This window comes from Zingiber officinale, chromosome 8A, assembly GCF_018446385.1.
Source record: "Zingiber officinale cultivar Zhangliang chromosome 8A, Zo_v1.1, whole genome shotgun sequence".
Taxonomy (NCBI): Eukaryota; Viridiplantae; Streptophyta; class Magnoliopsida; order Zingiberales; family Zingiberaceae; genus Zingiber; species Zingiber officinale.
The window spans coordinates 34,404,418-34,476,506 of NC_056000.1; the positions used below are offsets into that span (position 1 = coordinate 34,404,418).

Sequence of the window (72,089 nt, forward strand, 5' to 3'; positions counted from 1 at the left end):
TTGATTCATCGAACTAAATCTCACCCATTGATAAATTAAATAAATAAATATCAAATATATGTGTTTATTATTATATTAGGATTAAGAGCACACACTTCCATAATAACTGAGGTCTTTGTTTCTTTATAAAGTCAGTATAAAAGAAACGACCTCTAATGGTCCTACTCAATACACTCTAAGTGTACTAGTGTAATTATATATAGTTAAGATAAACTAATTCCTAATTACACTACGACCTTCCAATGGTTTGTTCCTTTCCATTTTGGTCGTGAGCTACTGTTTATAATTTATAAGGTACTGATAACATCATCTTCTGCATGTGACACCACATACTATGTTATCTACAATATAAATTAATTGAACAACTACAAACAAATATAGATAATTTGACCAAATGTGATTCATTATTCAAAATAAATGTTTACAAAAGCTTAGGCTTTCAGTATACACTCCAACAATCTCCCACTTATACTAATGACTAAGTTGCCATATCTTCTACCATACATCTGATTCTCATTCCCTCCACATGCCGATCGAAAGCTTTCGCCGGAAGGGCCTTAGTGAAATGATCTGCCAGGTTATCCGCTGATGCAATCTTGGCGATGACAACTTCTCCTCGCTTCACGATATCTCGTATCAGGTGGTACTTGCGCTCTATATGTTTACTTGCCTTGTGAGCTCGTGGTTCCTTCGAGTTTGCAACTGCACCACTATTATCACAATAAATTGTGATGATTTTGGGCAAACCAGGAATCACATCTAAGTCCATTAGAAAGTTCCTGAGCCATACTGCTTCTTTAGCTGCCTCAGAGGCTGCTACATACTCAGCTTCCATGGTTGAGTCCGAAACGCATTTCTGCTTAACACTCCTCCATGAAATGGCTCCACCTCCTAAAGTAAACACATAGCTTGATGTAGACTTACTGTTGTCCCTATCTGATTGGAAATCTAAATCCGTGTAACCCACAGGGAGCAAATCGTCTGCTTGGTAAACTAGCATATAATCTCTAGTCCTTCTCAGGTACTTTAATATATGCTTTACCGCAGTCCAATGTCCTTGTCCAGGGTTACTCTGATATCTACTGACCATGCCCACGGCAAAGCAGATATCAGGTCTCGTACATAGCATTGCATACATAAGGCTTCCTACAGCCGAAGCATAAGGAACTGCTTTCATGTCTTCTATCTCCTTTGATGTCTTTGGAGACATCTCTTTAGATAGAGCTATTCCATGACTAAAAGGTAAGAATCCTTTCTTGGAATCCTGTATGCTAAAATGAGCAAGGACTGTATCTATATATGAAGCTTGGGACAGACACAACATTCTTTTCTTGCGATCCCTTATAACTTTGATTCCAAGAATGTGTGCCCAATCTCCTAAGTCCTTCATATCAAATTGTTTGGACAACCATACCCTTACGTCTGATAATACCTTGACATTGTTGTCAATTAACAAAATATCATCTACATATAGTACAAGAAATACCACCACGTTTCCGTTACACTTCTTGTATACACAAGACTTATCCGGACACTGAATAAATCCATATGACTGGATTACTTCATTAAACTGGATGTTCCAAGACCTAGAAGCTTGCTTCAGTCCATAAATGGACCGGTTGAGCTTGCACACTAAATGCTCTTTGTCTTTTTCAATGAACCCTTCTGGTTGCTTCATATGGATGTTCTCTTCAAGACTTCCATTTAGAAAAGCTGTCTTGACATCCATTTGCCAAATCTCATAATCCATATGAGCAACAATGGATAAGAGTATCCGGATAGACTTAAGCATGGCTACTGGTGAAAAGGTTTCCTTATAATCGATTCTCTCTTTCTGAGTGTACCCTTTTGCAACAAGCCTAGCTTTGAAGGTTTCTACCTTCCCGTCTGTCCCTCTTTTCCTTTTGTAGATCCACTTGCATCCAACGGCTTTTACACCATCAGGTGGTTCTACAAGCTCCCAGACCTTATTAGAGTACATAGACTCTATTTCAGAATTCATCGCCTTTTGCCAAGATGCTGCATCTATATCTTGGAGTGCTTCGTCATATGTTCGGGGATCAGGTTCATGTTTACCAGGGACCAAGTCCGAAGACTCTCCCAAAAACATGAACCTATCAGGCTGCCTTACAACCCTCCCACTACGACGAGGCACTGTCTGTGGTTGTGTATCATGTGTGACACGTGTTGCAGTCTCTTGTGGTACTTCATCTTGTACTGTTGGTACTAAGGTAGACGTGTCCTCTCTAAGTTCTTCTAAAACAACTTTGCTACTGGGCTTGTGATCCATTATATAGTCTTCTTCTAAAATCTGGGCATTGGTGCTAACAATAACCTTCTGGTCTTTAGGACTATAAAATAAACCACCTTTCGTTCCTCTGGGATATCCCACAAACACGCGAACTTCTGTACGAGATTCTAACTTATCAGCATCTGGTTTCAGCACATGTGCTGGACTACCCCAAATCCGAATATGTCTTAAACTGGGTTTTCACTCATTCCACAATTCTGTAGAAGTAGAAGAAACTAATTTAGAAGGTACTAAGTTCAGAACGTATACTGCTATTTCCAGAACATATCCCCAAAATAAATTTGGTAATTCTGAATAACTCATCATCGATCTAACCATCTCCATAAGAGTCTTATTCCTTCGTTCTGCTACACCATTCTGTTGGGGTGTACCAGGTGTAGACAGTTGGGATTGAATCCCGGCCTTTGATAATAATTCCTAAACTCTCCTAAGAGGTATTCGCCACCACGATCAGACCGTAGTATCTTGATACTTTTACTTAGTCGTTTCTCCACATCAGCCTTGTATTCTTTGAACTTATCAAAGCACTCGGACTTGCGGCGCATTAGGTAAATGTATCCATATCTTGAATAATCATCTATAAAAGAGACAAAATATTCAAAACCTCCTCTTGCCTGGACAGACATAGGACCACACAAATCAGAATGAACCAATTCTAACACTTCTTTGGCTCTATACCCCTTGACCTTAAAAGGCCTCTTGGTCATTTTACCTTCCAAGCAAGATTCACAAGTTAGAAAATTTTCCAACTCTAATGAACCCAAAAGTCCATCGGCTATAAGCCTCTGAATCCTACTTAAGTTAATATGACCAAGCCTTAGATGCCAAAGATATGCTTGGTTCATTTCTGAAGGTTCTTTTCTCTTATTAGAGTTAGAAGATGAGTTATAAATTTTCTTGTTTTGCTTTGTGGGAGAAATTGGATTTAAAGTATACAAATTGCCAACTAATGCACCAGAATAGATAATCACTTTATTTCTCTTAATAACTACATCGTTACTAAAGGAAACTGAATATCCATCTAAAAACAGTTTAGAAACTGAAATTAAATTCTTTCTAAAACTGGGTACATAAAGACAATTTCTTAAAACCAAATTTCTATTTCTACTAAAAGATAAGTAGGCGTCTCCCACTGCAACAGCTGCCACCTTAGTAGCATTGCCCATGTAGACGGTAATCTCTCCTTCATATAGTTGTCGGGTTTCCTGGAACCCCTGCAAGGAATTGCAGACATGATCAGTGGCTCCCGTATCTACACACCAGGTGCTGGTAGATAACACCGCTAAACATGTTTCAACAACTAAAGCATGAGATATACCTTTGTTTTGGTTCCTACGAGGACAGTCCTCCTTCCAATGTCCTGACTGCTTGCAGATGAAGCACTTGCCCTTCGGCTTCTTCATTCCAGCTTTAGGTCCTGTACTCTGAAATTTATTCACTTTCTTTACTGAACCAACTTGTTTCTTCTTCTTCTTTCCTTTCGATTTAGAAGTAGAACCATTTTCAGCATAGTGAATATGAGAATTGTGACGAAACAATCCTTCTGTTGTCTGAAGTTCTGTCAGTAGTTCCGCCAATAAATATACCCTTTTGTTCATATTGTAATTCAGGCGAAATTGCTCAAAACTTCTAGGTAGTGTTTGGAGGATCATATCGATCTGAGTTTCCCCATCAATTTCTCCTCCAAGGATCTATATTTCGTTTAGATAAGCCATCATCTTTAGGATATGATCCCTCACAGGAGTACCCTCTTGCATGGTGGCTGTCATTATCTTTCTCATGGCTTCTTGTCTAGAAGCCCGATCCTGATGACCAAAGAGTTCCTTGAGATTGTTCATAATATCATAAGTTGTTGGTAAATCTTGATGCTGATGTTGCAATACATTTGACATTGAAGCCAAAATGTAACACCACGCCATCTCATCTGCTTTTACCCATTTCCTATGATATTCAATCTCCTCTTGGGTAGATTCACCAGTGGGTGCATCAGGACAAGGCTCAGTCAGTACAAACTTATAGCTTTCAGCAGTAAGAACAATGTCCAAGTTCCTTTTCCAATCTATATAAATATGACCAGTAAGTCTATTCTTGTAACGACCACCCTTCTTACTACTACTACACTCTAAGGATGACCGTTACTTGACTACTAACTCTACTTAACCGGTATGATAAAAATCTTTAGGAAAACCCTACCGAAAAATTTCGGCAGAGTCTCCCCTGTACCGGTGACCATATCCGTAAATACATACAGAGTATACTCAGCCACAGGCGGCTGGAACATATAATTTCACAACCACGCAGTATAATAGCACAATAAAAATATGAAACTACTCTAGCAATGGCAAACAACCGTATCACTCCAACAATAGGAGGTATCAAACTACAAATGCGGAAATAAACTCAATTTCAATATAACATTAAAAGAGAACTAAAGGAAAAGTCTTGACAATTTTGCCAGCTAATTCTGGATCTCTCCATAGTCCTGGCATCACACACACTGTCACAACATCTCCTTGTCGCCTTCTTCCTTATACTTTAGCTTTTCCTTTATCTGCAGTAGGAGGCAAATAGTATCTATAAGCTAAAAGCTTAGTGAGCGCTATCCTACTCACAAAAACTCGATATGCATGTATATAAATAAAAACATGCTAAAACTGAATGCTAACATGTAAAGCTACTCATGCTCATAAATAGCAAAGAAATCAACTAACTGAAAAGCTAACATGTATAGCTACTCATGCTCATAAATAGCAAAGGAATCATGCTAACTGAAATACTAAACATGTATAGCTAATCATGCTCATAAACCAATAAAGGAATCATACTAACTGAAATACTAAACATGTACAACTAATCATGCTCATAAATAGCGAAGAAACTAACTGAAAAGCTAACATGTAAAGATAATCATGCTCATAAATAGCAAAGAAACTAACTAAAAAGCTAACATGTAAAGCTAATCATAGAACTATCATGTGTATCAACGAGAAACTGAATTGATACCTAAGCTAAACTAATTAATGCTAAACTGAGTCTAACTTGTATTCACATAACTAATTTGTGAAGTTTTGAAAACTATTTACATAATAGATTAAAATAATAATCATGCTGCTGATGGGCCCGGCAACTGTACTTGCTGTGCGCGCATCCCTAACTAAACCCGGGATTGCAAGTTCCGAGTCTAGTAGGGTTTACTAGGTTATCTAAACCTAGGGACGACTGTGGGAGCCCAACCCAATGGATATCTAATCCAGTACAGTGCCACTGCTGAAAATAAAATACTGATTTCATAGCTAATTTTCTTACCTTGCTTTAACTAGGTTATATGAACCTAAAACTAGGTTATCTGAACCTAGAGGCGACTGTGGGAGCCCACCCATTGGACCGTAGTCCCATATAAGCTGAAGCAAGACTAAATAAGTTATTTTAAATGCTTCTACTGCATTTACTGAGCTATTAAAATGTCTACTGTAGCATTATATTGAGCTAAGCATTTTATCAAGCACTTGGGGTGCACTAGAACACACTCTACGTACTGAAAATCTGTATACAAAGCTTAACATAGATCTGCATGTAAAGCTTAATAAAAATCTGCATACTCAGTTTATCAAAATCTGCATACTAAGCTTATCTAAAATCTGCATGCAATACTTATGAAAATCTGCTTATTAAAAATCTGCATACTTTACTTATAAAAATCTGCATGCTATAAAAATAGAACTGCTCATGTTATTCCAATAGCAAATAGGAAACTAGAACAACTTAAGCATGCTGTGAAAGTAAAACAACTTAAGCACACAAAGAGATCTAACTATACTAAAATTCTGCACTATACTACTAAATTCTGCATACTATAAGCTTAACAACAATCTGTTCTAAAATTAAAATTCTGCATACAAGCTTATTCAAAAATCTGCATTCAAGCTTAATAGAAATCTGCATTCATGACTAGTAAAAATCTGCACACTAGTACTTAATGAAATCTACACATATTCAGCAAAATATCATGCTTACTGAATAACAAAGAGGCTAAATCTGCAATGCCATTAAACAGGACTGATCATGTTTGTTAAATAGCAAAGAAAACTAATACCACGTACTTAGATTAAAGGCTGTTCGTGCCCTCTAACTAGCACAAAAAGGTCTAAATAGAAAATGCTAAAACATAGGGCTGTTCGTGCCCATTAATGGCACAAAACTATTAAAAACTTTGCTGGAATTCTATAAAAGAAACTAACTTTGCTTTACTTACAACAACCCATAAATCTCTAAAGGTCTACTAGACACAAACCATTTTACTGCATAATTCATTAAAGAAACTCATTCTTATACATGGCAACAAAAAGGTTTAAAACTACATGGTAACAGGAAAGAAGAAGAAACTGTACAGGCTGACTAAAAGTACTAAAACTATGAGCTAAATGAGAATTAACAAATTCTGAAATAGAGAGCTCTGTAAATTTAGTATGAGCTAAACTTGACATGGAACAAATTCTAAAAGAATAAAGTACTGCTCAATGTGCAATTTGTTCATGCACGTCTAAACTTGTTCACATCGAGACTTTCATAAAGCAACAGAGAACTTTTAGGGCAAAACATGCTGCGGCAGAACTTCAAAAGCCTCACATTTTACAGGAAATAAAGGTTGAACTAAAGATTCAAGAACTACCCTTATTGCTCTAGGAATCCCGATTTATACAGCCTTCCGGAAACAAAGAAAGGAATCAAAAACTCTTAGCAAACTCAAATCTCTGTACAGCATGTTTCAAAGCAAAGAAGGAGAAAACAAAGCTCGGAACAACTCCTACTGCAGGTGAGAAGCAACTCACCTTCGTTTCCTTGATTCACAGCCGAAGGAGGAACCTTCTAGTGCTTCTAGGGCTCGGGTGAAGTTGAAATCGGGGCCTCTTCCTCGCTCATGGCTTCCTTCTTGACGAGCGACCTCGGATCGACGAAGAACTCCCGGAGTTCGCCCCTCGCCGGCCGCCGGAGGGATGCCCTAGCTGCGGCTTGTTTCCGCCCGGGCTTCCCTTGTCGCGCGAGAGAGGGAAAGGATTCGGGAAAAAAAGAAAACTTAATTCTTTTCTTATAACTAGGGTTTCAATCATAACATATATATATAGATCTCGCACCCTACCTTTTCGCGAAATACTCGCGGAAGAGTTGGTTGGCTGCGGTTTTGACCAAGTCAAGAGCCCCGGGTTCAATTCTCGGCTGCTACCTCTTTTTCTTCCTTTTATTTCTATTATCTAACTACGGCTTAAGAATATTTCGCACCATATATATTTAACAAAACTTGCTTAGACCAGATGGTTGGCTGCATCCGATTAGAACCTGGTTCGGGTTCGAGGTCTTGGGTTCAAAACCCGGCTTCAACACTTTCTTTTTAAAACTTCTTTCTCTTGGTAAAAATACCAAAGGAACTCCAAAAATTCCATAAAAATACTCTAAAAATTTCTAAAAATCTCTAGAATTTTTCTATAGCATTTCTAGATTTTTATAAGGACTTTTAGAACTCGAAATAGGGAAAATTGGGTCGTTACAATTCTGTTGAAGTATGATGGACAGTGGGTTGAAAGTCATCCTAAGAATCACTAATAACTTTTGGTCAGAACTCTAAATTTAGAATAATATTGATTCCTCAAACAATACTATTTTAAATTAACCAACACCTCAAAACACCGTGAATTTTGTATGCCACGATAGTGTGGACGTATACAAATTCATCATCTGTAAAAGGAGGGTTTTATCCCATTAATTTTATTATCTTGTCAACCTAACTTTTTGACAAATAAAATTAATAGTTGGTATCTTTTGGTCACACAAATAATAGCAGTGACTCCGATGGGAAGGATACTATTAGATGTGCCTAAGTGTATACCATTACTTGACACTAAGTCCATTAATAAGATTGTGCCTCTTCCGATGGGGAAGATCACACGCTTTTAATTAACTTCCTATAGTCATCCAAAATGGAAGTTTGTTCTAGTGATCCACAAACAAGCTCATCCGATATGGAGGAAGGCACTCAGAGCCAACACGCAAGCTGTTAGAATGTATACTAAAAGCCTAGCTTTTGGTATAAAAAATTTATCTAGAAATAAGAATTACATTGGTCAAATGTCTACATTTGTGATAAATGTAGTTGTTCAATTAATTTATATTGTAGATAACATGGTGTGTGGCGTCACACACAGAAGATCATTTTATCAGTACCTTATAAATTATAAACAGTAGCTCACGACCATGATGGAAAGGAACAAACCATTGAAAGGTCGTAGTGTAATTAGGTGTTAGTTTATCTTAACTATATAATTACACTAGTACACTAAGAGTATATTGAGTAGGACCATTAGAGGTCGTTTCTTTTATACTGACTGTATAAAGGAACAAAGACCTCAGTTATTATGGAAGTGTGTGCTCTTAATCCTAATATAATAACAAGCACATATATTTGATATTTATTTCTTTAATTTATCAATGGGTGAGATTTAGTTCGATGAATCAATAAGCCCGATAAGTTGGGAAATGATATCACTTATAGTGTGTGTTGTTGATTATAGAAGGAAACAGTGTCCTAGTAATCTAGGTTGAGAATGTTCCCAAGAGGAGCTCATAAGGATTGTCATGTTAAACCCTACAGGTGGACTTAGTCCGACATGACGATGAAGTTGAGTGGTACTACTCTTGGAGCTAGATATTAATTAAGTGAGTTGTCAGTAACTTACTTAATTAGTGGGCATTTGTTATCTTAAACACAGGGAGATTAACACACTCATGATAAGAAGGAGCCCAAAATGTAATTTGGGATTGGTGCGGTAGTTCAATAATAGTTCTCTAGTGGAATGAATTATTATTGATAAAATTAAGTTGTGTGTTCGGGGCGAGCACGGGATGCTTAATTTTATCGGGAGACCAAAACCAATTCCTCCTCTCGGTCCCTATCGTAGCCTCTAGTATATAGAGATTTATACCCACCGCATACCCACCTTCTTACCCATCCAATGGGGCCGGCCAAGCTAGCTTGGAACCCAAGCTAGGGCCGGCCAAGACCAAGTGGATGAGCCATGTAGGTGGCCGGCCAAAGCTTGGGTCGCAAGCTTAGGTGGCCGGCCACTAGAATATTAAAAAGGATTTTTATTAAAATTATTTCTTATGTGGATATCATGATTTTAAAAGAGAGTTTAAAAATAAAAAAATTTCCTTTTATAGCTTTCTACAAAAGATTAAGAGAAGAGATTAATCTCTTTCCTTATTTGTAGTTTAATAGGATGGTTTTAATTTTTGGTAAAAACTTTCCTTATTTGTAAATCATCTACATGTTTAAAAGAGAGTTTAAAATTTGAAATCTTTCCTTATTTGTTGATTAAAGTAGGATTTTAAATTTTAAGAAAACTTTCCTTTTTAACCATGTTCATGATTTAAAAGAGAGTTTAAAATTAAATATTCTCTTTTATAAGTTTCTACAAAAGATTAAGAAAAGATTTGATATCTTTCCTTATTTGTAGATTAAAAGAGATTTTAATTTATAGAGATAACTTTCTTTTTATCCACATGTTTAAAAGAAAGATTTTAATTTATTAAATTTTCTTTTTATAAACCAATCATGAAGGGATAAAAATTATTGGAGAAATTTTTATAAATTTCTGGAAGCAAATAAGGAAGTTTTAATTGATGTTTAAAATTTTATTTGCTTGGAGATATTATTTGTTATGGCGGGCCATTGTAATTTGAAAGGAGAAAATTGTTTTAATTAAATAAATTTTCCTTTTCAATGGCAAAAGAATTAAGGAAGTTTTTATTAAATTTTTCTTATTTACCAAGACCAAGGATTATAAAAGAGGGGGTAGAGGAGACTTCAAGGCTAAGGACTCTATTCTATTTTTCTCCCTCTTTTCCTTGGTGTGGTGGCTGGCCCTTCCCTTTCTCTTCTCTCCTCTTGTTGTGGCTGAAATCTATCATCTCTTGGAGCTTGGAGGATGTGGCCGGATCAAGGAAGGAGAAGAAGGAGAGAAAGCATGCATCCCTTGGAGCTTGGTTGGTCGAAAATTCTTCATCCTTTGAAAGTTCTTGTGCTTGGCCGAAACTTGAAGGAAGAAGGAAGAAGGTGCCTAGGTGGTTCTCATCTCGGAAGATCGTTGCCCACACAACGTCCGAGGTTAGAAGAGGAATACGGTAGAAGATCAAGAGGTCTTTCTAAAAGGTATAACTAGTAATTTTTTTTTCCGCATCATACTAGTTATTTTTGGAAATAATACTAAATACAAGAGGCATACGATTCTAGTGTTTCGAATTTGTTTTCGATATAGTGTTCTTTTGTTTTTCTTTTCCTTGTGATTTGATTGTTCTTTTCGGTTGACCTAAAGTTATTTTAGGAAATTAAATATCAGCTTTCCTTAAAAGGTTTTGTCTAGTCGGTGGTGGTTGCTCCCATATCCAAGAAGGACATGTGCCTCGCCACGTCAGTACTGGGAACCAATTTTGGAAATTAATATTTAATGGAATTAATAACTTAGGTGATTTGGATCAAACGTGTTAAGTTCCGCAGGAGATCCAAGTCAAAACCTAAAAGAACAAATAGATTAAGTTTTGGATCAAATGTGTTAAGTTCCGCAGGCGATCCAAAATTTAATTTAAAAGAACACATGGTAGCTAGGAAAAGGTTCAGACCTTTGTACAAAATTTTTGTACAGTGGAATCTCTAGGTTTTCCGAGTAGCAACCAACACAAGCTTGTTTGCATCACTTACAAACCAGTAATGGAGACCGTGGAATTTATTTAAAATCCCTCTCCCACTTAGTTATTTATAAATGAGGAATTTTAACTATGCTAGCCTACTAGACATGTATACTAACATGCGCACACAGCACAATATAAAAGCAATAAATGAAAAATTAATTTTCAACTATTATGGCTTTTAACTATTGTTGTTCTCCGTGTGTCGCCAACCCTAGCTTCTGCCATCTTTGGCCACTGCCACCGGGTCTAGTTGTCGCATCCATCTTGCTCCTTGTTCCACTGCGCCTCTGGTCCTCAAAAGGTTCCACGCATTGCAAGATTCGATCCGCGACATAAATAGAATTTTACATTTTTTTGATCCTATATTCCTCGAAGGAATGTACATGTAAACTAGATCGAACATAAAATAAAAATTTACATCCATCGATCCTATATTCCATAAAAGGAATGTACATGTAACTAGATCAAAAATAAAATCCTAATAAAAACTAAATACAGCTCCTGCTGTATTTTATAATACAATCATGCACACACATATAAATGCCCTTGACATATCCAAGGGTCCAAACACACACATAAAAAACTATAAGTCATAATAGTTGGATCCTGCATCCACAAAGTTAGCACATCCTACTATTAACCTGCCTAAATTATGTATGTTATGTGCATAATTAAACTAATACCAAATACACAGAGGCAAAACCCTAGCTCTGATACCAATTGTTGGTTGCTACTCGGAAAACCTAGAGGTTACACTGTACAAAAATTTTGTACAAAGGTCTGAACCTTTTCCTAGCTACCATGTGTTCTTTTAAATTAAATTTTGGATCGCCTGCGGAACTTAACACGTTTGATCCAAAACTTAATTTATTTATTCTTTTAGGTTTACACTTGGATCTCCTGCGGAACTTAACACGTTCGATCCAAATCACCTAAGTTATTAATTCCATTAAATATTAATTTCCATAATTGGTTCCCAGTACTGACGTGGCGAAGCACATGACCTTCTTGGATATGGGAACAACCACCACCGACTAGACAAAACCTTTTAAGGAAAGATAATATTTAATTTCCTAAAATAACTTTAGGTTAACCAAAAGGACAATCAAATCACAAGGAAAAGAAGAAAACATAAGAACACTACATCGAAAATAAATTCAAAATACTAGAATCGTAAGCCTCTCGTATTTGGTATTATTTCCAAAATAACTAGTATGATGTGGAAAGGAAAAATACTAGTTATACCTTTTAGAAAGACTTCTTGATCTTCTACCGTATTCCTCTTTTAACCTCGGACGTTGTGTGGGCAACGATCTTCCGAGATGAGAAACCACCAATGCACCTTCTTCTCCTCCTTGCTAGGTTCGGCCAAATCAAAAGCTTCACCAAGGAAGAAGAAAAAACACCAACCAAGCTCCAAGGGATGCAAGCTTTCTCTCCTTCTTCTTCTTCTTCTCCAAGTAGTATCCGGCTGCCACAAGAGCTCCAAGCAAGAAAGAGGTTTCGGCCACCACAAAGAGGAAGAGAGGGAGAGAGGATGGCCGGCCACAACACCAAGGAAAAGAGGGAGAAAATAATAGAAGTTGTAACCCATGAAGGCACCCCAACCCCTTCTTTTATATTCCTTGGCTTTGGCAAATAAGGAAATTTAATTACAATAAAATTTTCTTAACTTTCCTTGACAACAATTAATTAAGAAAAATTAAATAAAATTTCCTAATTAATTGTATGTGGTCGGCCACCTCATGTAGAACAAATAAGATAATTTTTAATCAACAATTAAAACTTCCTTATTTGTCTTTGGAAATTTTAAAAAATAAAATTTCCCTTTAAAATCCCTTCATGGTTGATAAAAAGAAATTTCTATAATTTTAATTTTTCAACATGTGAATAATTTTCAAAGAGAAAAATAAAATATCTTTCCAATCTACAAATAAGGAAAGAGATCTAATCTCTTTTCTTAATATTTTGTAGAAGAGATATTTTAATTTTAATTATCTTTAATAAATTATATCTTCCACAAAAGAAAATTTTAAAATTAAAATTCTTTTAAATTTAATGGGGGCCGGCCACCTAAGCTTGGGTTCAAGCTAGGGCCGGCCACCCATGAATCAAGGGTTGGCCGACCCTAGCTTGAACCACAAGCTAGCTTGGCCAGCCCCCTTATCATGGGTATGAAGGTGGGTATAGTACTCTATAAATAAGATGCTACGATAGGGACCGAAAGGTGGAATTGGTTTTGGTCTCCCGATAAAATTAAGCATCCCGTGTTCGCCCCGAACACACAACTTAATTTTATCAATAATAATTCATTCCACTAGAGAACTATTATTGAACTACCGCACCAATTCCAAATTATATTTTTGGGCTCCTTCTTATTATGAGTGTGTTAGTCTCCCTGTGTTTAAGATGTCAAATGTCCACTAATTAAGTGAGTTACTGACAACTCATTTAATTAATATCTTAATCCAAGAATAGTACCACTCAACCTTATCGTCATGTCGGACTAAGTCCACCTGCAGGGTTTAACATGACAATCTTTATGAGCTCATCTTGGGGACATTATCAACCTAGATTACTAGGACACAGTTTCCTTATATAATCAAGAACACACACTATAAGTGATATCATTTCCCAACTTATCGGGCTTATTGATTCATCGAACTAAATCTCACCCATTGATAAATTAAAGAAATAAATATCAAATATATGTGCTTGTTATTATATTAGGATTAAGAGCACACACTTCCATAATAACTGAGGTCTTTGTTTCTTTATAAAGTCAGTATAAAAGAAACGACCTCTAATGGTCCTACTCAATACACTCTAAGTGTACTAGTGTAATTATATATAGTTAAGATAAACTAATTCCTAATTACACTACGACCTTCCAATGGTTTGTTCCTTTCTATTTTGGTCGTGAGCTACTGTTTATAATTTATAAGGTACTGATAACATCATCTTCTGCATGTGACACCACATACTATGTTATCTACAATATAAATTAATTGAACAACTACAAACAAATGTAGATAATTTGACCAAATGTGATTCTTTATTCAAAATAAATGTTTACAAAAGCTTAGGCTTTCAGTATACCCTCCAACATAATCATCATATGATTGACTCTAGGGCTCTAACTAACAATCTCCCACTAGCACTAGTGTCAATCAGTGGAGGCTCTAAGGCCTAATGACCTAGTGTGACCATCATGCTTTCTTTGTGCCAAAGCCTTGGTCAAGGGATCTGCGAAGTTAGCTTCTGTGGGAACTCTACAAATCTTCACATCTCCTCTATCGATGATCTCTCGAATGAGATGGAAGCGTCGTAGTATGTGTTTAGTCCGCTGGTGTGAGCGAGGTTCCTTATCCTGTGCAATTACTCCATTGTTGTCATAATAGAGCTCAATAGGATCTGCTATGCTAGGAACCACCCCAAGCTCAGTAATGAACTTGCGGATCCAAACTGCCTCCTTTGTGCTTCTGATGCAGCAATATACTCGGCCTCTGTTGTAGAATCAGCGACTGTGTCATGCTTCGAACTCTTCCAGCTCACAGCACCACCATTTATGCAAAACACGAACCCAGACTACGATCGATAATCATCCTGGTCAGTTTGGAAGCTAGCATCACTGTAACCCTTTACAGCTAGCTCGTCATCGTCTCCATATATCAAGAAATATTCTTTAGTCCTTCTCAAGTACTTAAGAATATTCTTGACCGCTATCCAGTGACTTTCACCTGGATCTGACTGGTATCTGCTCGTCATGCTCAAAGCATACGAGACATCAGGACGAGTACATAGCATGACGTACATGATAGATCCTATGGCTGAAGCATAAGGGATCTGATCCATGCGGTCTCTCTCCTCTCTAGAAGAGGGACTTTGAGTCTTCGAAAGACTCATACCATATGACATCGGCAGAAATCCCTTCTTGGAGTTCTGCATCGCAAACCGTAGTAGTACCTTGTCAATATATGTACTCTGATTTAGGCCAAGCACTCTCTTAGATCTATCTCTATAGATCTGTATGTCTAGAATGTTGGTTGCTACTCGGAAAACCTATAGGTTCCACTGTACAAAAATTTTGTACAAAGGTCTGAACCTTTCCCTAGCTACCATGTGTTCTTTTAAATTAAATTTTGGATCGCCTGCGGAACTTAACACGTTTGATCCAAAACTTAATCTATTTGTTCTTTTAGGTTTTGACTTGGATCTCCTGCGGAACTTAACACGTTCGACCCAAGTCTCCTTAAGTTATTAATTCCATTAAATATTAATTTCCATAATTGGTTCCCAGTACTGACATGGCGAGGCACATGGCCTTCTTGGATATGGGAGCAACCACCACCGACTAGACAAAACCTTTTATAGAAAGCTAATATTTAATTTCCTAAAATAACTTTAGGTTAACCAAAGAGAACAATCAAATCACAAGGAAAAGAAAAAATAAAAGAACACAATATCGAAAAACATATTCAAAATTCTAGAACGTAAGCCTCTTGTATTTGGTATTATTTCCATAAATAACTAGCATGATGCGGAAAGAGAAATTACTAGTTATACCTTGTAGAAAAACCTCTTGATCTTCTACCGTATTCCTCTTCTAACCTCGGACGTTGTGTGGGCAACGATCTTCCGAGATGAGAAACCACCAACCACCTTCTTCTCCTCCTAGCTAGGTTCGGTCACAAAAGAAAAGCTTCACCAAGGAAGAAAATCAAAACACTAACCAAGCTCCAAGAGATGCTAGCTTTCTCTCCTTCTTCTTCTTCTTCTCCGAGTAGTATCCGGCCACCACAAGAGCTCCAAGGGGGAGAGAGAGGTTCGGCCACCACAAGAGGAAGAGAGGGAGAGGTTGGTCGGCCACACCAAGGAACAAAAGAGGGAGAGAAATAATAGATGTTCTGTCTCATAAAGGCACCCTCGCCCCTTCTTTTATATTCCTTGGCCTAGGCAAATTAGGAAATTTAATTACAATAAAATTTCCTCAATTTCCTTGACATGATTTTATTGAGAAAAATAAAATAAAATTTCCCAAATTAAAACCAATGGCCGGCCACATCAATGAAGGAAAAAAGTAGACAAGTTTTAATCAATAATTAAAACTTCCTAATTTGTTTCCGGAAATTTTAAAAAATAAAATTTCTCTTTAAAATCTCTTCATGGTTGATAAAAGGAAATTTCTATAATTTTAATTTTATCAACATGTGAATAATTTTTAAAGAGAAAATAAAACTTCCTAATTCATACCTAGGCCGGCCCTAGCTTGTTCCCAAGCAAGCTTGGCCGGCCCCTATTGGGTGGGTATATAAGGTGGGTATAGGTGGGTATAGAACTCTATAAATAAGAGGCTACGATAGGGACCGAGAGGAGGAATTGGTTTTGGTCTCCTGATAAAATTAAGCATCCCGTGTTCGCCCCGAACACACAACTTAATTTTATCAATGATAATTCATTCCACTAGAGAACTATCATTGAACTACCGCACCAATCCCAAATTACATTTTTGGGCTCCTTCTTATTATGAGTGTGTTAGTCTCCCTGTGTTTAAGATATCGAATGTCCACTAATTAAGTGAGTTACTGACAACTCATTTAATTAATATCTAAGTCCAAGAGTAGTACCACTCAACCTTATCGTCATGTCGGACTAAGTCCACCTGCAGGGTTTAACATGACAATCCTTATGAGCTCCTCTTGAGGACATTATCAACCTAGTATCTCTAAGACACAGTTTCCTTCTATAATCAACAACACACACTATAAGTGATATCATTTCCCAATTTATCGGGCTTGTTGATTTATCGAACTAAATCTCACCCATTGATAAATTAAAGAAATTAATATCAAATATATGTGCTTGTTATTATATTAGGATTAAGAGCACACACTTCCATAATAACCGAGGTCTTTGTTTCTTTATAAAGTCAGTATAAAAGAAACGACCTCAAATGGTCCTACTCAATACACTCTGAGTGTACTAGTGTAATTATACAGTCAAGATAAACTGACACCTAATTACACTACGACCTTCTAATGGTTTGTTCCTTTCCATTTTGGTCGTGAGCTACTGTTTATAATTTATAAGGTACTGATAATATCATCTTCTGTATGTGACACCACATACTATATTATCTTCAATATAAATTAATTGAACAACTACAACTAAATGTAGAAAATTTGACCAAATGTGATTCTTTATTCATAATGAATGTTTACAAAGCTTAAGCTTTCAGTATACACTCCAACAATCTCCCACTTATACTAATGACTAAGCTGCCATATCTTCTACCATACATCTGATTCCCATTCCCTCCACATGCCGATCGAAAGCTTTCGCCGGAAGGGCCTTAGTGAAAGGATCTGCCAGGTTATCTGCTGATGCAATCTTGGCGATGACAACTTCTCCTCGCTTCACGATATCTCGTATCAGGTGGTACTTGCGCTCTATATGTTTACTTGCCTTATGAGCTCGTGGTTCCTTCGAGTTTGCACCGCTATTATCACAATAAATTGTGATGATTTTGGGCAAACCGAGAATCACATCTAAGTCCATTAGAAAGTTCTGAGCCATCTGCTTCTTTAGTTGCCTCGGAGGTGCTACATACTCGCTTCCATGGTTGAGTCAAACGCATTTCGCTTAACACTCCTCCATGAAATGGCTCCACCTCCTAAAGTAAACACATAGCTGATGTCGTAGATTATCCCTATCCGATTGGAAATCTGAATCGTGTAACCCACAGGGAGTAGATCTGCTTGATAAACTAGCATATAATCTCTAGTCCTTCTCGGTACTTTAATATATGCTTTACCGATCCAATGTCCTTGTCCAGGGTTACTCTATCTGCTGACCATGCCCACGGCAAAGCAGATATCGGTCTCGTATAACATTGCATACATTAGGCTTCCTACAGAAGCATAAGGAGCTTTCATGTCCTCTATCTCTTTCGGCGTCTTTGGAGACATCTCTTTAGATAGAGCTACTCCATGTCTAAAAGGTAAGAAACCTTTCTTGGAATCCTGCATACTAAAACGAGCAAGGATTGTATCTATATATGAAGCTTGGGATAGACACAACATTCTTTTCTTACGATCCCTTATAACTTTGATCCCAAGAATGTGTGCACAATCTCCTAAGTCCTTCATATCAAATTGTTTGGACAACCATACCCTTACGTCCGATAATACCTTGACATTGTTGCCAATTAACAAAATATCATCTACGTATAGTACAAGAAATACCACCACGTTTCCGTTACACTTCTTGTATACACAAGACTCATCCGAACACTGAATAAATCCATATGACTGGATTACTTCATTAAACCGGATGTTCCAAGACCTTGAAGCTTGCTTCAGTCCATAAATGGACCGATTGAGCTTGCACACTAGATGTTCTTTGCCTTTTTCAATGAACCCTTCTGGTTGCTTCATATGGATGTTCTCTTCAAGACTTCCATTAAGGAAAGCATCTTGACATCCATTTGCCAAATCTCATAATCCATATGAGCAATGGATAAGAGTATCCGGATAAACTTAAGCATGGCTCTTGGTGAAAAGTTTCCTCATAATCGATTCCCTCTTTACGAGTGTACCTTTCGTAACAAGCCTAGCTTTGAAGGTTTCTACCTTCCGTCATCCCTCTTTTCCTTTTGTAGATCCACTTACATCCACGGCTTTTACACCATCGGTGGTTCTACAAGCTCCGGACCTTATTAGAGTACATAGACTCTATTTGAATTCATCGCCTTTTGCCAAGATCGCATCTATATCTTGGAGTGCTTAATCATATGTCCAGGGATCAGGTCATGTTTACCAGGATCAAATCGAAGACTCTCCCAAAACATGAATCTTCAGTTGCCTTACAACCCTCCCACTACGACGAGGCCCTCCGTGGTTGTGTATCATGTGTGACACGTGTTGCGGTCTCTTGTGGTACTTCATCTTGTCTTGTTGGTGAAGTAGGCGTGTCCTCTCTAAGTTCTTCTAAAACAAATTTGCTCTGGGCTTGTGATCCATTATATAGTCTTCTTCTAAAAGCGGGCATTGGTGCTAACAATGACCTTCGGTCTTAGGACTATAAAATAAACCACCTTCGTTCCTTTGGGATATCCTACAAACACACGAACTTATGCGGGATTCTAACTTATTAGCATCTGGTTTCAGACATGTTTTGGACTACCCCAAATCCGAATATGTCTTAGGCGGGCTTTCGCCCATTCCACAATTCTATGGGAGTAGAAGAAACTGATTTAGAAGGTACTAAGTTCGGAACATAACTGCTGTTTCCAGAGCATATTCCCAAAGAATTTGGTAATTTCGAATAACTCATCATTGATCTAACCATCTCCATAAGAGTCCTATTCCTTCGTTACGCTACACCATTCTGTTGGGGTGTTCCAGTGCAGACAATTGGGATTGAATCCCGACATTCGATAAGTAATTCCTAAACTCTCCTAAGAGGTATTCGCCACCACGATCGATAGTAGTGTCTTGATACTTTTACCTAGTCGTTTCTCCACATCAGCCTTGTATTCTTTGAACTTATCAAAGCACTCGGACTTGCGGCGCATTAGGTAAATGTATCCATATCTTGAATAATCGTCTATGAAAGAGACAAAATATTCAAAACCTCCTCTTGCCTGGACAGACATAGGACCACACAAATCAGAGTGAACCAATTCTAATACTTCTTTGGCTCTATACCCCTTGGCCTTGAATGGCCTCTTGGTCATTTTACCTTCCAAGCAAGATTCACAAGTTGGAAAATTTTTCAACTCAAATGAACTCAAAAGTCCATCGGCTATAAGCCTCTGAATCCTACTTAAGTTAATATGACCAAGCCTTAGATGCCAAAGATATGCTTGGTTCATTTCCGAAGGTTCTTTTCTCTTATTAGAGTTAGAAGATGAGTTATAAATTTCCATGTTTTGTTTTGTGGAAGAAATTGGATTTAAAGTATACAAATTGCCAACTAATGCACTAGAACAGATAATCACTTTATTTCTTTTAATAACTACATCGTTACTGAAAGAAACTGAATATCCATCTAAAAACAGTTTAGAAACTGAAATTAAATTCTTTCTAAAACTGGGTACATAAAGACAATTTCTTAAAATCAAATTTCTATTTCTACTAAAAGATAAGTAGACGTCTCCCACTGCAACAGCTGCCACCTTAGTAGCATTGCCCATGTAGACGGTAATTTCTCCTTCAGATAGTCGTCTTTCCTGGAACCCTGCAAGGAATTGCAGACATGATCATGGCTCCCGTATCTACACACCAGGTGTTGGTAGATAACACCGCTAAACATGTTTCAACAACTAGAGTATGAGATATACCTTTGTTTTGGTTCCTACGAGGACGATCAGCCTTCCAATGTCCCGTACAGATGAAGCACTTGCCCTTGACTTCTTCATTCCAACTTTAAATCCGTACTCGAGATTTATTCACTTTCTTTCTTGAACCGACTTGTTTCTTCTTCTTCTTTCCTTTCGGTTTAGAAGTAGAACCATTTTCGACATAGTGAATTTGAGCATTGTGATGAAATAATCCTTCTGCTGAAGTTACGTCAATAGTTCCGCTAATGAATAAACCCTCTTATCATATTATAGTTCAGGACCGCTCAAAACTTCTAGGTAGCGTTTGGAGGATCATATCGATCTGGGTTTCCCCATCAATTTCTCCTCCAAGGATCTGTATCTCGTTCAGATAAGCCATCATCTTTAGGATATGATCCCTTACAGGAGTACCCTCTTGCATGGTGGCTGTCATTATCTTTCTCATGGCTTCTTGCCTAGAAGCCCTATCCTGATGACCAAAGAGTTCCTTGAGATTGTTCATAATATCATAGGCTGTTGGTAAATCTTGATGCTGATGTTGCAATACATTTGACAATGAAGCCAAAATGTAACACCGCGCCATCTCATCTGCTTTTACCCATTTCCTATGATATTCAATCTCCTCTTGGGTAGATTCACCAGTAGGTGCATCAGGGCACTGCTCAGTCAGTACATATTTATAGCTTTCAGCAGTAAGAACAATGTCCAAATTTCTTTTCCAATCTATGTAATTTGGTCCAGTAAGTCTATTCTGTTGAAGTATGATGGACAGTGGGTTGAAAGACATCCTAAGAATCACAAATAACTTTTGGTCAGATCTCTAAATTTAGAATAATATTGATTCCTCAAACAATACTATTTTAAATTAACCAACACCTCATAACACCGTGAATTTTGTATGCAACGTTAGTGTGGACGTATACAAATTCAACATTTGTAAAAGGAGGGTTTTAACCCATTAATTTTATTATCTTGTCAACCTAACTTTTTGACAAATAAAATTAATAGTTGGTATCATTTGGTCACACAAATAATAGCAGTGACTCCGTTGGGGAGGATTCTATCAGATGTGTCTAAGTGTATACCATTACTTGACACTAAGTCCATTAATAAGATTATGCCCCTTCCGTTGGGGAAGATCACACGCTCTTAATTAACTTCCTATAGTCATCCAAAAATGGAAGTCTGTTCTAGTGATCCGCAAACAAGCTCATCCGTTATGGAGGAAGGCACTCAGAGCCAACGCGCAAGCTTGTTTGCATCACTTACAAACCAGTAATGGAGACCATGGGATTTATTTAAAAATCCCTCTCCCACTTAGTTATTTATAAATGAGGAATTTTAACTATGCTAGCCTACTTTACTTGTAAACTAACATGCACACACAGCATAATATAAAAGCAATAGAGAAACTAATTTTCAACTATTATGGCTTTTATTTCTAGTTGTCCTCCGTGTGTTGTCATCCCAAGCTGCTGCCATATTTGGCCACCGCCACCGGGTCTAGCTGTCGCATCCATCTTGCTCCTTGTTCCGCTGCGCCTCTGGTCCTTAGAAGGTTCCACGCTTTGCAAGATTCGATCCGCGACATAAATAGAATTTACATTTTGATCCTATATTCCATAAAAGGAATGTACATGTATCTAGATCAAAAATAAAATCCTAATAAAACTAAATACAGCTCCTGCTGTATTTGAATACAATCATGCACACACATAAAAATGCCCTTGACATGTCCAAGGGTCCAATCACACACATAATAACTAAAAGCCATAATAGTTGGATCCTGCATCCACAAAGTTAGCACATCCTACTATTAACCTGCCTAAATTATGTATGACATGTGCATAATTAAACTAAATACCAAATACACGGAGGCAAAACCCTAGCTCTGATACCAATTGTTGGTTGCTACTCGGAAAACCTATAGGTTCCACTTTACAAAAATTTTGTACAAAGGTCTGAACCTTTTCCTAGCTACCATGTGTTCTTTTAAATTAAATTTTGGATCGCCTGCGGAACTTAACACGTTTGATCCAAAACTTAATCTATTTGTTCTTTTAGGTTTTGACTTGGATCTCCTGCGGAACTTAACACGTTCGACCCAAGTCTCCTTAAGTTATTAATTCCATTAAATATTAATTTCCATAATTGGTTCCCAGTACTGACGTGGCGAGGCACATGGCCTTCTTGGATATGGGAGCAACCACCACCGACTAGACAAAACCTTTTATAGAAAGCTAATATTTAATTTCCTAAAATAACTTTAGATTAACCAAAGAGAACAATCAAATCACAAGGAAAAGAAAAAATAAAAGAACACAATATCGAAAAACATATTCGAAATTCTAGAACGTAAGCCTCTTGTATTTGGTATTATTTCCATAAATAACTAGCATGATGCGGAAAGAGAAATTACTAGTTATACCTTGTAGAAAAACCTCTTGATCTTCTACCGTATTCCTCTTCTAACCTCGGACGTTGTGTGGGCAACGATCTTCCGAGATGAGAAACCACCAACCACCTTCTTCTCCTCCTAGCTAGGTTCGGTCACAAAAGAAAAGCTTCACCAAGGAAGAAAATCAAAACACTAACCAAGCTCCAAGAGATGCTAGCTTTCTCTCCTTCTTCTTCTTCTTCTCCGAGTAGTATCCGGCCACCACAAGAGCTCCAAGGGGGAGAGAGAGGTTCGGCCACCACAAGAGGAAGAGAGGGAGAGGTTGGCCGGCCACACCAAGGAACAAAAGAGGGAGAGAAATAATAGATGTTCTGTCTCATGAAGGCACCCTCGCCCCTTCTTTTATATTCCTTGGCCTAGGCAAATTAGGAAATTTAATTACAATAAAATTTCCTCAATTTCCTTGACATGATTTTATTGAGAAAAATAAAATAAAATTTCCCAAATTAAAACCAATGGCCGGCCACATCAATGAAGGAAAAAAGTAGACAAGTTTTAATCAATAATTAAAACTTCCTAATTTGTTTCCGGAAATTTTAAAAAATAAAATTTCTCTTTAAAATCTCTTCATGGTTGATAAAAGGAAATTTCTATAATTTTAATTTTATCAACATGTGAATAATTTTTAAAGAGAAAATAAAACTTCCTAATTCATACCTAGGCCGGCCCTAGCTTGTTCCCAAGCAAGCTTGGCCGGCCCCTATTGGGTGGGTATATAAGGTGGGTATAGGTGGGTATAGAACTCTATAAATAAGAGGCTACGATAGGGACCGAGAGGAGGAATTGGTTTTGGTCTCCTGATAAAATTAAGCCCCTAACACACAACTTAATTTTATCAATGATAATTCATTCCACTAGAGAACTATCATTGAACTACCGCACCAATCCCAAATTACATTTTTGGGCTCCTTCTTATTATGAGTGTGTTAGTCTCCCTGTGTTTAAGATATCGAATGTCCACTAATTAAGTGAGTTACTGACAACTCATTTAATTAATATCTAAGTCCAAGAGTAGTACCACTCAACCTTATCGTCATGTCGGACTAAGTCCACCTGCAGGGTTTAACATGACAATCCTTATGAGCTCCTCTTGAGGACATTATCAACCTAGTATCTCTAAGACACAGTTTCCTTCTATAATCAACAACACACACTATAAGTGATATCATTTCCCAATTTATCGGGCTTGTTGATTTATCGAACTAAATCTCACCCATTGATAAATTAAAGAAATTAATATCAAATATATGTGCTTGTTATTATATTAGGATTAAGAGCACACACTTCCATAATAACCGAGGTCTTTGTTTCTTTATAAAGTCAGTATAAAAGAAACGACCTCAAATGGTCCTACTCAATACACTCTGAGTGTACTAGTGTAATTATACAGTCAAGATAAACTGACACCTAATTACACTACGACCTTCTAATGGTTTGTTCCTTTCCATTTTGGTCGTGAGCTACTGTTTATAATTTATAAGGTACTGATAATATCATCTTCTGTATGTGACACCACATACTATATTATCTTCAATATAAATTAATTGAACAACTACAACTAAATGTAGAAAATTTGACCAAATGTGATTCTTTATTCATAATGAATGTTTACAAAGCTTAGGCTTTCAGTATACACTCCAACATAGAATACGGGCTGCTTCACCTAATTCTTCATTGAGAAATAATTCTCTAGCCAAATCTTTACAGACTGCAGCAAAGGGATGTCGTTCCCAATGAGTAGTTTGTCATCCACATACAATACAAAGAAGATAACTGTGCTCCCTACAACCTTCTTGTAGACACAAGGTTCATCTTCATTCTTGATGAAATCAAACTGTTTGATCGCATCATTGAATCGAAGATTCCAGCTCCGAGAAGCTTGCTTTAGTCCATAAATGGATTTATGCAGCTTGCATACTCTGCCAGTATGCTGTGGATCTACAAAACCCTCAGGTTGTGTCATGTACACATCCTCGAGCAGGGTTCCATTCAGAAACGTAGTTTTGACATCCATCTACCAGATCTCATAATCGTGGTATGCTGCAATAGCAAGCATGATCCGAATGGACTTAAACATTGCGACTGAAGAAAAAGTTTCATCATAGTCAATACCATGAATCTGCTTGAAACCTTTTTCTACCAGACGACCCTTATATATAAGTCCATCCATGTCAGTCTTTCTCTTAAAGACCCACTTACACCTAATGAGTTTTACCCCTTCAGGTGGATCAACAAAAGTCCATACCTGGTTGGTGTACATGAATTCCATTTCGGATCTCATGGCCTCTAGCCATTTCTCAGAATCTGGTCTCATCACAGCTTCCTAATAGGAGGTAGGCTCATCCTCAATGAGCACAACGTCATCATGGTCAGACAAGAGAAATGAATATCTCTCAGGCTGACGACGTACGCTATCAGACCTGCGAAGAGGTAGGTCTACTTGAAATGGTTGTTGTTCCTCAACTCCTTGTGGAACAACATCATCCACAATACTTTGTGGTTCCAGTTCAACTTCCATCGAGGCTTCAGTGCTATGGTTCACATCTTGAACTTCTTCAAGATCGAACGTACTCCCACTAGTTTTTCTAGAAACAAAGTCCCTTTCTAAAAATACCCTAGTCTTTGCCATAACTACCTTGTGTTGACTGGGAATGTAGAAGTAATATCTCTTAGTTTCCTTGGGATATCCAATAAAATAGAACTTATCGGATTTGGATCCCAGTTTGTCCGAGACTTGACGTCGAACGTAAGCCTCACAACCCCAAATCCTCATAAAGGACACCTGGGCATCTCTCCCAATCCATATCCTATATGGTGTCTTTATCAAAGCCTTGGATGGAACTCGGTTGAGTATGAAGGCTGCAGTGTCTAGAGCATAGCCCCAAAGAGATACAGGAAGATCTGTGTGACTCATCATAGACCGTACCATATCTAATAGGGTACGATTCCTCCTTTCGGATACACCATTCCACTGTGGTGTTCCAGGAGGAGTGAGCTGGGATAGAATCTCACACTCAACTAGATAGTCACGAAACTCATGGCTAAGGTATTCTTCACCTCGATCTGATCGAAGTATCTTAATACTCTTGTTAAGCTAAGTTTGTACTTCATTCTTGAATGCTTTAAACTTTTCAAAGGATTCTGACTTATGTGTCATCAGATACACATAACCATATCTACTGAAGTCATCAGAAAATGTAATGAAGTACCTATAATCACCCCTGGCAGCGACATTGAAAGGACCACATACATCACTATGTATAAGTCCTAACAAGTAAGTCGCTCTCTCGTTGTGTCCACTAAAGGGAGTCTTGGTCATCTTGCCTAGTAGGCATGACTCGCATGCCTCATATGATTCAAAATCAAATGAGTCCAACAAACCATCTTTATGGAGCTGGGATAAGCGTTTGTCATTTATATGACCTAAGCGACAGTGCCAGAGATATGTTTGGTTCATTTCATTTAATTTGAACCTTTTGGTATTTATGTTATAGATGGGGTTCTCTAAGTCTAGAATATAGAGTTTGTTAATCAGAGGTGCACTACAATAGAACATATCATTTAAATAAACTGAACAACATTTGTTCTTTATTATAAATGAAAAACCTTTCTTGTCCAAACAAGAAACTGGAATTATATTCTTAGTAAGAGCAGGCACATAACAACATTCATCTAATTCTAGTACAAGCCCAGAGGGCAGAGATAGATAGTAAGTCCCTACATCAACAACAGCAACCCATGCTCCATTACCTACTCGTAGGTCTATCTCGCCCTTCGTCAATGTCCTTCTATTTCTCAGCGCCTGTACATTAGTACAAATGTGAGAAGCACATCTGGTATCTAATACCCACGATGAAGAAATAGAGAGATTAACTTCTATAACATGTATACCTGAAGTAGAAATCTTATTTCTCTTCTTCTTAAGATCTTCCAAGTATCCTTTGCAGTTCCTCTTCCAGTGCCCTGCTTGTCCTTGATATAGTTGACGAAGATGTTCAACCATATTATAAGTAGTCATCAACTCGTGTTACTTCTGAAGATCAGAGTTCATGGTTGCGAGCATGAGGCATGACATATATAATGCGTCATCTTGATGCTTCTTATAAGCATCTCGGTCAGCTCGCGTGGCAGTGGCAGGAGGTGCCTTGGGAATGGGTGTCTCCAGGACGTACAGTTTCCTTTCCTGAGTGAGAACAATTCTCAGGTTCCTGTACCAGTCCAAGAAATTAGCTCCATTGAGCTTGTCCTTGTCAAGGACAGAACGCAGGGAGAAGGTGTTCGTGTTTAACGACATGACAATCTACAACAAAAAAATGCAGAAAATAAATAATCATATTCCACTAATAATTTAATTAAGCCTTTAACTAAATGATGCTCCCACTGAATTATAGAACTTTTGTAAAATCGAGTCATGGACGTGGTCAAACCACACTTACTAGATTCTAGCTATAATTCGTGCGGGACAAGATCCACATCATACTACGCCTTGAGTTAGCTTTAGTTAAATCGCCCAAGACTTTAGTATGATCGGTAGGTAACTAATTATCAATTACATCTCTATGCAATCGGCATGTATATTAAAATTTGAGTTAGCTTTGGCTAAATCGCCCAAGAGTTAATATAAATATGATTTTGACCTATCTATCAACCATTGGAAAATGCCTATAGTTAAACCTGATCCAATTGAATTTAACTAGTTTTACTCAATCTAATTGAGTTTATACTCACCCATGCGTTGATAGGCGGGACTAAGATTGTCCCTCTGCACCCTACCAAGATAATATGTGTTGCTCTGCTTTGGCAGATTCAACAACAACATGTGATCGAGGTAGTGATGGGTATCACGGCATGGTAGGCATTTCGAGTTGACGCGATTTAGATCTAATCTAATCGTTGATGTGTATCATATACTCGATTTAGATCTAATCTAATCGTGGTGCATTATATACGCGATTTAGATCTAATCTAATCGTTAAAGCATTAATTAATTACTCTACTCTAGCATGCATCACATACACACACAAGCAATTAATTAAATTGTGATTAGTCATGACCCTACTACGATCTTCTCAAGCCAATGAGAAGATCGGATGGTCAACCTAGAGTTAACGGCTTCTCCAAGCTCCTCCCTTTGACCGCCATGTGTTGCTCGCACCCTCCTTGTAACTCCGTCTTGAGTGGACCTTCCACCGCTCCAATTTTGTACATTACAAATTTGAAACTCGAGTTACATTCAAGTCTAAACTATTTACAACAGGAATATAAAATAAAGAAAGGCACGACGCGCAGGTCGCGATCATATACAACACGCACAAACACACAAAATGGCACGTAGACCATATTATGAATTACAACACATGTATCCAATCCAATTGGGGTTTTTGGGCCATGACCATCACAATATTATACATAATTCTAAATTATGTATTTTTCCATAATTTATATAATTTTACTACTGATTTTTGCGATTTTACGAGTCGCAACTTCCCGGCGATCCCGTTTAGCGATTTTTTTGGATGCGATCGCGGGACAATGCCCCTTGCGGGGTTAGGGGCAGCGCCCCTTCTCGCAAAATGAATCTCATGAGTGTCCCATGACAATCTAATAGCACCTTAGCCCGCTGTCCCAAATCATTTTGGGCGAGACTTGCCGTTTTGGAAGGTGTTTCTCAGTAGTCGAAGCCTACAAGTGTCCAAACACTTGTTGCTTTGCCTTTACGAGAAAAATACCCATAAAATACATAAAAATCATAAATTTACAGAAAGTTACAGATCTATAATTTTTTATAAAAATTAAAATAAAACATATACACCCTTCGCACGTGGCTCTGATACCACTGTTGGGATTTTCGAGCCGAAAAAAACGCTTTTTGCGTTGCGGAAACCTCGAAATCCCATGCCACCAGATCCGTGCGAAGATTAAAAGAATAAAACAATTTCATGTACATGTTTTTCTATCCTAGATCTACATTAGATCTACATGGTTAAGAGATTACCCTTGTAGCGAAGCTCTTCGCGAATCCCACTCGTCCAAAAGTTGTCGGATCTCGAGTGTGTTCAAGTGGACACACCTCTATACGTATCCACACGAACAATAGAGATGGAGAAAACACCTAGAGTGTGCTAGCACTCTAAAGGTGTTCGACTAAGGAGGAGGAGAGGGAGAGAAGAAGAAGTAAGGAGGAATAATAATGATCGATAATGAAAATAAGAGTAAAAAATGGCTCAAGTATTTTCATCTAATGAAAATACTTAATGCTCATTAACACCATTAATGAGCCTCATTAATGAGCCTTAATGAGTATTTAATATTCTTCATTAAATGATCATTTTGAAACTCATTCGAAATTTGAATCTAAAATTCAAATTGAATTCCATTTATCATTGAATTCAAAATTCAATGAATATCATCATTAAGCCTCACTTGAGTCTAACTCAAGTCTAGCCTCACTTGAGTCTAACTCAAGTCTAACCTCACATGAGTCTAATTCAAGTCTAACCTCACTTGAGTCTAACTCAAGTCTAACCTCACTTGAGTCTAACTCAAGTCTAACCTCACTTGAGTCTAACTCGAGTCTAACTCAATCGAGTCTTACTTAATTAATCTAATTTGGATTACTCTTAATCCAATTTGGTTCATCACATGAACCTAATCCTCTAGGTACATCAAATAAACATAATCTCCATCTAATTGCCCTTTGTGTGTGACCTTATAAGTTCTTGTAACGTTGGCAATGCTTCTAAACCCATTTAGAAGCATAAATAATGAGCGGTATCTAGCAACACATCATTACTACCCAAGTTACAAGAATGTTGAGATCCAACATCACCTTGTGACTACTAATTATGACTCTTCACAATATATGACAAGTGTCCTTCTATCCTTGACATCTAGATTGATCAATTTGAGGCATAGACGGTGTCATCCTCTGATCAATCTAAATCTTGAACTCCAAGTAGACTCACTCTAATCAAATGAACTCAATATCTCATATTGACTCATTTGGGCATGGCCATGCACTTAGTGGTCTCACTCTATCAAGAATAACGATGTCACTCCCGTTATATAGGAGGGATAGATCTCATATACATCACTCACATCCCTCCGCATAATTTGTTACATATCCAGTAATCGCCTTTATAGTCCACCCAATTACGAGTGACGTTTGACGAAACCAAAGTATGTAACTCCTTATGTAGGAACCATGGTGACTTCAGGTCCAAGGACTAATAGTCATACTAATAGCCACATGAGAAAGTATATGACACTCATATAACGATCCATGATACTTTCTTATGGCGGGTCATTCAATATACATTCTCCAATGCATGCCCATGTATCAACTTGATATCTCTATATCCATGACTTATGAGATCAAGTCATCAAGTTGACCTACATGCTAGTCTCGTCGCATTAACATTGCCCCTGAATGTTAATACTTGACTAGGAATGATTAAGAGTAGTGTTCTCTATACCATCTCACTATCAATTCAACCAATCAATTAATATAGATAAGAACCTTCTACTCAATGACGCTATTATACTTAGTTATTTGACACCACAAGTAAGTATAATAACTAAAACAAATACTTTTATATACATAAGAATATGATACAATGAGTTCATACAACAATCATCATATGATTAACTTTAGGACTCTAACTAACAGGAGATACACAACTTGAAGAGTCCATCGGCCGGTTGAAGGAAAACACAACCAAAGCTGACAAGGAGAAAAACAGACAGAGGGGATCACACGTCACATTCTGCAGCCCCCACCAACACACCCGACACCTGCACCTTCCTTCTCCCTCACCAACGACCGGCGCCCACTCCTTCCACCATCGCCAGTTGGCTCACTCTTTCATCTCCTCTGCAACTGTCGTCGTCCACCATAATCAAGTGAAAAGTTCATTGAAGCCCTGGTGATGTGCTTTTGGGTTGTGTTATTTTCATGTGGATCGAGGAGAAAGGGAGTTCAGTGGGAAGAGAATTGTACCACAAGAGAAGCAAAGAAGTCAATATGTTTCAAATATACAATGTGGATTCTGACAATACAACGGAATTACATCCTCGTATTAATTTGGGTTGCTATTTTTAGACCCCTTGTCATTAAAAGAAAAATCATTGTAGCTGAAAGAAATATATTTTTTTAATAATTTTAATATTAGAGATTATTATTATTATTATTATTATTATTATTATTTTGAAATGACCGATAAAATTAGGTCGCCTTAGCCTACCCAGCCCACGTCACAGGTCGGCCAGCGCTTCTTGGCACATCACAACTCTCGCAGGCCCATGTCAATGCTACTAAAATCACGTTGAGCTTGATCAGATCATTAGCATGCAGCCCGACACCCTCTTATATACTCCAACTATACTACTACTACTACCTACTTATTGTCAGTAATCAAGTATATACCTAACGGCGAAGTTTCATTTGCAGTTTCACGTTGGAGTTGGAGTGGAATTGGAATTGGAATTTCTAGAGACAAGTTGCTCTCATCGTTCCCTCCGATTGCTTTGCTTTGTGTTCCGTCTGAAAGCAGAGAAAATGAAAAGTTAAGAATGTGAGTTGGAAGTTTAATATAGTGAATACTACATGTGTTTTTGTAATACAAAAGTGTCAGTGCTGGATCAGGAAGAGATTCTTGATGTTGACCCTCTGATATTTAAATCAGTCTCCGGTGATATAGAAAATAATAGAAAAATTGTAACAAAAGAACGTATAACATGATGAAGTTGAACATACTTCCTCCTATAAATGGGAATCATTTTATAGCGTCATTGTAGTGTCTATGCACACATCTCAAAGTATGTACACATTTTCCCGAGTGTCCTATGAAAAGACAAGTCGAAAAGTATTCCTGACACATTTCCTTGAGCAAACATTTATATCTCCGATATGACAGACTGAAAGTTTTCAAGTACTATTTGCCTGCGGAACATACTTTTTTGTTAGTGGCGCACACCCCGAAAAAGATACGACGAGATACTTAGGTGGATCTTGGTGCAAGACAATCGGATTCCGCTCGGCAAGGGCACCCCCACTCGGCTGTGTCCCTCGAATCTGCCGGCACGTTTCCTTCCTTGTTTCTTGACTATCATTGGTTATCTTCATCCGACCAACCATGTCCTCCTATCGACGAAACAAGCTCGTTGTGGCTTGTCGTTTACCTCTTGACTTCGTCTGTTGACATTAGGCGAGCCATTCGATACTCTTTTTGGACCGTTCGATACCCTTTCTAGGCCGATCGACCCTCACATTCGTCTGATTATCCGACTCGGCTGGCCTCCGATCGAACCCCTTTGACCATTTTTAACCTCAATCTACACGTCAACTGACTTTTTTTTTTTACGTTTGACCTACTTTTAATGGAATCCTTCTTTATCGTCACATCACTCTGCGTTGCTTTGCACTGCTTTGCAGGAAGTCCATGGACAACTACGAAAAGTCGCAGGAATGAGACTTGAATGACAACGGTAAGTTAAGAATGGCAGCGAGTTCAAGTCCAAGTCGTCGATCCATCTTTTACTTTTGGCGAACAAGTGGGTGCCAAATTTCCAACAAGTGGGCATCCATGCTAATTCAATGAATTCACTTCAATCTCTCCTCTCTCTCTATCTTTTGCTTTCCTTTTATATTCCAATCACTTTTCCAGTTTTTTTTCCCTTCCAGTGATGATCATGGAGGAGGAGAAGAATCCTTATCTCTACTCTTCTCTGTTCTCCCTTCTTTTCGTCTTCTCCAACTTTGGAGAAGCTGCAGGCTCTCACTGCCCTTCCTTTTCTTGTGGTCGGCTCCATAACCTCAGCCACCCTTTCCGCCGAAAAGGCGATCCCTCCAGATGTGGAAGACCAGCTTACGAGCTCAACTGCGCCGGCGACGAAGCCGTCATCCACATCGGTGCTGCAGACTACTACGTTACCCAAGTGGATCGTGAACACTACTATGACGAAATGATTGGATTGTATCTAGTGGATCCTAATTTCTCGGTCGACGGAACCTGTCATCTCCCCTCTCAAACTTTACTGCAATTGGATACGCACGGCGAGTTCATTTTCGAAGATCAGACAGCTTGTTTCATGAATTGCACTAAAGAAATCCATGCTAGCAGTTACGTGCCTGTACCTTGCCTGAGCAGCCACAGCGACAGCAGTTTTACCTACGTCTTAGTTGGACTATCGGCATACGAACTACGACACCTCCAATCCTCATGCAAACCTTTGGCTTGTGTTCCCGTGCTTGTCGATTCTTCCTTGTCGTACCCTTCTCTTATGAAGAATATTTCTGCAGCTGAAGTGCATTCAATCCTACAAAAGGGGTTCCGTTGTTACACAATCCGTCCTCCCTCCCTATCCGTGGCTATTCGTAGGTGTCTAAATGAGACTTTTTTAAGGTGCCTGCCATACCTCTGGAAACAATCACAAGCATTCCATACGAGAAACCTCATTAATCTGTTGATCAAATCTGTTTATTTATCGTAGATTCTCGCATCATAACTACTCGGTACGCTCTGTTGTTTCCTACTTAATTAGAGGCGAGATACGATTTTTCGACTGCGCGAAGAGTTACTTTGGTTACTCCAGCAGGAGTTTTAAACTGATAACGGTTGCAGAGATATCAACTCAGATTGTGCTTATCTTGATAGGTATGTAGCTAGCAACTCTAGCTATTTTATATTTCTATGTCACTCACAGTATTTATGTCTTTGTGCTTCTAATTCAGCTCTAATGCTGCTCGGTCGGTATCTGCTCGCGCCCATGATAGTTTTCATCTTCCTTGCCTACAAATTATGGCTCGCTAAAGGGGAGATTGATATCGTAGAGAGGTTTCTTCGTAACCATCAAGTATTAGTGCCGAAGAGATATGCCTACTCTGAAATAGTCGCGATCACAAGGCATTTTAGAGATAAGTTGGGACAAGGAGGATTTGGATCCGTGTTCAAAGGAGAGCTCCCTGGTGGTGTTCTTGTCGCTGTCAAATTGTTGGGGGATTCCAAATTGAATGGCGACGACTTCATCAATGAAGTTTCAACTATCGGAAGGATTCATCATGTTCATGTGGTGAGACTAGTTGGATTTTGTGCTGAAGATTCCAAAAGAGCATTGGTCTATGAGTACATGGTTAATGGCTCGCTTGATAAGTATATTTTTGCCAACAGAACAAGCAATATGTTTACCTCAAACAAACTCATTGAGATTGCCACTGGTATTGCAAGAGGCATCGATTACTTGCATAGGGGATGCGAGATGCAAATTTTACACTTCGACATCAAGCCTCATAATATTCTGCTCGATCGTAATTTCAATCCAAAGATCGCAGATTTTGGATTGGCAAAATTATACCCGAGGAACAAAGCTCTTGTGTCGGTTAGTGTCGCAAGAGGAACAATAGGATACATAGCTCCTGAACTAATATCTAGAAGCTTTGGAGTTATATCTTACAAGGCCGATGTGTATAGCTTTGGAATGCTGCTATTGGAAATGGCAGGAAAGAGGAGGAATGTAAATCCTCACATGGAGAATTCAAGCCAAGTTTACTATCCCTCTTGGATTTATGACAAACTCTCTCAATTAGATGAGCCACGACTAGATAACACATTTGAGATAGAATCTTTGGAGAAAAAGTTGGCCTTAATTGGATTGTGGTGCATTCAAACTAAATCATACGATCGGCCGACAATGAGTAGAGTATTAGAGATGCTAGAAACTGATGTTGAGACTCTACCATTGCCACCCAAGCCGTTTCATTCCTCAACCGATACAATTCCAATAGGTGAGCCTTGCTCAAATTCGACAACCATGGAGTTAGAAAGCATTTCAGAATGAGAAATCATTGTTTGTCATTTGGATGTGTCTTTGTATATCTCTTAATGTTAATTATCGTCCGTAAGTTAAGTCTTTACTTTCAGGTAAGGGTGTTGTTACTTAAAAGTATAAGAACCTTGTTTTGGGTTTACAAACTTTGTTATAATTCCTTTTGAAATGTATTTATAGTAAACTCATATTCAGTTTAATTATATGTTTTCTAATTGTTTAGTTTTAGCTTAGATAAGAAAGATGCGTTGCTGTTGATGTTGTTATCTTTTATGTTTCCATTGAAAAACTCATTTTCTGTGGTTCAATTAAGTTTTCTTGATTTTGTCAGTAAAATTGTGGCTTTTATTTCTCTTTTGAAAAATCATTTGAGTGAACAATAGTTCTCATAATATCTGAATTAAGTCTGAAAAATTTACAGAATAATAAAAAAAAGGTAACATGCATGGAATGCCCCTTGTACTTTCTTTTCGCATAACAACAACCTGAACTGTCTTTATGAATTCATGTTTAAAGAGCATTACATAAAAGCACACTTCATGATTATCAGCTTAACAAAATTAAGATGTAATATTCTGATAGATTTACAATTAAAATAACATCATAATTGAGAGAAATCCATACATCTTGTGTGCTCAAAAGATTTTCCAATACATACTAAAAAGGGCAGCTCGGTACATGAATCTCTCACTATGCGAGGTCCCGGGGAAGGATCCATTGTACGTAACCTTACCCTGCTCTTTGCAAGAGACTGTTTTCAGGATTCAAAACCGTGACCTTTTGATCACAAAGCAATAATTTTCCAATACATACTATGTCGTCAAATATCTTCTAGACGGTAATTGGATTATCGACATGGAAGGAAATGACATATTAGCATTTGACAATGGGATGAATTTAGCTGGAGTTGTTCCAATTAATCATTTACATAATTGCTAAGCATTTCACCTAATTTCTATACAAGCCTACTTCATAGCTCCATCTTTTTTACACTACTCTCTACATTCTTTTGGCTCATCCATGCAATCAAAATCAGATCTTCTCTTTATGCTGCTGATATAATCTTAGTTTCTTTGAGTCTACGAGCATAGGAAGCACACGTTTATTTATATTTTTCACACCGCAATGCCGAAGGTTTACTACTGCACAAGAGCATCTCAAGGCTGTGCTATAAGAGGCGCTTCGATAGCTTCTTCACCGCATGGCCTTTTGTTGTTAGCAGTTGCTTTATCGGGACGTTCAAGGTTAAGCATACAAGCGTGGCCAAGCGAAATGACCTATTTATTATGATAAAAGTAATCGAGTGTATCTCATGGTGAAGTTTTATGTTGGAATTGCTAGTCAAATGTTGAGTGTTGTATGATGAAAGAAACATACCATAGAGATTGAAGCAACAAGGATGCTGAAACCTTTGAAATCGAAAGGGGCATCACTTGAAATAAAAAGAGCTGAAGGAATCAAATATTGGAAAGATTCGATGATTTAGTTAGAAGAAGCAATTGAGGTTATGCTGCCTATAAATCTGAATCAAGTGTTCTACTTACATGTCAGTGGGCTCATTACAATAGGCGACAGCAAACTTGCAATGGATTGCACACCAGCAATCAGTCCTTGTGCTTTTCCCTGTGATATTATCGATAGTGAGCAGGAAAACAACATTTTCTTCCCTTACAATTAGAGAGAATTTGTTAGAAATGAGACTGATCCGTTCACCAAATTTTCTTTTACTGCATGAATTTGCACAACTGTTAAACCATTTTTACACTTCTAAATTTAGATTTTGAGACTTCGATCCTAAAAAAGAACCGAAGATCCACAGCATAATTGTTGGTTAGAATCAAATGAACAAGATCACAGATTGGCTAGAATAGAAATAGGAGGGAATTTATTCCTCCCAACCCAAAACCATGCATGCCCTGCTGATATCAACCGACATTCAGTTGATCGAATAATTTTGCATGTTTTCCTACCTAACACCAATCTAAGATCATTTTTTTGTTGTTTTGTATAGAGCAACCTTCAAGGTATGCTCAGGGGAGTTGCAAGCTTTATAAGTTTTGGAAGGTAACTTATGGACTTGAAAAAGTCTATGAGGAAGGTTTCGAAAGTGCTGCTGAGTTTCATGTCTTTGCGCGAGCACTAATATCATTTCAAATTTGTTAGACCCACTGCATCTGAAGTTGTGATACTGACAGTTTAAGTAACTAACTAGCAACGGAGATTGATGGGCGTGGTACCATAAGCAATTGGAAATGTAATAAAGAACTGGATAGAGAAATGATGAAGAGGAAAGAAGACGAGCAAAGAACAAGAAGTTATAAATGAGAATAGAAGGAACAATTGAAACTAGGTAATGAAATTAATAGTCAGTCAGATAACAGAAATAAAACTTAGTATCACTGAGTAATGAAGTTACATGGAATAGATTATTTAGATCAACCGACTTGCCAATGCTAGACGAATGCCAAAGAGATTGAGGGAATACCTGATCACTTGAAATAGCCGCCTTTGAAATAATAGCAAAAGTCTGCCAATAAGGAGATCTCAGCTTAGCATTGGTTAAAAGTACAAAATGAAACTATCTACCATGGCATTTCTGATCCTTGCTTAACTTATAATGATGACCCATTGATATAGGTATTGCATGTAAAGTTGTCAGTTTCTTTAGTACACATATTGAGTTCAAGCCTTAAGGAACAATAAACTTAGCAGGCGGCGAGTTACTTACAGATGGTTTAACAAGAACATAGATGACTCCAAATGATGCACTAAGGTAAGGAACCTGTAGAAATAATGTAATTAGAACTAAATATGCCTCGAACAGCATGTTCATATCTACTCTAAGTACTAAGTACTCGTAAGTCATAAATCTTGATGCAGTTCATGGTTTGGAAATCCAATTTGAGAAAGAAAACATAGGTTGGCATTAATTCTGATAAAAGCATACCCAACGAGCCCATGCAATGCCATAAAGTACACTCTGCAGAGAGAATATGCATTAGCACTGGATATATAAAGAAAAAAAATTATAAAAGTTGATAGATCTGAGAAGTTTAACTGACATAAGCTATTGAAGCAATCAAAGCAAGACAAAGTACACCCTTTTCTCCCATAATAGCATTGATAAAAGGAAGAACCAAGATCTGAAATAAAAGAAGTCAGCAAATTCACATATCAAGCACATTTAAGGTTGTTAAGATAATACATTATCATTCTACAATCAATCACTGACAACTGACTTAATAGAAAAAAAAATTCAGTAACCCACTGCGAACACTTTTGGGACACCTGAATGAAAATAACACTTAAAATATTCACACTGATATTTGATTGGTATTTGTTGATGTCCAGATAATTATTCTGCATCAATAAAAGTACCAGTTATCTTCTTGGTTTAAAATGTAATAATATAAAACGATAAAATGTGTCATCCTGAATTATTTATTTAATCGATCTTGTGTGTATTAAATTAACAAAAATAAGTTCTTACCAAGTCAAATACCAAATTTGTTAATGAACGTTTGGTTCATTTACAACCCTTTAATTGGATACCGAGCAAGCCCCCATGTGGGAGGGCAATTTTCACCAACTTCGTCGGGATTCAACCTTGCTCCATTCTTCAAGTCTATCATATGATTACCAGTTCGGCTATGTCCTAGGGTTGGTTTAAAATGTAATTGGAAAAAATGATTAACCAAATCAATTATCGTCGAACTTGGGACGACCAGCCTGACTCCACGAAAGTTTCCCATCAGCTATTAGGGTAAATCGGAAAGCACTCATGGTGGAAGGCCCAGAAGCTTAGCATCCCTTGGTTGCGCGTCCTATTTGAAGGAAAAATTCTTATAAATGCACCATAGCTTAGCATCCCTTGGTTGTCCTTGGCTAGTTGTTTGTCTTCTAACTACAATATGAGTTAACATTTGCATAACTCTTACACAGGAATGCTTCACAGTTTAATACATAGGAAAAATGAATACTAACGGGGCGAAACTGCAACAAGTGGATTCTTTCTTAATTGACATGTGAAATTTGACTCTTAACTAGCAAAAGGAGTAATGTTCTAAATGGCGGTCGAGACGGCCGCCTAGGCGGGAGGCGGGTATCAACCACATCGTCGCTGAGGTAGTGCTTTTTTAGGCGGTAACTCACTTTCTTCTACCACTGCCGCGCTTGGAGTCACCGCTACTATCGTTTCGCCACCGCAACATGCCCGGATGCAAGGCTTAGGTCCGACGACGAGTTCGGATATGTTGAGCGAGCTCGAAGGTGGCTTTCGGGCCCTAGGACGCTTCTATACACGTCGCGCAAGCCTGGACACGTCACCCAAGCTCGACGATGGGCCCAGAGCCGTCACCCAAATTCGGTGATAGGCCTCGACACATTGCTCATGCCCAGTGACACATTCAAAATCGTCGCACGGTCCCGATAATGTGCCAAACTCATCGTCCGATTGAAACAGAGTACACGGGTAAGTTGCCAGCTAGGATTTAATTAAATTACTTCTAGGATTGGGATAATTTAAATAGACTTAATTAAAACCTAATAAAATTATCCTATTAATTAATTATATATATATATATATATATATATTAAATATTTAGATTAAATATTTAATTTTTAATCAATATATTTGATTAAAAGTAAATATTATAAAGAATAATGATTATTTATAATACCATGTATAAGAAAAGTAAAAAATATTCAACCGTCTAGACACTGCATAAGTACCGCTTAGGCAGTCGAAACGATAGGCAATCACTAACCGCCCCGGTACCGCCTATTACCATTTACAATACTGAAAAGGAGGAAGAGAATTCAGTATAGTAACAGATAAGAATGATACAAATAACAGGAATTATCCATTATGTATGACATAATTTAGGAACGCAGGGAGCGATTTATCACTTGTCATAGTACCTGAGAAAATATAGATCCAAAGCTAACCATCAATAGGATCTCTGAGAACTGGTTTTTGTTGAATCCAAAGGCCGCCTTAAGATAGTACTGCAAGCAGACTTATGCATATAAGTTCCACGCATTGGGATTTAGGACGTGAGAACAACAACAAAAGAACTTAAAATTAAGAATTCAATGACAAAAATCTACTGTACAAGTAAAGAAAAGTGTGAGATTTATACCAGCAAGATGCTACTGATGCCAGACATTCCCAGTTCATAGAAGAAGGAGATTAATGAGATGCGCTTGAGAGTTTCACTACATATTTTTTGGATACTCTAGTTAGCGAAACATAACAGTATCATCTTTCCACTAAGATACCTACTACAACAAAAGCTTGAAATTTATGTTGCAAAGTGAATTGAACAATGCACTCAGGATAGATAGATGAAATCAGTTCCTTTTGACCAATTCTAAGAAAACAGTGCACAAGCTTAACAGGTATGCTAAAGAAGGTAAACTGCAAAAACTCATTTTTAAAATCATAGTCAACTGATAAAAATTTACCTATTGCGAAAGACAAAAATAGTATCTTTTATTGAGTTCCAACGTTCTATGATCACATTGAGAAAAATGGTTGAACATGATCTGTTATCACTTTGTCTTGGAGCAGCCCTGAGAGTCTCAATGAGAAATACTTTCATGTATATTGTGGAGCAAACCAACAAACAAATTGACACCTACATGCATCAAACAATAAGATGACACATGAATGAGATGTATTTCAGTGTTGATAAAGGACAGATTTTATAAATATTGTCTAGAACATGCCTCAAATATCCATTCTTCAGGTAGAAAACGTGCTAAGATGTTTCCCAGCACATGAGCGGCAGAGAAAAGCCCAGTAATCCAACCAAATGCTACAGATCTCTTGCCAACCTCAATGACATCAGCCTAGATTAATGTTGAAATATAAATTTAAGTGATTGTAGTCACATTAATCAAGAAGACATACGTAAAAAATCATGAACCAAGACATATGAAGTATTTGTTAATAAATGGTTTAAGGGGAAACTGGTGAGGACACGGTATCAAATATTTGGTTGAAGTGTATGTTCTTTTGCAGCATTTTTTCCTTAATCAAAGGCTAATGACAAAGGGTGCAACATAAAGCAGAGTTCATAAACATATTTGCATCAACCTTTTATGGGGAGGCTTATTAAAATCTCATGTTACACACACATTTAGGTATGTTTAATGTTCATGGAAACCTTTCGTCTTTATATGATAATAAATTAAAGAAATAAAGTATCGACAGTATATTGTAGGTGTAATTGGCAGAATCAAGGTATGTCACTATGTCAGTGCTGCTTAAAATTATTCATAGACAGGTAATCCACTTAATTCCTTCCAATATATATAAAAGGAAGGAGAAACTCTTACAGCATAAGCAATTGCTATGCACGATATGCTTCCTTGACTAAATATGTAGGATATTGTGCGAAGTACAAAGTGCACGTAAACAGCTGCCCTGGAATCATCCCAAGCAAGTATGGCTGAAATTGCAGCATACAAAAGTGAATGTTAAAAAGAAAAAAACGAATTACTTAAAAAAGGTAGATCGATAGATAGAGAATTTAAGTTATCTTTGGTCGTACAAAGACATTGAAATGGAATGTAAAATGAATTTTAGTAATAATAAATATCATTACTGCTCTTACTAAACTACTGTTGCTTTATGTTTAATGGACAAGATTATGCAGATAATGTTTTAGAAAAAGAAAAAAATAGCTTAATTTTAAATAATCTTTACAGAAATGATCATGCCAGACTAGATGAATTAAATGACCTATATATATCACACGAATTATAGGGAAAATTAGAAGTGAAGAAGCATACCAAATGGCACTATGGATGTGGAAATAGTAATCAGAAGGAGTGGTTTACGCCCATACTCATCTGCTAGCTGACCCAAGAGGGGAAGAACCACCATTTTAAATATGCCTACAACCTATAGAAACAGTGAATTTCTAATCAAGAAATAGCAAGATCAACGTCTTAATTGATCTTAGAGTCTATTGAAGGAGTTGACCTTAGTGACAGAAAATAAAGAAAAACACTACAAACATATTCCAGGCAATCGCTCATTCAATTTGTAGAGATACTAAAAATCTAAAGAGACAAATTTATTTAAAATTCCAGGTTTTTCGAATGAGTCAACGAGAATCGAGCTAAGTACGGAAAAAGAAACCCTAATTTAGTGGAACAAGTGTATGAGATATCACCGTCTGTTGGACGCCGGTGATGTAGATGACCTCCGGGCAAGAGCTCTGGCCAGGGCAAAGGGCTCGGGTGGTGACATCCACCAGAACCGATACCGTCATCTCCTCCGCAATCCAGTGGACGAAGAGAGGAACCAGCAAGTGAACCAGTGGCCGCAAAATCTTAACTTCGTTGCCTCCCATCCTCAACCCCGAACCTTATCTCCCACGATCCCGTCCCCCTTCGCTCCACTGCGCCCGCCGGAGGGGCGAATTGAAACCTCTTTCACGCCGCCGCCGCCGCCGCGGATGGATTAGATTCGGAGAGCCTCTTCTTCTTCTCGCTTCCAGTTGGTGCTCGCGACTGAGATTGCTTATCCTTCCAGTTGGTGCTCGCGACTCAGCTTATATCAAAGAAGACGGAGAGGGATCGTTTCCCCACCAAATGCTGACTCAGCCTTGAAACCAAAACGGATGACGTGGTGAGGATGACTTGGCACCTTTCGCCATCGCGCTCGGTGTGACGTCGGCCCGAAACTTCTCACGGATGAGTCAGCACGGCGAGGCCGAGGCATCCAGGTGTGCAGGGACGACATCGAGCACACGCGAGACGCATGGCGAAGGGGCATGAGGCCGCCGCGCGCGTGGACGAGCGTGTCGTTCTCGGCGGTTACTCGCGAAAGTGGATGTGGTCGTACTACCACGACCGTCGACATGGAGTGATGACGTGGCAAACGATGCGTGATATCATAGTATTCAATTTACTCCCCAAAAAATTTATCGTAATTATTTTTTTACTTTGCCTCCCTGTTTGACAAAAATATCATTTTACCCCTGCACTTTTCAAATCGGTTGCAATTCACCCTCCATGACGATGTATCTGTATTACATTAGTTGCGGTGGCAAATGTACCGAATGAACATGTATTGACAATTGTGCATAACATAACTTAAAACGGTCAAGTCTAATTCTCAAATCCATCCGAGTTCAAATTCGGCAATCAATAAAAAAATATATATCAATTGGCTGCTCTATGAATAATCAAACAAATAAAAGAAATATATCAATTGACTGCCATATGAATAATTAAATTCTTGAAAATTTGATTCTTGAATTTACCGTTAAATCATAATCAAATTTTAAATTTTATGAACGAATAAATTAAAATAATCATATTTTTAAAAAAACGATTGAAATATTTAATTTAATCAAAATTTACTCAGCCTACTTAATTTTAATTCGATAGATTTTCTTTATTTTAAAAAAAAGAAAGTATTTTAGGTTTAAAAAAAGGAATAATAAATGATTAATCATAACACTAAAACACAACTAAGAGACAAAGATGAGTATTAATTAGAATTGTTATTGCTTTCTGCCATTAAAACACAACTAGACTCTGACATAAAGAGACAACTAAAAGGGCCCATACAACAGCAAGATTGCAAGCTTTACAGACGCTAACCAGTTGACCAAAATGGACCTCTCATTTCAAAAGTCCTACACAAAACAAGACCTGACTCATCCTTCTGCACCAGCCGCCACCACTTCGTACTTCACCGCCACCACGAATCGCATGCACACCTGCAAAACCACGCACCAAAATTAGCAAACGCAGCGGCCAGCCATGCACGCGCGCACCGCGCGACTCTGCTCTCTGCGCACCTGTTTCGGATCGTAAACGGCGTACTCGTTGTACTCAAGCGGGCTGTCTCTGTGCTCCGACTCCACCAGCCGCCCGCAGGGAACCTTCACGTCGGCGTCCCACCAGAAGTGTTCCGATTCCTCAGGCCGCTTCTTCCCTAGCCCTTTCACGCTCACCTTCTCCTCCTCCAGCTTCTTATTCGCACTCACTTCAGGCACAGTGGACATCTCGATCATCCTTTCTCCGAGAGAGACGATGCCCAAAAGCAAGAAGCCCTCCGGACGGTCGGCGGCGGTGTACCCGTATCTAGCAGCCTCCGCGGATGCATCCGAGCACACGATTGCTCTCCCGAACTGGTTGAGTTGAGTCGAAAACGATCAATATCGGCATTACCGGAATTCACTAGTTATGGCTTACCATGTATCCGGGCACCGGAATTTGACACACCGCCGGGAGCAATCCCCTCTGCAAGTGCCGAAGCAAATTTGCAGTTCTAGTACCTGAAGATCGAAGAAGATTGATAGGGCTTCGATCATTGATCGAGCAAGCCAATTTCTTGTAGATTGATGTAAACATACCACACCATAACAGAATCTTGTTTGGCAATCTCTTGATCTCTTCGTAGGAAGGACCGGCGCTTGACTGAATGGAGAAGATGTTCTCCACGGACACGCCGTAAACCTGCAAAGAGGCATCAACGGTCGTAAGTTCACCAGAAAGTCTCTTCTAGGATGTGGAAAGACTTACCACGTCGCCGACCTTCACCGGCTCGTAAGTGGTCTCCAGATACTTGACGATCATCTTGTACGCTTCCTCTTCCCTCTCCACCGGCGTGATCGAGCAGCCGAGCTTCCTGTATCTGTCGGAAAGCGGATCGATGACCGTTGCGTGGCCGGATGCATCTTCAACAAGGCGAGAAGCAACATTGACGTCCCTTATCCTTTCTAACCCCGCCGCCACCTGCAAATTCTCCGATCTCAAGCTGTGTTACAATGCCAGGACAGAGACTAGAAAGGAAGTACATGATCGGCGAGATCCCGGTAGCTCCTCAACCCGAACGGCCGCGCCGAGTGCATGAGCGTGAACCACTTGCTGCTGAAATCATCCCACAGAAGACGGGCCTCGACTTCGGATGTGCTAGCCTTCTCAATCTCCTCCCTGAATTTGAGCAGCTCTTCTTCACCTAAAGACGACGGAGACAAATCAGTTCTGCAGTGGAGAATCATCGACATTGTCAATGGCTAGCTTACATCTCTTTAGGTGGAGATCAGTAAGCATTCCCATGGGAAGATGAGGGGAGTCGTATCCCATCTCCATCAATGCGTATCTGTATCAGATTCAATCTCAATTTAAACTTCATTGCAGATTATGGAAAGATGAGCAGTTGATAGATCAACCTGTAAATCTCTTGGCTGCAGAGCACCTTCATCAGGTTTGCGACGAGCGGCTCGAGCTCGCAGTGAGCAACGGCGACGCCGAGCTGCCGAAGACCGAGCCCTCCGTGCCTCACGTCGACGCCATCACCCTGCATCAGTAAGCGGCTTAATAGCCGGCCGGCGAACGGTAATTCTTTCTACGGAAATTGAAGCGTTGAAGAACCATGTCGACGGGGTAGAATTTGAGTTGCTTCTTCTGGAACTTCTTCTCCCTTTCCCACGGCTCGCACTCGTTGCCGGTGAACAGCTCGAAGAGGCGGGTGAATTCGCGCACCCCATCGCCGACGCTGTTCCACTCCTCGATGCTCTCGTCCGCCGTCGCGTCTTCTCCGGCGCGGCCTTGCTTGTAGTAAAGATGCACGTTCTTGCCAGGAACTTGTACCAGCTGCAGAATGCAGTATCTGCAACAGAAGAGATCGATCAAATGGAAATTTCTGCTTCACGAATGGCAATTCACAACGAGGAAGAAAGCTACTCGTTGTTCCCGCGTCCATGATCGTATTGCGAGAAGGCGCAGCTATAAACGACGCCATCTTTTTCGAACACAGTTCCTCCTTGCTCCCGCAATCTGCTGTCGCTGTGCACGCATCGCTTGCCGTGAAGCTTGATCTGCGAAACGGAGACCCAAAGTTTGCTTTTTTTTAGTTTATCGCTTGAGGAGAGAAATCAAGATCGAAAGCATCTACTTCAGCTGTCAAAGATTCAATGGCTTCTTCGCCAGGATCCATCTTGTCCCACGGAATTCCCCTCCCTTCGGGCGCGAGATTGGAGACGTCGTAGGCGTCCAGCGATTGCGACTGCTTCTTCTCGATGCTGTCGATCAACCACTTCTCAGTCACCACGGGAATTCCCCTTTCCCTGTTTCAGACACCGGTAGAAATCCAAATTCAAATCAAACTCGTAAAGCCGATACTGAACTTGATCAAAGGCGAGTTTAGGAATGGCACATCGCATCCGCTACTCGAACTGAGCCTCCTCTCTCGCGCTCCACCGGCGAAACGACTAGACAGTGAATTTCTGTGAAGGGAAAGCAACAATCAGCACGATTAGCTCATGGCCATTTGAGCAGGGGAGAGTAGAGCTTCGCATACCGTTGACATCGTGAGAGACTCTTCCCCCATTTTTCTGGATTTCTTCTCTATATGCTTGCTATATCGAATCAACAAGTTGTTCGCGTTAATCCAATGAATTCGAAGAATCAGAGAAGACATAATGGAATCTTCTTTACATGTGTTCGAGAAAGCCGCCCCGACAGTGAGATCACAAAACCGGCCAAAGGCTTGTCGGCCGATGACAATTCCCGGAGAGGATAACCTGCCGACTCTTGCCTCTTCATCCACTGCAACTCCGGTTAGAGCAAATCTTAATTCGTCCGCCGAACTGAACAAACAATGCATGTGAAACTTATCCTCACCTCCTTAATGGAGTTGTCGCTGATCTCGTCGGGGATCTTTATGGGCTGACCTTTGCGGGGCGCGTTCATGGTGGTGTAGGTGCAGCTTGTCCATTCGCTGTAGGCTCCTCTGCACTCGTAGTTGCTGCTGGTTCTGTCGATCTGCCCTTGGCAGATCGGGCATTTCTCCAGCGCTCCGTAGAACATCATGTCTTGGCTATTAATTGCAGATATATCAAATCGATCAGTAAAGAAATTTCTATTCAACTTCGGGAATTCTCAGTTCATTCGATGCATGGTACCATCTCGGCACGACGGCGTCCTCAGAGCCAGAAGCATCTTGCTCGTTGGCTTCCAGTATCCTGCGCATCTCCTCTATCGAGAGATGCTTCCTCGTGGCCTTACAAAATTCTTGAAACTCCTGGGAGATCTTCGACGCCGACTCACCGTTCTCTCCCTCGACCTTCGGCTTCTTGCTCTTGGAAGCTTGTTGTTGCGGTTGCTGTTGTTGTTGGTCGGCATCTTTATCTTCTTTCTGCTTGCCTTTGTCGAGATTCCTGCCTTCCTCCGAAGATGCGCGGCTATGTGACCTTGTCTCGCGGACCTTCAAGTTCGAGGCGAAACGACTAAATTGACTGAAAAGGAAAATGAGATTGATGAAGACGATGCACCTTCATGGCTTTGCTCCTTGACCTTCGGTGCCGAGTGCAAAATGTACGCTCTTGCTCGACTGCTATGGTGTAGATAAAAGCACTGCGGGTGCTCCGTCACAACTGTCGTGGAGGTTGTGTGTCGCCAGCGGCGGCGAACAGGTGTACACCGGCGGCCTGGTGCTGACACGTCGGCGGAGGAAGGTGGAGGATCAGCGGTGCGGTGTCGCACTGCGGAAGCTAGAAGCAACTTGGGCTTCCACGCGATGGTGCCCGTGTATTTTGTCGCGACGCCAGGTGACAGTGGCAAAAAGACGTATAGGTACTAGCAACGCGACATGATCCTGCCCCACGCAGCTTTACAGTTATCTTATAACCTTAGATCATGAATAATTAATAGTCATTTAAATAATAATTAATATATAAGGGAGATATTTATCTTAATTTTATAAAAATTTAAATTTCAAATCTCAATATGATAATATCTCATGTGCTAACCACTAGATTCATCCGTAGGGACACCTTGATTATCATCATGCTCGATAAGTAAGGAGCATATCAAAAAATCATGAAAAGTAAGATTTTTTGGATTCGGGGATTACCTAAATTTTCTGTCCAAATTTACAATTTAAGAAAAAATATCCATAAAAAAATATTAAATGACAATTAGACCTACTTATTCTTTCATGAAGTCATGATCGCGGAATGTCGAACTCATAAAACCCTAGTAAAGTCATCATCATCCGACAAAACCTACTTTGGCCTTCCGCGAAGAACCATAGTGGCATTCCACTCGCAAAGGCATCTCACTCGCCAAGACGCGGCTTTCCCGACTCGTGATCGCGAAGAACCCTAGCGACATTCTTCACAGGTATATATCTTTGATTAATAGCAAAATTTTGAGATTTTTTGTCGGATTGGTCATCGTGGAACCCGACCTTGACCTACTTTTTTTTCCTATGAAAGACCGTGTTTTCTTTATTGGATATCTTCAATGAAATTATGTCTGAGCTTATTTATTTTAACATTGTCTATTCTCCTTTTACCTTTTTGTTTTAGGTTCTCTTTAGTTATTGTTATTTAATTCTTGATAATTTGATATTTTCCTATCAACTATTTCTTGTCATCATGGATGAGTCTAGTGGTTGAATGTATTGATCCCTTTGGATGGGTCTAATGGTTAATACATGAGGTATTGTCATAATGAGGTCTGGGGTTCGAATCTCAGCAAAGCCGAGGTAAATACCTCCCTTATGTGCTAGTCACTATTCCAAAGGCTAATAGCCGCTCGTGATTTTTCTCCTCCATGTTGGCCTTGGGACGGGTTGATGGAGACGCTGGGGGTGAGTGTATTCGCCTTTTTTTTTGCCATCATGGATAATGTTAAATTTGTCCCCTCGGAGGGTCTAGTGACTAGCGCATGAAATGTTGCCATCATGAGGTATGAGGTTCAAATCTCGCCAAAGCCGAGATAAATGTCTCGCTTATGTGCTAGTCACTATTCCAAAGGCTAGTAGCCGCCTGTGATTTACCTCCTCCTTATTGGCCTTGGGACGGGATTGGCGGAGGCGCTAGGGACAAGCGTATTCGCCTTTTGCCACCATAGATAATGTTAAATTATGTCCTCTCGGGACGATCTAGTAGCTAGCCCATGAGATATTGCCACCATGAGGTCTAGGGTTCAAATCTCGTCAAAGCCGAAGTAAATGTCTCCCTTATGTACTAGTCACTATTCCAAAGGCTAGTAGTCGTCTGTGATTTACCTCTTCCGTATTGGTCCTTGGACGAATTAGCGGAGATACTGGGGCGGACGTATTCGCCTTTTGCCATCATAGATAATATTAAATTTTGCAACCTATAAGTTGAACCAACAAATTTTATTTCAACTGATCCTTAGGCAATTCAGTTCCAAGTTCAGAAATTACTAATTTCATTCCTGTATTTTTTTTTTATTTCAGTAACCCCTAGTTAGATACCTTTATACCAGCCTCCTTAACAATAAAATAAATTTCTTATTAGACAAATAATCTGTCGGAGATATTTAAAAATTAATTGAATTTATATACATCGAATAAAATTCACTTATATATTGAAATTACCTGAGTTGATAATCTCAGGTTGTCAGCTGAGACTAGTTTTTGTTAATTACTAAGAGTAAATCGAGTTCCGAGTTCGAGTAGCAAAGTCTAAGTTGTTGGTTAATCCAAGGAAAACGTACCGGTTCCATTGTACAAAAATTTTTTTTGTACAAGTGTCGAACCTTTCCTTAAATAACCTATTGTGTTCTTTAGAAGTTAAATTAGGAATCGCAGACGGAACTTAACATCATTGATTCCAAATTTAACTTATCTGTTCTTAATGGTTTAGATTTGAATCGCAAGAGAAACTTAACACTATTGATTCAAATCCACCTATGTTATTAATTCCATTAAATATTAATTTCCAAAATTGACTTTCATAACTACATAGCGAGGCACATGACCTTCTTAGATATGGGAGCAACCACCACCGCCTAGGCAAAGCTTTTTAAGAAAAGCTAATATTTAATTTCCTTAAATAACTCTAGGTTAACCAAAAAGAACAATCGAATCACAAATTCGAAAAAGAAGAAAACACAAACTCGAAAAAACTTATTCGAAACACTAGATCTAATTGTCTCTTGTATTTAGAATTTTTACAAACAAAATAACTAGTATGATGGGGAAGAAAATTACTAGTTATACCTTCTCTTTGTAAGCTAATGACCTCGAGATCTTCTGTCGTATTCCTCGTCTCGCCTTGGACGTCGTGTGGGTGACGATCCTCCAAGATGAACACCGCTCAAAAGCTTCCTCCTCTTCTTCTAAAATCCGGCCACTACCACCACCAAGGAGAAGAGATCAAAAGGGAAAAGAGAAAGAAGAGAGGGGTCGACCACTTGAGATCTCCAAGAAAAAGAATAAGAGTTGTGTCTCATAAAGCTCCCTCACCCCTTCTTTTATATTACTTGCCCAAGGCAAATAAGGAAAAAAATTTTACAAAAAAATAAAATCATCCAAGAGTTTTTCCTTTTCCCTTTTAATTTTTCTTTTTCTTTCCTCTTGATTGAATCAATCACCAATTTTGATTGATGATAATTTTATTTATTTTAATTATGGTCGGCCCCTTGCTTGGGCACCAAGCAAGGTGGCCGGCCACCTCATCAAGAGAAAAGGAAATATTTTTTAAAAAAAACTTTACAAGAAGAAATCCTCTTATAAATTTACAAGCTCTCTTTCCTAAAATCGGAGTTAAAAAAGGAAAGTTCTAAAATTAAAACCATGTTTTAAAATTTAAAACTTCTCTTATAAAATTTCCTTTTTTAACATGATGATAGAAAATTTTAATTTTAAAACTTATCTTCTTTTTTTTTCTTAAACCATGAGGATGGTTAAAAAAGGAAAGTTTTAAAACTTTTAAAACTCTCTATTAAAACATGTAGTCAAATTTAAATAAGGAAAGTTTTTAAAATTAAAATCTCTATTTTAAAACTTATAGTTTTCTACAAATAGAAGATTTTAAAAATTCAAAAACAACCCTCCTTGTTTGAATATTGTGGTCGGCCCCTTCATGCTTGGTCACCAAGCAAAGGGTCGGCCCCTATAGAAGAGGATGTGGCCGGCCCTTGCTTGGTCACCAAGCATTGGACCGGCCTACTTCTCGGACACCAAGAAGAGCCTTACATTTGGATGGACTTGAGACTATAATGAGGCTACGACAGGGACCTAGAGGAGAAATTGGTTTTGGCCTTCCGATGAGCTTGAGTATCCCGTGCTCTCCTCGAACACACAACTCAAGTTCATCAATAATAACTCATTCCACTAGAGATTTATTATCGCATTACCGCACCAATCCCAAATTACATTATGGGCTCCTTCTTATTATGAGTGTGTTAGTCTCCCTGTGTTTAAGATTACGAATGCCCACTAATTAAGTAAGTTACTGACAACTCACTTAATTAATATCTAGCTCCAAGAGTAGTACCACTCAACTTTATTGTCATGTCGGACTAAGTCCACCTGCAGGGTTTAACATGACAATCCTTATAAGCTCCTCTTGGGGGCATTTTCAACCTAGATAAGGACACATATTCCTTCTATAATCAATAATACTGTAAAATACCATAAATTTGTGAATAATGATAAGGAAATTTTTTGGAATTTTTGAAGATTTTTCTGGAATTTTTCGGAGACCGTATGGTGTAGGTTACGGGGATCAATTATGGGTCCCGGGAAAGCCTCTTTAGGCTACCCCATTTAAATGAGGAAAAGTTACATTTTCCATTTTTTTCTTTTCTTTTATCTATTTGTTTTCTTTATTTCCTTCAATCCGTTCCTTCTTCCCCGCCGAAACCTCACGCCCGATTCTTCCCTCTGCCCTAATCGCTTTCCCAACCGGCGCCGCAAACCCCGCTGCCACCCTCTCCTCTGCCGACGCCAACGACGCCATGGAACAGAGAGCCGGCGGCTAAGCATCCCTTCTTCTCCCTCGTGTGCACGCCCTCGCCCCCGATCCGCTGGCGTCCGAGCCTTAGCGCCGGCCTCTCCCTCTCTTCTTCCTTTCCGAGCCGCACTGGACGGCGCCACCACTTGAGGCCGAAGGGAGCAGCATCGCCGCGATTTCTCTTCCCTAGCTTGCACCCGAGCCTTCCTCTCCCCTGATCTGTGCACCGAGGTCGACCACTGTGCCATAGCTTGGTCTTCACCATCGATTTCGCCAGACTTTGCTCGACACTACCACCCTCTCGGTCACAGGAAGGTATAAGGTGCTGGTGCTGTTGATTCTTGTTTTCTTTTTCTGCCTGATTGTCACCGTGGTTGTCACTGGATCAGTGACGTTCTGGATTGTAGATCCCTAGCTGTGGCGAATCCCTATGGCTGGGAAGATTGTTGCTAGGGTTTGTAGAGACCATCAGCTCTGACAATAATCTTCTTCAACAGCGAATAAGTTGTTGGGGGCATTTGGATTGGAGGTAAGGTTGTTGAATGCAAGCTTAAAATTGAATTACAAGATTTCTGATGGATTTGATATCAAATCTTATGGGTTTCGAATTTGTGGATCAGTGGTTGATGAGGTATTCTTGCTAGGGGTGTGTGCGTTTGATTTGTTGTTCATACATTGAGGTGAGTTTTATTTAATTTTAGATTAACATAGTAGGGAGGTTATTTCTGTAGTAGGTTGTTTAAATGTTGAAGAAAAGATGTGTTAGGTATTGGAATGTGTTTCTATAGAATTTGGAAATTTTTCCCCATATCATTTTGATTAATTAGTTGTTGATATTGATAGTATGATCATTATCAATAAATGGATTAATTAACATATTTGGATTTCATTAGTAAGTCAACTTAAATTGGGGAGTTGATAAAAATGGATGGTATTAGTTGAGATTGTTCTTGGGTTATAATAGTTGGAGTTTAGATGACCATTTTGGATTGATTCAATTTGAGTTTCCTTAATCGGAAAGGGAATATGTATATTTATTCGGTCCTGATATTCAGTTTACCTGAATGATACTTGTTAGAATATCTAAATTGAATATGTGTATGCAGGACCCTGATTACGGGACGATAGTTTCTGACGTGAGGATTGTTTGGCACGGACTACAGATAAAGGCGGGTACCTTGACTTATCTTTTTGATATGTCTTGTTGATATGTCTAGTAGGTTATATAGCCTTTAGTAATAATTATGTTCGTCCTTATTTCGGTATGTCACTACCGGATTCTCGTTACATGCATGTTTGCTCACCTGTTATGCATTTTATGCTAGTATCCATATGATTATATATATGCTCAGTGAGGTAGTGACATACCATGCTTGTTATGTTCAGAACCTAGGTTGTTGATATCCTATCTGACCTGTGTACTTTAGTTCTTTGTATTTGACCATCGATATTATGATGCTCATGTTATATATATATGGATATGGTTATGCTGATTAGTTTATTGCTATGCTTAGTGTCATGCATCATGATTGCATGCTGCGCGATTGTCGGCTCCACTATGGTTGAGCACATCGCCAGTTACATGTACTGCACACACCACCACTGATGGGTTAGTGGTATATCAGACAGGTGTGTGGCGGTTCTGCTGTTTGGCTCCGTTAGTCTGAGGACTCAGCGTGGTAGCCGACAGACAGTTCTGCTCTGTTTGGCTCCGCTGGCATTTAGTGTAGCAGCGTAGTAGCCGGCAGACGGTGGACTCTGTTTGGCTCCGTTGGTCAGGTGACTCAGCGTGGTAGTCGGCAGAGATACCTCCCCGTTATCGTATACCGGGAGATGAGAGCATTGAGCTCCCCCATTTATGATTTGAGGTCAGAGGACAGGAGTACTCCAACAGCATCCCGTCCACTCAGTCACTCATCAGGTGTAGTGATGGTAGAGTGCACGGTTGTCACAGCCCTACCCACTCGGTCTCACCATTGTGTGTGAGATGACTGACTGGCGTCAGGGGTGACCAGGACGCATCATTGGCATCATACGCATTTTTGCATTTACTGCTTGTGTTTGCTGCACTTATATGCTGCATTTGGATGGATGCATATGTTTGACATGCATACAGGATTTATGACACTTCCGGTCTGACGACCTGATTATTCTGATAGGTGGCCCTGGTGAGTACAGTACTCTTCAGCCTTTTCTATTATGCATTACCTTCTTTTATTCAGGAGACTGTACTCCATAGTTATTACTATTTGATATAGTTTACTATACATGTCATCTAGGTATCTGCTGAGTTTTGAACTCACCCCCGTGGACACTATATTTTTCAGGTATCAGGTTGTCATGATGTCGCTTGGAGTATCCTGTCTGCTGGTCCCCACGTCACATCAGAAGACTTATCGATTTCACGTATGTTGTGTTTGTTTATGTATCAGTTTGTTTAGCTCTGTACTCCGGTTCTGTTTTTGGAGTGTTGGTGTTGTTATGTGATATTTTGTATTGGTTCTTGGTTGTGTAAGCCTAGCCGGCTAGCAGTTTTTGTGCTTTGGTTTGTATTGGGTTTTCTGTCATTTCCATTGTGTTGGTTTTGTTCCAACCGTGTGGGCTGAAGATATATATATAACTGCGTGGTTGTGTGTATATTCCAGCCGCCTGTGGCTGATGTATATTATGCCTGTAGAAATGCTTCAGATTGTCACTCGTACAGGGGAGGTGCTGCCGAAATTTCTTCGGACAGGGACTTTTCCAGGGCGTGACAAATACACACTATAAGTAATATCATTTCCCAACTTATCGGGCATATTGATTTATCGAGCTAAACCTCACCCTTTGATAAGTCAAAGAAATACATATTAAATATATGTGCTTGTTATTATATTAGGATTAAGAGCACACACTTCCATAATAACTAAGATCTAGTTCTTTTGCTAAGTCAGTATAAAAAGAACTTACCTAAATGATCCTACTCAATACACTTAAAGTGTATCAGTATAATTTATTAGTCAAGATAAACTAATACTTAATTACACTACGACTATTCTGATGGTTTGTTCCTTTCCATCTTAGTCGTGAGCAACTTGTTTATAATTTATAGAGAGCCGACAACATGATCTTCTGAGTGTGACACCGCACTCCATGTTATCTACTATATAAATTAATTGAACAATTACATTTAACAAATAAATGTAGATATTGGCCAATGTGATTCTTTTATTTCAAAAATAAATGTTTACAAAAGCTAAGCTTTTAGTATACACTCCAACAATCTCCCACTTATACTAAAAGACTAAACTGCCATATCTGTTGCCATACATCTGATTCTCATCCCTTCCACATGCCGATCAAAAGCTTTCGCCGGAAGGGCCTTAGTGAAAGGATCTGCTAGGTTATCTGCTGATGTAATCTTGGCGACGACAACTTCTCCTCGCTTGACGATGTCTCGTATCAGGTGGTACTTGCGCTCTATATGTTTACTTGCTTTATGGGCTCGTGGTTTCTTCGAGTTTGCAATTGCACCGCTATTGTCACAATAAATTGTGATGATCTTGGACAAACCAGGAATCACATCTAAGTCCATTAGAAAGTTCCTAAGTCATACAACTTCTTTGGCTGCCTCAGAGGTTGCCACATACTCAGCTTTCATGGTTGAGTCCGAGATGCATTTCTGCTTAACACTCCTCCATGCAATGGCTCCACCTCCTAGAGTAAACACATAGCCTGATGTAGACTTACTGTTGTCCCTATTTGATTGAAAGTCTGAATCTGTGTAATCCACGGGGAGCAAATCGTCTGCTTGGTAGACTAGCATATAGTCTCTAGTCCTTCTCAGGTACTTTAATATATGTTTTACCGCAGTCTAATGTCCTTGTCCAGGGTTACTCTGATCTCTGCTAACCATGCCCACGACAAAACATATATCAAGTCTCGTACACAGCATTGCATACATAAGCCTTCCTACAACCGAGGTGTAAGGAACTGCCTTCATGTCCTCTATCTCCTTTGATGTGTTCGGAGACATCTCTTTAGATAAAGCTACTCCATGCCTAAAAGGTAAGAAACCTTTCTTGGAGTTCTGCATGCTAAAATGAGCAAGGATCGTATCTATATATGAAGCTTGAGATAGACACAATATTCTTATCTTACGATCCCTTATAACTTTGATCCCAAGAATGTGTGCACATTCTCCTAAGTCCTTCATATCAAATTGTTTGGACAACCATACCCTTACGCCCGATAATACCTTGACATTGTTGCCAATTAACAAAATATCATCTACGTATAGTACAAGAAATACCACCACGTTTCCATTACACTTCTTGTATACACAAGACTCATCCGGACACTGAATAAATCTATATGATTGGATTACTTCATTAAACCGGATGTTCCAAGATCTTGAAGCTTGCTTCAGTCCATAAATGGACCGATTGAGCTTACACACTAGATGCTCTTTGCCTTTTTCAATAAATCCCTCTGGTTGCTTCATATGGATATTTTCTTCAAGACTACCATTAAGGAATGCTGTCTTGACATTCATTTGCCAAATCTCATAATTTATATGAGCGGCAATGGATAAGAGTATCTGGATAGACTTAAGCATGGCTACCAGTAAAAAAGTCTCCTCATAATCGATTCCCTCTTTCTGAGTATACCCTTTCGCAACAAGACTTGCTTTGAAGGTTTCTACCTTCCCATCTGCCCCTCTTTTCCTTTTGTATATCCACTTGCATCCAACGGCTTTTACACCATCAGGTGGTTCTACAAACTCTCATACCTTATTAGAATACATAGATTCTATTTCGGAATTCATTACCTTTTGCCAAGATATTACATCTATATCTTGGAGTGCTTCATCATATGTCCGGGGATCAGGTTCATGTTTACCCGGGATCAAGTCCGAAGACTCTCCCAAAAACATGAATCTCTCAGGTTGCCTTACAACCCTCCCACTACGACGAGGCATCGTCTATGGTTGTGTATCACGTGTGACACGTGTTGCAATCTCTTGTGGTACTTCATCTTGTACTATTGGTACTGAAGTAGACGTGTCCTCTCTAAGTTCTTCTAGAACAATTTTGCTATTGAACTTGTGATCCATTATATAGTCTTCTTCTAAAAACTGGGCATTGGTGCTAACAATGACCTTCTGGTCTTTAGGACTATAAAATAAACCACCTTTCGTTCCTCTGGGATAACCCATAAATACACGAACTTCTGTACGAGATTCTAACTTATCAACATCTAGTTTTAGCACATGTGCTGGACAACCCCAAATCCGAATATGTCTTAGACTGGGCTTTCGCTCATTCCACAATTTTGTGAGAGTAGAAGATACTGATTTATAAGGTACTAAGTTCAGAATGTGCGCTGTCGTTTCCAGAGCGTATCCCCAAAATGAATTTGATAATTCTGAATAACTCATCATCGATCTAACCATCTCCATAAGAGTCATATTCCTTCGTTCTGCCACACCATTCTGTTGGGGTGTACCAGGTGCGGACAATTGGGATTGAATCTCAACCTCTGATAAGTAATTCCTAAACACTCCTAAGAGGTATTCGCCACCACGATCAGACCGTAGTGTCTTGATACTTTTACCTAGACGTTTCTCCACATTAGCCTTGTACTCTTTGAACTTATCAAAGCACTCAGACTTGCGGCGCATTAGGTAAATATATCCATATCTTGAATAATCATCTATAAAAGAGACAAAATATTCAAAACCAACTCTAGCCTGGATAGACATAGGACCCCACAAATCAGAATGAACCAATTCTAACGCTTCTTTGCCTCTATACCCCTTGGTCTTAAAAGGTCTCTTGGTCATTTTACCTTCCAAGCAGGATTCACATGTTGGAAAGTTTTCCAACTCTAATAGACCTAAGAGTCCATCAGCTACAAGCCTTTGAATCCTACTTAAGTTAATATGACCAAGTCTTAGATGCCAAAGATGTATTTGGTTCATTTCCGAAGGTTCTTTTCTCTTATTAGAGTTAAAAGATGTGTTATTAATTTTCATATTTTGCTTTATGGGAGAAATTGGGTTTAAAGTATATAAATTGCCAACCAATGCGCTAGAACAGATAATCACTTTATTTCTCTTTATAACCATATTGTTACTAAAGGAAACTGAATATCCATCCAAATACAGTTTAGAAACTGAAATTAAATTGTTTCTAAAACTGGGTACATAAATACAATTTCTTAAAACCAATTTCCTATTCCTATCAAATGATAAGTAGACGTCTCCCATGCAACAGCCGCCACCTTAGTAGCATTGCCCATGTAGACAGTTATCTCTCCATCAAATAGTCGTCGGGTTTCCTGGAACCCCTGCAATGAATTGCAGACATGATCAGTGGCTCCCGTATCTACACACTAGGTGTTGGTAGATAATACCGCTAAACATGTTTCAACTACTAGAGCATGAGATATACCTTTATTATTCTGATTCCTACGAGGACAGTCTGCCTTCTAATGCCCTGTCTGCTTGCAGATGAAGCACTTGCCCTTTGGCTTCTTCATTCCAGCTTTTTGTCCCTGAGGTTTATTCACTCTCTTTGCTGAAAAGACCTGTTTCTTCTTCTTCTTGCCTTTCGACTTAGAAGTAGAACCATTTTCAGCATAGTGAATCTGAGAACTATGACGAAATATTCCTTCTGCTGCCTGTAGTTCTGTCAGAAGTTCCGCCAACGTATACTCTCTTTTGTTCATGTTATAGTTCAGGCGGAACTGCTTAAAACTTCTAGGTAGTGAAGAATTATATCGATCTGGGTTTCCCCATCGATTTCTCCTCCAAGGATTTGTATTTCATTTAGATAAGCCATCATTTTGAGAATATGATCCCTTACGGGTGTCCCCTCAGACATGGTGGTTGTCGTTAGCTTTCTCATTACCTCTTGCCTTGCAGTTCGACTCTGGTGCCCAAAGAGTTCTTTGAGATTGTTCATTATATCATAAGCTGTTGGTAAATCTTAATGCTGATGTTGCAATACATTTGACATTGACGCCAAAATGTAATACCGCGCCATCTCATCAGCTTTTACCCATTTCTTATGATACTCAATCTCCTCTGGGGTAGAGTCACCGTCAGGTGCATCAGGGCAAGCCTCAGTTAGTACAAACTTATAACTTTCAGCAGTAAGGACAATGTCCAGGTTTCTTTTCCAATCTATGTAGTTGGGTCCAATAAGTTTGTTCTATTTCAGTATAATGGCCAGTGGGTTGAAAGTCATCCTAAGAATCACAAAAATAACTTTGGTCAGAACTCTAAATTTAGAATAATATTGATTCCTCAAATAATACTATTTTAAATTAACCAACACCTCAAAACACTGTGAATTTTGTATGCCACGATAGTGTGGACGTACACAAATTCAACATTTGTAAAAGGAGGGTGTAACCCATTAATTTTATTATCTTGTCAACCTAACGTTTTGACAAATAAAATTAATAGTTGGTTTCCTTCGGTCACACAAATAATAGCAGTGACTCCGATGGGGAGGATACTATTAGACGTGCCTAAGTGTATATCATTACTTGACACTAAGTCCATTAATAAGATTGTGCCCCTTCCGATGGAGAAGATCACACACTCTTAATTAATTTCCTATAGTCATCCAAATTGGAAGTTTGATCTAGTGATCCACAAACAAACTCATCCGATATGGAGGAAGGCACTTATAGCCAACGTGCAAGCTTGTTTGCATCACTTACAAACCAGTAATGGAGACCGTGGAATTTATTAAAATAAATCTCTCTCCCACTTAGTTATTTAAAGTGAGGAATTTTAAACTATCCTAGCATACATCACATGCATACACACACATCACAATAAATAAAAGCAATAAATATGAAAATTATTTTTCAACTATTATGACCTTTTTCTGTTACTGTCCTCCATGTGCACCAACCCTAGCTGCTGCCATCACCGCCATCGGGTCGAGTCGTAGCATCCATCTTGCCTCTTATTCCGCTGCGCCTCTGGTGCTCCATAAGTACCACGCCTCGCAAGAATCTGATCCGCGACAAAAATAGAATTTTACATATATCGATCCTATATTCCACGAGGGAATGTACATGTAATCTAGATCGAAAATAAAATTCTAAAATCTTAGGGCTAATACAGCTCCTACTGTATTAGTTACATACAATCATGCACACATAAAATATTGCCCTTGACATGTCCAAGGGTCCAATCACACACAACATCAATAAGTCATAATAGTTGGAGGCTGCAACCAAAGAGTTAGCACATCCTACTATTATCCTGCCTAAATTATGTATGACATGTGCATAACCTATTTGAATTCTAAACACACAAAGGCAAACCCTAGCTCTAATACCAATTGTTGGTTAATCCAAGGAAAACGTACCGGTTCCACTGTATAAAATTTTTTTGTACAAGTGTCGAACCTTTCCTTAAATAATCTATTGTGTTCTTTAGAAGTTAAATTAGAAATCGCAGACGTAACTTAACATCATTGATTCCAAATTTAACTTATCTGTTCTTAATGGTTTAGATTTGAATTGCAAGCGGAACTTAACACTATTGATTCAAATCCACCTATGTTATTAATTTCATTAAATATTAATTTCTAAAATTAGCTTCCAGGACTGCATGGCGAGGCACATGGCCTTCTTGGTTATGGGAGCAACCACCACCGCCTAGGCAAAGCCTTTTAAGGAAAGCTAATATTTAATTTTCTTAAATAACTCTAGGTTAACCAAAAAGAATAATCGAATCACAAATTCGAAAAAGAAGAAAACACAAACTCGAAAAAAATTATTCAAAAAACTAGATCTAATTGCCTCTTGTATTTAGAATTCTTACAAAGAAAATAACTAGTATGATGCGGAAGAAAATTACTAGTTATACTTTCTCTTTGTAAGCTAATGACCTCGAGATCTTCTGCCGTATTCCTCGCCTCACCTTGGACGTCGTGTGGGCGACGATCCTCCAAGATGAACACCACCCAAAAGCTTCCTCCTCTTCTTCTAAAATCCGGCCACCACCACCACCAAGGAGAAGAGAGCGAAAGGAAAAAGAGAAGGAAGAGAGGGGACGGCCACTTGAGATCTCCAAGCAAAAGAATAAGAGTTGTGTCTCATGAAGCTCCCTCCCCCATTCTTTTATATTACTTGCCTAAGGAAAATAAGGAAAAACTTTTTACAAAAAATAAAATCATCCAAGAGTTTTTCCTTTTCCCTTTTAATTTTTCCTTTTCTTTCCTCTTGATTGAATCAATCACCAATTTTGATTGATGATGATTTTATTTATTTTAATTATGGCCGGCCCCTTGCTTGGGCACCAAGCAAGGTGGCCGGCCACCTCATCAAGAGAAAAGGAAATATATTTTTTTTAAAAAAATTACAAGAAGAAATTATCTTATAAAATTTACAAGCTCTCTTTCCTAAAGTAGGAGTTAAAAAAGGAAAGCTCTAAAATTAAAATCATGTTTTAAAATTTAAAACTTCTCTTATAAAATTTCCTTTTTTAACATGATGATAGAAAATTTTAATTTTAAAACTTATCTTCCTTTTTTTTCTTAAACCACGAGGATGGTTAAAAAAGGAAAGTTTTAAAACTTTTAAAACTCTCTATTAAAACATGTGGTCAAATTCAAATAAGGAAAGTTTTTAAAATTAAAATCTCTCTTTTAAAACTTATAGTTTTCTACAAAGAGAAGATTTTAAAAATTCAAAAACAACCCTCCTTGTTTGAATATTGTGGTCGGCCCCTTCATGCTTGGTCACCAAGCAAAGGGTCGACCCTTATAGAAGAGGATGTGGCCGGCCCTTGCTTGGTCACCAAGTATTGGACCGGCTCACTTCTTGGACACCAAGAAGAGCCTTACATTTGAATGGACTTGAGGTTATAATGAGGCTACGACAGGGACCTAGAGGAGAAATTGGTTTTGGCCTTCCGATGAGCTTGAGTATCCCGTGCTCGCCCAGAACACACAACTCAAGTTCATCGATAATAACTCATTCCACTAGAGAGTTATTATCGCACTAGCGCACCAATCCCAAATTACATTATGGGCTTCTTCTTATTATGAGTGTGTTAGTCTCCCTGTGTTTAAGATTACGAATGTCCACTAATTAAGTAAGTTACTGACAACTCACTTAATTAATATCTAGCTCAAAGAGTAGTACCACTCGACTTTATTGTCATGTCGGACTAAGTTCACCTGCAGGGTTTAACATGGCAATCCTTATGAGCTCCTCTTGGGGACATTCTCAACCTAGATAACTAGAACACAGATTCCTTCTATAATCAACAATACATACTATAAGCAATATCATTTCCCAACTTATCGGGCATATTGATTTATCGAGTTAAACCTCACCCTTTGATAAGTCAAAGAAATACATATTAAATATATGTGCTTGTTATTATATTAGGATTAAGAGCATACACTTCCATAATAACTAAGATCTAGTTCTTTTACTAAATCAGTACAAAAAGAACTTACCTAAATGGTCCTACTCAATACACTTAAAGTGTATCAGTGTAATTTATTAGTCAAGATAAACTAATACTTAATTACACTACGACTATTCTGATGGTTTGTTCCTTTCCATCTTAGTCGTGAGCAACTTGTTTATAATTTATAGAGAGCCGACAACATGATCTTCTGAGTGTGACACCACACTCCATGTTATCTACTATATAAATTAATTGAATAATTACATTTAACAAATAAATGTAGATATTGACTAATGTGATTCTTTTATTTCAAAAATAAATGTTTACAAAAGCTAGACTTTTAGTATACACTCCAACAGTCTAAGTGGACTGAAGGGCCGGGTGGACAAGCAGTAGTTTGATCGATCGGGCAAACAAGTCGAGTGGGCAGTTAGCCTTATAGTGGAAGGCAGGGCGGCCTAAAGGCAAAGAGGCCGAGCGGTGTCGAGAGAGTAGACCGAGCGAGCTATGACCGGACGGGTGTGTAGCCGAGCGTACCGAGTGAGAGGTCGGGGAGCTTACTGCCAAGCAAATCGAGAGAGCTGAGCGAGTGGTCAAGCGAACGGACCGAGCGGCCTAGCGAACTGATCGGGCGGCCGAGCAAATGACCGAGCGAGATGAGATTGAGCAGCCGGGCGAGCAAAGGGTCGAGCGGTCGATCGGACCGAGCGAATGAAGAGGTTGGACAAGTGTGCAGCCGATCGAATGAAGAGGTCGAGCAAATGAAGAGGCCAAGCGAAATTTCACTGAGCGATAGATTCAGCCAAGAGGAATTTCACCGAGCGGGCTATTCGACAGGGTGGGCGATGAACCAAGGTTTGCAATATGTAGTTTCCTTAAAATAGATTTGCTCTACCTCTGGTTGTGCTTCGAAGCTTTCTCGATTCATCTGTTTCCCAGGATACAATGGGTAATCGTGATTCCCACTTGTGGTCACGACGAACTAAGTGGTACCCGACTGCTATCACGGGCACTTCGCCGAGCAAGAGTTGCATGCCAGAGGAGGAGGGGAACGAAGGCGAAGAGCTTCTCTACCTGTGTGTTGTTTCAGCAAAAAGATTATATGTAGCTAACGTTAGTTGTTCCACTTAGGCAAATTTTGTCCCGATTAGTCCGGCATTTGGCATGCTCAGGTCATGCTCGCACATGAGTCAACATGGTTCAGTGCAATCCTTGTTGGGGTTGCAAGGTTGCAAACATAGTCCCACATTAAAAATACATGGGAAAGATCATGAGTTTATAAGAGAAAGATATCTCCATTGGTATAAGACCTTTTGGGTAAAGCCCAAGAGCAAAATCATGAGGGTTTAGGCTCAAAGTGGATAATATCATACCATTATCGAGATATCTAAATTCTTTTCGATCCTACAATTCAAGCCCTGATTTGCACCTCCCTGCGCACCCACGCATGAGAGAGAGTCTCTCTCCGTGTATTTGTTCACATCATCAACACATGTAAATTAATATAAATCAACCATCATATCATAAAACTTCTAATGTAAGATTAAAGTCTCATTCATAATAAAACTTCTATTCTCTTTCACCTCTTCTCCATTCAAATACGTGAGAGAGAGTCTCTCCCCATGTATTTGTTCACATCATCAATACATATCTCAATAAAACTTCTATCCTCTTTCACCTCTTCTTCATTCACCTATATATGACATTTCCATTCACGGAATTCAATAGATAAAAGATGAAATTGAATCCTACATAAACCCAACAAATTCTTCCTTTAAACTTCTCTTAGTTTTTTTTTTATTGTCAATTGATCACTCTGATTTTGTTTTTTCAATCTAGAGATTTATGAACCAACTCTTATTTACAAATGCTATTTGTTTTTTAAATCACGGATGAAATTAGCTAATTAATGACAGAATTAGTGATGAAAATGTAAATTCCATCCCTAATATTAGTAACGGAAACATAAATTCCATTGCTAATTGTAGTGATGGAATTTATATTTCCATCATAAATTTGTGACAGAATTAACATTCCGTTGCCTAAACTATCTACGATGCAATATTTTACATAACTTATTTTCATCATAATACCGTCGCTATAATCCGATAATGACGAAAATACTTATCCCTAAAATGATTTTTTGTGTGTGTCATGTCTTCTTCCTCAAGATGAACATGTATTAGGAATAAAGTAGAATTTTATTCTTTTAAAATATAATATTATTTTTGTTGTCGTATGATGATAAATATTTACTCGTCCGTATTACAAATTCTAGATTTTTATTAATCATAATATCTAATTTAAAATTATTCATAGTAAAATTTGATATTTATTGATTATTTTTTGATATATTAGAAAGTGAAAACATTGATATACTTCTTTGGATAAAAATGAATTACAAGATAAGATATACTTTATTGTTACGTGTAAATGGTAAATTATTGATGAACTCAAACATTGTTAGGAAAAATCTAAATGATTTCTTGTATAGTGTTGGGGGCAAAATGATAAGTTTGTTTTGTAAAAATAAGGCTTGACTCCATAAGAAGTAATAAAAATCATACTTAGCTAAATAAAATTTTATATAAAAATCTTTTTTAAAATTAATATTTTTATAGAAATTTTTTAAACCTGTCATTGGTCCCAAGTCTAAATGAAAAAGTTTAGGAAACATTTTTTAAAAAATATTAAAGGTCTAAATAAATTTTTTTTACCTAGGACATTATGAAATCTTGAGACGACCCTTTTAAGTTGATTAATTTTAGGACAATTTGGTTCAAATTATTTTATATAATTTTGATTATGTGATTATCAAATAATTATATAATCAAAATTATGATGAATAAAACATAACTAAATATTATTTAGTTCAATTTAAGTAATACAACAAAAATTTATTTGTTTGAAGGATTTAATAAATAATTTACTTTAATATTTTACTGTATTACCTTCTGTTATAAAATTAACTATACATATTTTCTTATTTTCTTATTTTTATTTTTTATTTTTTATATTTTTATGTTTTTTCTATTTTTAAAATTTTATATTATTTCATTATTTTATGTTTTTATTTTTTTTCTATTTTTATGTTTTTTATGTTTTTTCTTTTTTTTTTATTTTTGTACATTTTTATTATTTTTTTACGTTTTAAATTTTTTTTATGTTTTTTCTATTTTTATTTTTTTATTAATTTTTACAATTTTTCTAATTATTTATATTTTTACGTTTTTTTTTATTTTTTACGTCTGTTTTTATTTTTTTAAGTTATTTTATTTTAATTTTTATTTTTTTCGTTTTTTTCTTGACGTTTTCTTTTTTCACATTTTTCTCTTATCCGACGGTATTTTAGATAAAAAAAAAATTCGTTAACTCTAGAATAAAAAAAAAACCTCAGTTTTTTGAGGTTTTCTGATTCCGGGTTGCATGCCCCTTTTGTTGACGTATTGAGAATGGAACATTACTCATGAATTATCGATTACCTAAACTAAACAGAGTTTTTGTTGATAACTTTGGATGGATAACTAAGGTTACCAAGGATAATCCCCAACCAAATGCACCTCTAGGATTTTTTTTAAGACTTAAATATCTAAATTATATATATATATATATATATATATATATATACAGATTTGATATCCTGGGCGACGCTTTGTGCGCGACCGTGAGCGACACGCAGACGTGACATTGCTAGCTCGATTTACCTACAAATAAAATATACCATTTATTCTCTCTTCCCTCCCGCATGCAGTTCAAAACCACGTTATGGGAAATTACCCAAATTAAAATTAAAATCTCCCGCGCCGCTCTCCCACTCTCGCTCCCTCCGTCGTCCATCGTCCGACCGACCTCACAAGTCAAAATAGGCTTACCAAGTAACTGCTATACATTGTAGCAGTTTACTATCCAAATAGCTGCTACACGTTGTAGCAGTAGAATTTCCATGTATCTGCTCCATGTTATAGCAAGTAAGGGTACTAGTTGCTTTAATAGCATGTTGTATTTAGGAAGTGTACAGTGCAACATAAATCTTTGAGTGTCCCTAGAATAACCACTCATAGCAGTCATTGCCCCTAAAATGACCACTCATAGCAGCCATCATCCAATGACTACTTATAGCTGTCATAAATCATGGCTCATAACTAGTTGTCTAATATGTTGCATTGTCAGAAGGGCAACTATGGGTTCGTGACTACACCTGATTTCCTATACAACAGAGGGTCGCAACATTCATAAATATCAAAAAGGAAAATGAGTAGCAAATTCATGGATTAGCCACATTTTCTCGGCACCACCTTCGTCATTACTTTCATGTCATCCTCTATAAATCTTGAAGTGTATCAAGCTCCCAAATCGGGAAAGTCAAAGCGGTCAAGTAGTCTTCCACGCTCTATATTATGCTTCCATAATTGTAAACGTATTTCCTTAATGCGAACATTATTGTCTAGCTCCCATCAACATACACATATGATGGACGGCTGCTCATGCAAAGGTCTAACTTCTGCCTAAAATCATGTGTACATGACGAAGGGCCTCTATAATGCCCTGAGGAATCCTCATGGAGTAACCATAGGATTCTCTCGTCCTCGGATTTTCTCATCCTCGACCAAATGACATGAGGGACATGGAAAATAAGACATGGTGTATTGTGTTTATGACACAGAGTACATTGATCAAGGGAGATCTTTCATGGAGATTACTGTGGATGTAACTCGACCAATACGAAAATGACATAATCTGTGAGAATAATGTGAGCGCTGCTAGGGTTTCTGAACACTGTGTTCATATTAAACTTATGATGTAATTGAAATATAATTTTATTCACAATATTTTATTCATAATCTGTCGTTAATTTTCTTGCCTTTTACAGCATTGTAGCAGTTAACATTTCAAGTAGCTGCTATAACGTTGTAGCAGCTAACCATGGCAGTTACTGCCACTGTTGGAGACATAAACGATTGCAGTAGATATTTTATTAGAAAATCATTTCTCCACAAAACTACCTTTCATCACCATCCCTCTTTCTGCGATCACTCAATTAATGATTGGTTCACTCCATAAATAAAATAATTTCAAATAATATAATTGATCATGGATTTATATATATATTAAGGTTTGTTTCCTGCATCCGCAGTAGATCACGTCCCCGAAGTAGCTACTACAATGTGTAGCAGCTAATCCACACTAACTGATACACGTGTAGCCGCTAATAATCAGTTACACATTCTACTCAGATTACCATGCTATTTAAATTATATAACTGACCATTGAGTTATTAATACACAATGTAGCAGCTAATACGAAGTAACTGCTACATAGTATAGCAGCTACTCTTGGGAAGCTGCTACATTGTGTATTAATAACTCTATATACACTAAGGTAGCGTTTGGTTGTGAGATTGGATTATTAAGGGATTAGTTGTATTCACGAATCCACTGGTGGCGTTTTGACACAGTAGGTGATTAGGTTGATGTTGTAGTAGTTTGGGGTCGGAAACTGCTACAATATATTACTTCACGTTGTAGTAGCTATTGATCCATAGCTACTACAATATAGAGAGAGGCATTCGACTCCACATCTCAAATCATTGATAGAAAAATATAGTGAAAATATGGTACATTACTCTCTCATCGTCCATAAAATAACCACTCATAGCAATAGCAGGCATAACTTATATGACAAGTCATAACTGCCATAAATCATAACCCGTATTTGAAAATTTGAAGCTGCTTTGTCAAAAGGGCAACTATGGGCTCGTGATCATGTTGGTTGCTACTCGGAATACCATCCTAGTTCCCCTGTACAAAAATTTATACAAGTATAGAACTATCCTAGCTATCCATGTATTCTACTAAAGTCAAATTTGGATTGCAAACGATGCTTAACATTATAAATCCAAATTTTTCCTTTAGAAGTTAAACTTGAATTGGAAATGAAACTTAACATTCTTACTTCAAGTTCAACCGATGTGATCTTCCTAAGTTAAACCATATCACAGAAGTTGATCAAATATCTATTTCAAAGATCGGCTTCCAGGTCAAATGTGGCGAGGTACTAGGCCTTCTTGGGTATGGGATCATCCACCACTTCCTAGACAAAACCTTTCAAAGAAATTGGATATTTAAACTTCTCATAGTAAACAAGGTTTAACAATAGAGATCTCAATAGAAATATATTATCGAAACATGAAATTGAAATGAAAATCGATAACAAAATGATAATTAAAATCGATAACCTCTTGTGTTTGGTTTTACAAGATCTATACAAAAGGATGCACTAGTTATGATGCGGAAACTAATAACTAGTTATACCTTATGTAGCTTATAGACCTCACGATCTTCTATTGTATTCCTCTTCTTATCTCGGACGTCGTGTGGGCGATGATCTACCAAGATGAGACTCCACCAAAACCTTCTTCTTCCATCCAAGTTTTGACCGCCACCACCACCAAGTTCCAAGGGATGCTAGGAACCAAAACCTCCTTTCTCTCCTTCTTCCTCAAGCAAGATCCGGCCACCAAAAGCTCCAAGAGATGTGATGCCGCTAGCGTCCAAGGAAGAAGAGAAGAGGATGAGCAAGAGAAGAGGGCCGACCACCACCAAGGAAAAAAGAGGAGAGGAATAATAGATGTGTTGTTATGAGGTGAGGCACCTCTACCCTCTCTTTTATATTCCTTGGTCTTGGCAAATAAGGAAAGTTTTAAACATAATTAAAACTTCCTTATATTCCTTGCCAATGTCTAAGAAGGAAAATTTAATTAAAACTTCCTTATAAACCTTTAATGACCGGCCCCTACCTTGTCCTCCAAACAAGGAAAGTTTTAAACAAAAATTAAAACTTCCTTAATTGTTTCCGGTAAAAAATTTTAATTAAAAAATTTCTTTCTTTAAATCCCTTCATTGTTGGTTATAAAAGGAAAGTTTTATAAATTAAAATCTTTCTTTTAAAACATGTGGATGGTTACAAAAAGGAAAGTTTTATCAAAAATTAAAATCTTCCTTTAAACTACAAATAAGGAAAGATATCAAACTTTTATATTAATCCTTTGTAGAAAGTTATAAAAGGAAAGATTTATAATTTTAAAACTCTCTTTTAAAACCATGACTTCCACATAAGTAAAGATTTAAAATTTATCAAAAAATTAAAATCTTCCTTTTAACTACAAATAAGGAAAGATATCAAACCTTTCTCTTAATCTTTTGTAGAAAGCTATAAAAGGAAAGATTTATAATTTTAAAACTCTCTTTCAATGTGAATGTGGTCGGCCACCCTTGCTTGGGCTCCAAGCTAGGGCCGGCCACAACTTAAACTCATCTAACCTTGGTTTGGCCGACCCTAGCTTGGGCTCCAAGCTAAGCTTGGTCGGCCACTTAAAGGTGGGTAAGAAGTTGGGTTTGGTGGATATAAGGCTTTATAAATAAGAGGCTACAATAGGGACCGAGAGGAGGAATTGGTTTTGGTCTCCCGATGAGCTTCCCGTGTTCGCCCCGAACACTCAACTCAAGTTCATCAATAATATCTCATTCCACTAAAGAGTTATTATTGTACTACCGCACCAATCTTAAATTACATTATGAGCTCCTTCATATGTGAGTGTGTTAGTCTCACTATGTTTAAGATAACGAATGCACACTAATTAAGTAAGTCACTGACAACTTCACTTAATTAATATCTAGCTCCAAGAGTAATACCACTCAACTTCATTGTCATGCCAGACTAGGTCCACCTGCAGGGTTTACATGACAATCCTTATGAGCTCCTCAAGAGGGCATCATCAACCTAGATTACTAGGACACAATTTCATTCTATAATCAACACCACACTATATAAATAATATCATTTCCCAATTTATCGGGTCTATTGACTTAACGAGCTAAATCGCACCATTTGATAAATCAAAGAAATAAATATTAAGTATATGTGCTTGTTATTATATCATGATTAAGAGTACACACTTACATAATAACAGAGGTATTGTTCTTTTATATAATCAGTATAAAAAGATACTACCTCAAATGGTCCTGCTCAATACACTCATAGTGTACTAGTGTAATTTATTAGTCAAGATAAACTAATACCTAATTACACTACAATCACTCCAATGGTTTGCCCCATTCCATCTTGGTTGTGAACAACTGTCTATAATTTATAAGGAACTGATAACATGAACTTCTGTGTGTCTCCTTACACCATGTTATCTTCAATATAAATTAAATGGATAACTATACTTAGCATAAATGTAGACATTTGACCAATGTGATTCTTATATGTTTATATAAAAAGCTAGACTTTTAGTATACACTCTAACAGACCACACCCATTATCATATTTAATAATATAGCGCCACTCTTTTCCTATATAACAGAGGGTCGCACCATTCCTGATTGTCAAAAACGAAATTGTGTAGCTTAATTATGGAATGCACACATTTTATTGCCACCACCTTCGTCATTTCTTTCATGTCATCCTCTCTAGATCCTCAAGTGTATCAAGCCTGTCTTCCGTGTTGGCCCTGGGATGGGTTGCCGGGGCCGCTGGGGGTGAACGTAATCTCCTTTTGCCACCATGAAGTGTATCAAGCTCCCAAATTGGGAAAGACAAAACGATCATGTTGCCTTCCACGATTTAGATTATGCTTCCATACTCGTAAACGTAGTTCCTTATTCCAAACACATTGTCTAGCCTTGATGCGTGTATATTGATGAGGTTAGGCCGCTGGAGTGCATTAGAGAAAGGATGATCGCCTCAAAGTACTTTTCCCAGCCACTTCCAAAAGATGCGAGGCACATGGAAAATAATCTAATCTATTTAGTATTCACAACATTCTGTACGTTGGTAAAGGGTGTTCCCGAATGAAGATGAATATGAACGAAACTTGGCTTATATGAAAATAACATTGTCTGTATGTGAGCAATGTAAGCAATCATGGGTGTTTTGAACAGTGTTCAATATATAACTGACAATGCAAACGAAATGTAAAGGTATTGACATTATTTTCTCAGGTAAATGTATTAAGTTAATGTAGGGATGTTATACCTTGTTGTAGTAATACTAAGTAGCTACTACATTATGTAGTAGCTACTGCTAGATATTTTTAAACATCGAATTAATTTATTTTTGCATATATTATTCCCATTTTATTTCGTAAGTATATCATCATATCATGAAGTGGTAAATTCAAGTGGACTAATGAATACTTGAACAAGCACGCGACCACAGAAACTCCACGCTGGAGCAGCTACTTTGTGGTAGACATAAACACCATTGTAGGAACTGAAATATCATTCCCAGATAACACATTTAAGGCAACAGGGGCCGGGAGGAGTCGGTGAAAATTAATTTTATTCAAGTTGAAGTTATAGCAGTTACTGGTTGGTAACTGCAACAACACAGAACACTTCCATCTACATATTATTGGAAGGGTCAATGATTGTAAAAATGTAGTGGCACAGTATATATATTTGCAAAATAATTGCTAAAAGGTAAGTGGTACGAAAAAGTTTTTCCGACCGTTAGCTACTTCAACATGTAGCAGCTATTCTGGCATGTTGCTACAAGGTGTAGGAGTTAGTGTGGAGTTGGAGTCTCACAAAGTAGCAGCTACTATAGAGATGTGAGTTGCTACAAGGTGTAGCAATTTCTAGTAATGCAACTAACAAGTTCAACTCTATATAATAATTCGATGACCAGTTATATAATTTAAAAAGTATTAAATTTATAGAAACACATCAATTAATTAATGGTAACCTACCACATCAGGTCCATTCATCCGTGACGTCCATAGAATGATGACTCATAGCTGTTTTTATGACAGCTATGACTACTTATAACTGTCATAAATCATGACCATTGAAGACTTAAAAAATCGGCCTTGTCAGAAGCACAGCTGTGGACGTGTCAATCCAACTATTCCCATAATGAATACTAAGCACCTTTGTTTTCCAATATAACAGAGGCAAGGAGCCTCTTTTCATGAGATCCAATGATAAATGAGTAGTTCTACTTGGATTGACGCTATTTTCCCGACACCACCTTCGTTTTTTCTTTCATTGCATCTATCCTACATATTCAAGTGTTTCTTTCATGCACTGAGGAATCCTCATGTAGGCTCCCTATGATTCTGGTCACGACGAACTTCTCCCAACCTCGACCAAATGACGTGGATAAGGTTAGGCCGCTCATGTACTAGTCTATCATCTCCCCAACATCCTATGTTCGCAATGAAGACCCTTGGGAGTTCATCG

The 72,089-nt window shown here is 38.3% G+C and overlaps 3 protein-coding genes across 3 annotated transcripts; 1 reads left to right on the top strand and 2 right to left on the bottom strand.

The window, feature by feature from the left end:
• The first annotated feature begins 32,445 nt into the window (after positions 1 to 32,445).
• Positions 32,446 to 34,868, top strand: LOC122008404 (rust resistance kinase Lr10-like). Its single transcript, XM_042564122.1, has 3 exons — positions 32,446 to 33,254; positions 33,343 to 33,506; positions 33,584 to 34,868. Exons 1-3 carry the CDS (start codon positions 32,536 to 32,538, stop codon positions 34,684 to 34,686), a joined length of 1,986 nt encoding a protein of 661 aa, XP_042420056.1. The 5' UTR covers positions 32,446 to 32,535; the 3' UTR covers positions 34,687 to 34,868.
• Positions 34,869 to 35,553: 685 nt separating this feature from the next.
• On the bottom strand, positions 35,554 to 42,215 carry LOC122008405 (hippocampus abundant transcript-like protein 1). The gene is made up of 14 exons (XM_042564123.1): positions 41,859 to 42,215; positions 41,473 to 41,584; positions 41,017 to 41,129; positions 40,405 to 40,527; positions 40,141 to 40,313; positions 39,816 to 39,891; positions 39,595 to 39,681; positions 37,737 to 37,817; positions 37,622 to 37,654; positions 37,403 to 37,456; positions 37,160 to 37,201; positions 36,219 to 36,297; positions 36,052 to 36,122; positions 35,554 to 35,951 (listed from the first exon to the last, which is right to left on the bottom strand). Exons 1-14 carry the CDS (start codon positions 42,036 to 42,038, stop codon positions 35,832 to 35,834), a joined length of 1,344 nt encoding a protein of 447 aa, XP_042420057.1. The 5' UTR covers positions 42,039 to 42,215; the 3' UTR covers positions 35,554 to 35,831.
• A 962-nt stretch (positions 42,216 to 43,177) lies between these two features.
• Positions 43,178 to 47,181, bottom strand: LOC122011427 (protein ADP-ribosyltransferase PARP3-like). The gene is made up of 17 exons (XM_042567819.1): positions 46,977 to 47,181; positions 46,608 to 46,909; positions 46,327 to 46,522; positions 46,141 to 46,251; positions 46,004 to 46,061; positions 45,860 to 45,929; positions 45,599 to 45,770; positions 45,388 to 45,521; positions 45,076 to 45,313; positions 44,874 to 45,001; positions 44,727 to 44,803; positions 44,499 to 44,659; positions 44,224 to 44,436; positions 44,055 to 44,157; positions 43,894 to 43,976; positions 43,497 to 43,829; positions 43,178 to 43,415 (listed from the first exon to the last, which is right to left on the bottom strand). Exons 1-17 carry the CDS (start codon positions 46,980 to 46,982, stop codon positions 43,353 to 43,355), a joined length of 2,448 nt encoding a protein of 815 aa, XP_042423753.1. The 5' UTR covers positions 46,983 to 47,181; the 3' UTR covers positions 43,178 to 43,352.
• Positions 47,182 to 72,089: the final 24,908 nt, after the last annotated feature.

Excerpts from the sequence above, each read along its gene's own strand:
- LOC122011427 (XM_042567819.1), bottom strand. Across the intron at positions 45,930-46,003 it reads AGTCTCTCACGATGTCAACG|AAATTCACTGTCTAGTCGTT; the intron begins GTATGCGAAGCT and ends TTCCCTTCACAG. Across the intron at positions 43,977-44,054 it reads CAAGATTCTGTTATGGTGTG|GTACTAGAACTGCAAATTTG; the intron begins GTATGTTTACAT and ends TTCGATCTTCAG.
- LOC122008405 (XM_042564123.1), bottom strand. The coding sequence starts at position 42,038 with ATGGGAGGCAACGAAGTTAAGATTTTGCGGCCACTGGTTCACTTGCTG. Across the intron at positions 36,298-37,159 it reads CGGCTATTTCAAGTGATCAG|GGAAAAGCACAAGGACTGAT; the intron begins GTATTCCCTCAA and ends ATAATATCACAG. Across the intron at positions 35,952-36,051 it reads TTGTTGCTTCAATCTCTATG|GTCATTTCGCTTGGCCACGC; the intron begins GTATGTTTCTTT and ends CATAATAAATAG.
- LOC122008404 (XM_042564122.1), top strand. The coding sequence starts at position 32,536 with ATGATCATGGAGGAGGAGAAGAATCCTTATCTCTACTCTTCTCTGTTC. Across the intron at positions 33,255-33,342 it reads CTAAATGAGACTTTTTTAAG|ATTCTCGCATCATAACTACT; the intron begins GTGCCTGCCATA and ends TATTTATCGTAG. Across the intron at positions 33,507-33,583 it reads GATTGTGCTTATCTTGATAG|CTCTAATGCTGCTCGGTCGG; the intron begins GTATGTAGCTAG and ends CTTCTAATTCAG.